Genomic DNA, 71079 nt, shown 5'->3' with positions numbered 1-71079 from the left:
ATGTCCAAGAGATTCTTATGGACCGTATCATTTTATATTACTCCAGCATAAAGAAATTATGAATTGAACTGTAATACATGAAATATTTTCGTAAGTAAATATAATCTCGAATAGCAGAGATTTTAACTTTTATCTACATAAAATATGAATTTCCGTAGGACAATCTTGCTATAAGACTGTTCACTGGACTATATAATCTGTCCATAAGCAAGATGTATTTTTGAGGGGTCTTCTTCTTATGACTTTTAATGCAAAGTAGTCCTCTGTACCTCACATTTTCTTTATATATCGACTATAGAAGTGTACAATTTTGAGAAATAAGAGCTTCGCATTACTGTGGAGATAATTTTTTGAATCTTGGTCTGAAAGGCTGCTCGCGGGACTGGTCAAGAAAAACTTCCAAAATATAAAATCCTTACCATTCATTTCCTTTTATCCAGAGCTTTTATTTAAACACTCTGTTCAATACCAGGGCAATTTGATAAGGAGAGTGCTTGCATTACAAATTAGGGAAAAGGTCGAACGAGGCAGCCTTGTAAGACTACTAAAATTAAATGAAATTACATTCATCTATCAGATTGACATTTGATACTGTTTACTCGATCATTTTTTTAAACTACGATAAATCCTTCCACTGATTATTAATCGATCGAGTAACAGGAATTCGATATGTTGAAGTAAAAAAGAAACACAAATCCAGGTGCTATTATATATATACAGATATAATATGCCAAAAGTAGATTCATTTTCGCTTCATTAAACGCCACTGATCTGTTCGAGAACATGCGATCGATCGTTATCAAATTTATTGAAACTCACCTGACCGCGTTGCTTTAGGCATTCGAGTAATGCTTACGTAATGTCTAAAACTGTTGAATTCGATAAAGTATAAAACAAGCAGTAAGGGTAATGTAAAAGTTCATTTCTCTGGATATATTCAGAAATTTTTATTTCTCAGTCAAATCATTGATAAAGAAATATAAAACTTTTGAAATGATTCCCAAATCAAAATTTAGTTAACTTGTAGATTGACATTCGCAGAAGAATTCACAGACCTAAACGGTATATGCTATATAAATAGCAATGCAATTCTAAATAGTTTAATAGAATTGATGAAACTCATTGAGGAAATATCGAAAATTTTTTCAAAATCGACTTATCGGAAAATAATATTACTCATTCGTCGCAAATTTCTGATGCGGTATATTGCAATACGATAAAAGATGCTCCATATTTCCAGAGCACCAAGTGCATCCAAATTGAGTATTTATAACATTGACGATGCAGTTTTTTGCACTTGTGGAAATATAGGCGAGTCACACCGCATAGTCGTTTACAACAAAAGAACATGAGCGTTACTGATTACAAAAGATTTATTGTGTCGATATAATCTAAAATTGTATGTGTCGAACAAGTTCCGATACTTTTCGCGATAACAATATCGAGAAATATGTCAAAGAATTCTGGTAACAATTTTTCAAAAGAAAATAAGCAGTATCCGAGATATTCACAATATTCAGACTATTGAATTCCTAGATGACATCGGAGACTATATACGAACAAAAATTTCTTTGAAAAGAATATCATGTGAACTTTTATGTATCTGCAATGTCAGAATATAAATATAATTTCAAGAGTATAAAAAATAGTTTTAAAATCGTTACTCTCTTGTTTTCTTAACAATTATTTCTACATGTTCCATACTAGATGATTTTAGGTTCAAATATACACTTACGCAACTTCCTTCCTATCGTTCGGAATCTAATGTTAATATCTAATGTGACTCCAGCAACCATATCGAAATTTCATACAGCTTTCTATTTACTCCCTTCGCGTTGTTCTTGCTTCACCAGGACATCCATTGTCGCGCCCTTCAATAATCACAGCATTCGTTACGAGATTTTCTAACTTTGGATCTGATCAGGATATGAGGATAGACAATCTAATTTACGCAGCTCCACCTTACTGTTATTTCCACTATTGTAAAGCTGAACGTTAACTTCGCTTCGAAATTCATTTTGAATTGTATCTTGTTGATTGTTCATCGAACTTACGTGTGCATTCCAATTAGTGTAAACCATACGATCGAGGAGAGTGAAGAAACCACTTCAATGGTTAATTCCCAAGAATAGAGATTGCTTTGGAGTAAATACTAAACTTTACGTAGATAATGTATTTCTATAACGTAGTGAGCAGAGTGACAAAAATATACGTGATTTAAAAAAGTTTCAATTGAGACTCAACAGAATCGAACGAAGAGAGTAAAATTAAGTAAAAAGCAACTAGAAGAAAAAAGGGGTTGGAAAGTATTTTAATTATGCTCTGAAGCTAGAAGATCCATCGACGTTCCCCATAGTTTGTCTGTGGACTTTAAGGCATAAAGAGTCATTAATGTTTCATTGATTTTTAGATAATAATAACATGGTAATTAATTCCCATTAAAATCCGTCTTTATTTCATCGACGTCTAAAGTACCTCCAGTTCCACTGAATTGGAGCAACAAGTGTTTTTCATCCATACCCACTCATCTTGAAGATTTCAGAAGTGTCGGATGTTGAAGCTGCTGATAAATGACTATTTAAAATTACATTTAAAGTTGAAAAATTCCCATTTCCCATAATACACAAGAAGATGCATCTCTCTCGAAATAGACTTGTGATCTTTTCAAGAGTCCTATAACCTCAGGGCTTTCAAACTTGTCTGATGTTGCTCGTTCAAAATTCCACAAGTTACAGCATCTCAAAGAAATGGTTAATAAATATTTATCCAGTCGTGTAATTTTGCACAAACAAGCCTAAGAGAAAGTCGTAATTAATGATTATCATAAAGTACACTCATTTTTACGTTTCCATACATTTTATAATCATAATTGATTTGACGAATAATCATCTTGTTATCTTGTTATTAAAAAATGTCAAAAGAATTTTCTCTTTTCGAAAAAACATGAACAGAACAAAATTATACCTAACAAATCCCCTAAATGAAAACTAACATAAGAAGAAGAAGAAGAAGAAAAGCAAGAAGTATAAAGGAAAACAGCATAGAGCGCAATAACAAGGAAAGGCTGGTAATAAGAAGAATCCTAAATTTCTGGTGGTCAGGTTGTTTCATTTCACGTCAGCTGGATATTGCACGCAGTAAATCGCTTAGGTTCTATCTGTCCTTTGGTCACGTAGAAATAAGTGCTAGGCATTTTAATGAAGCAGCTACGAAGCTGCTCTTTTTATACTTTAACGACGGTAATTTGAGTCCCATTACAAAGAGTGACTTACGATATTATATATTTCAGTAATATTACGTTCTTACCGTCTTCCGATACTCTTCATAAATTAAACGCCATGAAAAACTGAAGAAGCTAAGCTAACGTCCACGTTGACATTCCCGCCCAAGGATGTCACGTCTTTTAAGAAATATTCAGGCACGTATACACGTTCATGGAATTTAAAAGCTTGATCCGTTTTCTTTCTGTTTTTTTTCTTAGAAATGAAGTGCAATACTGCGATGCTCGTGATCGTCTCTCTGACAACTTTGGCAGTTCTCTCCGGACAAGCACTCGCCATGTTACCGGTTCAGTGCAATCCAGGACTTTTGGATGACGTACCGCCAAGGATTCGCAAGGTCTGCGCAGCCCTGTCTACCATATATGAGCTCGGTACTGCTATGGAAAGCTATATCGACGACAAAGGTAAATATTCTCTCACAATGAGTCTCACAAGAAACAAATTACTTGCACGGTACCACGCCAACATTACGCTCTATTCATTAGATTCTACCTGGTGCTGATACAATACATTACAATCAATTCAATTGCACTTACCTGATATTGACTTTCCCACGGACGCACTTTACACTGTTTGTACTTGAAGTAAATTAAGATTCTCCTAGATATTTACGTAATGCAATGGGCGTCACGAACAACGAAGAAACACTTTAATGGTAAAAGATGTGGAAGGAAAGGAAGTAGAAACGTAACTCTTCGTATCTTTATATGTATTACTCTTCTTGAGGATGTTGATATCTGAGTAAACGGAGGACGAGTAAATAGATAAAGGTAAATTTCCTCGTACGTGAAATTCAGTTCCAGTTCTTCACGAGAACATCCCACTACCGGATAGCGGTGTCAAACGTCAAGATGTCGACCACATATTCCTGCGTTTCGGAAGGCGACGCTAAGAATTCCCTAGAAGCTATAGGTGTGACGAGAGCAAGAGACGAACCTCAAGAAAACTAAAAGAAAAGAAAGAATAGAATAGATAATGATAAGACACAGACAAATGAAAATACAAAACACATATTATAAAAACGATTCCTCTCATCGTTTCGGATACAAGAATAATATTTCTCTTTCCATTTAACCAAATCACTGCGTATGAGCCTATAACAGTTATCTCTAGGGATTTTTATTAGACGTAAGCTAGACAGTTTGCGCAACTTTACGTTTTCGCTTGAATGTTTAGACAGTTTTGTTTTCTTTAGAAGAATTTTTTTCAAGTTCAAATATACTATGTGTCAAATAATAAAATGCTTAATTTCTCGACATGATGGAGGTTGGATATTTTCATGTCAATGAAAGTCTGATTAGATTATAATATTCTGAAAGAATATGAAATATTGTTTAGGGTTTCATAAATATTTCATTATATTCGCTCAATTTTGGAAAAAATTATTTTCAACAGTGGTACAAAGAAAATTCAGCAAAGTGGATCAATTTTGAATATCGTCATTATTAAGGCCAGAAATATTATTTCTACTTGCAAGGTCATACGCGGTGTAAGGAATGACGAGCGAGGATTGTGACAAAGTAACGTGAAGAAAAAAAATAATTTTAATTCCTTCCTTTTTCGCGCCCACCGAACCTTACCTAACGTTACCTATTTTACATAAGTATATACAAGTATTGCAGTATTATATATATGTATTAAAGCTACACTTGACGTAAATAAAATGAAAAATTCCAACTTAAACGTTAACTACTGTGTGTAGCTGTTGAATTAAATTAATAGCTGCTAAACTTATATCCTTAAGTACACTTGGGAAAAGTATAGCGCTTCTGTTTTCGGTGTCTCAACTCCGATCAAGTTCCGTATTGAGGAGAGGGATTGTTATTAAACGTGCGCACGTTGTACGCTTGAGATGTCATCGAACGGAATAACTTTTTACCGGAAGACTGAAGTAGCATGGGAAAAGCCGGCTGAGTTTATTACGATTAGAGAACGTCGACGGGTGAACTATCATGCAAGCTCGACGAAACTTTATCGTCTCTCATTTGTACACCAATTTCTTTTCATTTTCCGTCTCGATGGAAGCTTCCTTTTTATCTTTGCTAAATTTCATTAATTCTTTTTTTTTATATACGTAACGTTAACGCAAGAGATATATATAAATTAATTTCCGCAATTGTCTTTATAATTATTTCATGCGATTATACGAAGATAGAAACAATATGTGCCAAACGCTTGGATTACAAGAATATAATGTAACAATGATTGTATAGCACTGTTAAACAATTTAAATAATTTCCAATTTTTCCCAATACCTCTTCATCAAGTATACTAAACTGTTTTTGAAATCTCTAACGAAAAAAAATAGTGATCTTATTATGATAACTATGGCTGATGTATTTGACCAGATGTATGTATACCACATTACAAAATGATTATATATTTATTACAAATTATATGTACATAAAGTTTCTCTTGGAAAATATCATCTTTGTCTCGCAATTCCTTGCTGAATGTCATTTATTCCTTCAACCTATGACACCTGTATATTATATACATATATACTTCGATCATTGCCTTTTACGAGGTTAATCATATATTCTCGCTTGATATTGACGCACGCAAAGGACTTTAATTTTGTATAATTATATGAATTATACGAAACCACAGTGTTATACTATGATTACATTATTTAACCTTACTCCCATTACGTTATCGTTTTTAATTAATAAATTACTGATCGACCATTGTCAAGTATTTCCTGTTGTACGGATATAACTACTTGTCGTGTCTGATATGATGGTGATATTAGCAATTCAGATTAAATAATTCAGTAGGATTTATTTTAATTTCAGTTGCAATTCACTCCTTGTGAAGCTCTACGGTCAATAACGAATAACCAATCAATGAGGAAATTCGAAATCAAAATTATAAATAAACAATTATGAAAAGTAATGATTTATTAAACATAAAAAACATCGTAACAAGAAAGGGGTTTTGTCATAGTAATGGACTGTATTATTTGTTAATGAACAATATTTTGGAAGATGACAATATAAATAGTTAATAAATTTCATTTCACATAAAATAGCAATGAAAATTTAAATAATTACACACTTCTTTGAATTAATAATGGTTTAATGACAGTTTTTAAATGATCAAGAGAGAACTTCGTACTTAGTGGAAGGTGACCTAACCTCTCCTGGTCTCATATTGCGTTATCATGATTATCTTTATGTACCTTTAAACGTTTGTTAAATACCAGGCATCCCAAATGGCTCCAACAACTCCTCGTTTCTCTATTTTACTGCACTATATTAAAACTCTGCGGTCGAAGCTGCTTTGTTGTACGTGGTCGGTGAGACGCTTTATTATCGTGGAAATGCAAAAATGATTAAAAGCAGTCAGTTCAACGGCACTGTTTTACCGACGACGGGACTAACGTTACAGGTAAAATAGAGTCAATTGCTTGATTTATTACTTATTGGAGAAGAAATGATAATATATAAATAAGTCTTTATATTATATAATCATATCAATAATTTTACATACAGAAAGTGCGTTCACTACTTGACAAATACTGGAAAAAAGTACACGACCTCCAGTCGATGTAATAACACGCATTTATGTACGTAATACGAAAAATAGAAATCCAATGGACAACACATAAATTCGCAAACGACATCTTACAGACGTCATTCGAACGTATGTTTGCCCCACCTACATAGGATATATTTTCATCATTTTTCTAACAACTTATTAACTTGAATAGAATATTTTTATATTTGATAAGTTGAGTGCAGTAAGTCATATAACATTTAAAAGATATGGCCCTCCCATTGCTCTAGATCAATTCCGTTGCGTCCTTATGTCTCACGTGCTAGTCCTGTTAAATATGTGTCTGCACAGAATGATAGGTTAATTCGGCTTACCTATACTTTCAACAGTTTATAAAAAATACAAGTATTCATTGGTTGGCTTAAAAACTCAAAAAATGAATTCCTGCACTTTTTTCAAATGTGAAAAATGTAAATAAAGCGAACAAAATTTATGACTATGTTTACACGTATAGGATTCTGAAAGATATAATCAATTGCGTATGAGGTTTAAGAATAAGAATGCACGAAACGCGATCGGTTATTAATATCTAAATCCTGTGCACGTAATAAGGGTATATAAATGGCTAAATGTCCAGTCCATGGTAAATGGTCCATCTTGGTAGAAACAACCAATATCAAAAGACTTATTCGTTGATTTAAATAGAACGGGTTAACCGTTTTAAAATTGGAAATGCTTCGAGCATATCTATGGCCTTGCATCCATCATTATAATGGACAAAATAAATGCAGACAAGTAAAAATTTTACCGATGTCATATGACACATGAATAAGACGTCCGCTGGATGTATTATGCATAGCATTTTCAACTGGGCATCTATAGGACATTGCAGACATAATTCGGATGTCATTCGGATATTCTGTGTTGTGTGGATTGTTTCATTCTGAAATTTTCATTCCTTACTTTATCGAGAATGCTTATTAATTCAAGCTGATCTTGCGATCGAGTCTTACAACAGAAACTACTTTTTGATCTATGGATACAAGATCAAGTTATAAATATTCTGAGGACGTATACATTTATGATATTCAACATTCATGTGCTCTCGACAACGTCCTATGCATACTAGATATGTGCTGCATATAAGGGACGATTAGTATTAATCCAAACAGAACTTCTCGTTGATTATGTAAATTTACCTTCCCAGTCTTCTAAGTTCTTGGTTCATGTTCATAAGGCAGGTACTATCATCCATCTTGGTCCAAATACAGATAACGATCCAGTCTCACAGTATCCACATGAGGCACGAGTTACAAATAATTTATTTAGACAAACAAAAAGGCTTGAGACTGAAAATTAATTGAATTAATTTGTCCAGCTGTCGATAATTAAAAATTAAAATTATGACTGTTCTCACTTGCTCAGCTTATTGAGAATATTTCTACTAAAATCGATGACTGGGATTTAAATATTTTTCTTCGACACTGAGTATCCTAACCTCAAAAGTTTCGTGTATGATCACAAGCACATGGGATCTTGTCAAAATTCTGGAAAGTCATTAGCAGATACGTCGACTTTGACAAACGCACGGTGAAGGATCCACAGGTTGTTGTACGTTTCCTGATATTCGCGTTACCTGATAACAGCAACAGGGCGTCCTAGAGGATTCTCGAGGGAGAGGAAACGTGATACATACAAGGTGAACGAAATAAATTAGTCATGGCAGAGACACCGCGCGGTAGTGAATTACGAGTAGGAGAGGAGTGGGATGATCTTCGGAAGAGACGAGGGAAGAAGTCCTCTTTACCATACTCCTACGATGCTCCCGTGAACTTGATTGGGATGCAGGAAGGTTCCCGCAAGAGGAACAAATATTGCCAGTAGTAATTGCCACGAGGTAGCAGGACATCAATCTCCAGACTTGATCTCCTGAAATGAAACACACGTCACGTTCGCAGATCGTGACGATGGCTTACATTACCTATTACTGCGTTTTAGATTTAAATAATAATGGTGGATAATAATAAAAAGTAGTATCAAACTTATTAAAAGTGAAATCTAAATTTAATTAAGGCAACGATGACTTTAATTAAACAAAAATAATTAAAAACCGAACCAGTCGGTTTCTAACTTTAATCAAAATCTGTTCATTTACGTGTAATCGGAAAAATATCTTTTTCCGTGGGAATTAAGCATTCTCGACAGTCCAAGTGTGTATTTTAGAGAATCTTGGAAAATTCGACGTCTGAAAGATCAAAGATAAAGATCAAAGAACCTTTTATTTCGTGAGGCACGTATATTATCGACTGATTGGTACACGACACTTTTATTCTTGTCTCTTTGGAACAAGATAGGAGGTCATTTGTCATCGTTATAAATGTTATCAATTTTGCTAAAGAGAAATGACAATGTTACACTATGTATATCCACTTTATTTCAACGTATCCAACTTATCTAAAGTTACTCAAACAGAAAATCAACTTGAAATCTTTGACACGGTTCTTGACGTAATATTTTATTTCAAAAAATCATAATCAGTGATTAAGTCATTTGTTGATGAGGATTCGTATCGGGATACTTGAATTCATATCAAAGAATGGTCACTGTTATTTATCCATATCAATATACTATATCTATTCGTTTATCCGAATCATTAACCAGCCGATTGTGTCATTGGGTTGAATGGAATATGTTTCTTAGTTACTGAGCGTAGTGCTTGTAGCAGTTAGTAGTCAACTAGAGTAAATTCACTTCTTTAATATACCACCTAATTTGCATTTGTTATTCAGCAGTTAGTTTCATTATATAGAACTCGGGAATTTGGGATTAAAATAGGAATTACATTACTTGAAGCATGTCCTTGAAATAACAGGAATCAATCAATATAATCTTGACAGAATTAAATAGCTGGATTTTCAATGTTTCCTTCACGAGAACTGTAGCTTATCACCTACATCTGCTTATCAGGAGAATAATTTACAATTATTATGTTAAATTATAATTTTACAGATATATGCTTCCAATATATTTTTATCTGACGCTGTAAATCTGTGTTGATAAGAACATAAGTTATTAGGCTATACAGCATGAACTACTCATTCAAACATTTTAATAAAACTATTATAAAATCGAGCGATACTGCCTAGCAAAAAAAGTCTTTAGATAAATTTCATTCTATAGTATATTTCATGTAAAAAATAATTAATAATTGTGTTATTCACAAAAAAATGTGGTATGGATTAAAAGATATTAATTATTACAAAAAAAAAATATTAAAGCGATTAAGCGGCCGGATTCCATAACAGGCTCAACGCTCGGATTCAGTCCCCTCTATAGCGCCATACTTACCGAACGCGGAAATTTTACTGTATAATTCCAAAGTTGAAATTTCCTTATACAAAAAATACTAGCGTGTCCAGCTGAATTGAGTGCGCATTTTTTTTTTATTGGAATATGCAGCAGATTCGACTGCGTGAATCTGGCGATCTATACAGCTAGGATTGTTAGTTTTCTTTAAAAAAAATTGAAATAGTATATTACGACCCTAGGCCAGAAAGTTGGATTTCGAAACTCTACTTGTTTTCTTGCTCCCTAAGCCGAAAGTACCGTCTTCCCGGCCGCATTTGAGTCCGGGAAGAGCTACTTTTGTGGCCTGCTTGCCTACATATAAACAAATGTAAACAAGTGAATGTTCAATCATAAACTCTAAGCGCCTCTGTTTTTACTCAACTCTTCATAGCCGTAAATTTGTAATGTTAGTTGAATAATGAAAAACGGGAAGACGGTACTTTTGGCTTAGGGAGCAAGAAAAATAGTATACGACCCATGGCCAAAAAGTTGAATGCCCTGGCGTATGTGATATAAAGGCCGAGGCGAAGCCTGTATAATTTGAAAACTGTACATTCAACAACTGTGTATTTACCGTCACTACCTGCAATTGCAGTAAAGAAAAAAAATAACGCGCAAAAAAAAAGGAAAAATAGCCAAATAAAATGTATTACTATATTAATAACAATAATAATAATATTATCTTTAATTATAATCTTTTTTTTAGTCATTTTATTCTTGCATTTTATTTTGTCTGTGTTTTAATGCCCGCCCCGACCAGCAAGAACCTCGGCTTCGCCTCGGTTTTGCAAAAGTTGGGCGGGCCACTGCCCTCGCACTCCCCCGCCCAGCAAGAACCACGGCTTCGCCTCGGAGTGCGCTCCACTTCGCGAGACAACCGGGAAAATGTTCTAACATAATCCGTAAAAGTATACCGAATCGAAAAAATTAACTTACATGAAGTTACCTGACTTTTAAAACAATTTATGTAAGCTAATTTAAATTCATTTTTTCGATCCGGGTACGAATAGTAAATACATATTGCTTTCAATTTATAAACTAACAATAGTTTATTAACGAACTTTGGCTTAGGGAGCAAGAAAAATAGTATACGACCCATGGCCAAAAAGTTGAATGCCCTGGCGTATGTGATATAAAGGCCGAGGCGAAGCCTGTATAATTTGAAAACTGTACATTCAACAACTGTGTATTTACCGTCACTACCTGCAATTGCAGTAAAGAAAAAAAATAACGCGCAAAAAAAAAGGAAAAATAGCCAAATAAAATGTATTACTATATTAATAACAATAATAATAATATTATCTTTAATTATAATCTTTTTTTTAGTCATTTTATTCTTGCATTTTATTTTGTCTGTGTTTTAATGCCCGCCCCGACCAGCAAGAACCTCGGCTTCGCCTCGGTTTTGCAAAAGTTGGGCGGGCCACTGCCCTCGCACTCCCCCGCCCAGCAAGAACCACGGCTTCGCCTCGGAGTGCGCTCCACTTCGCGAGACAACCGGGAAAATGTTCTAACATAATCCGTAAAAGTATACCGAATCGAAAAAATTAACTTACATGAAGTTACCTGACTTTTAAAACAATTTATGTAAGCTAATTTAAATTCATTTTTTCGATCCGGGTACGAATAGTAAATACATATTGCTTTCAATTTATAAACTAACAATAGTTTATTAACGAACTTTCGGCAGGGGATCAAGAAAAATAGTATATGACCCATGGCCAAAAAGTTGAATGCCCTGGCGTATGGAAATCCAACATTCTGGCCTAAGGTCGTAGTATACTATTTTTCGGCAATTAAAAAAATCAATATTTTTTTTCTATTCAACTCGCGACCACTTCGTTAATAATTGATCGATCGTTTCGATTCTTTTTTCTCCAAGCAGAAGATACTCTAGTGATGACGACAGGGTCATTACTTGAACGGAGAAGCTTTTTTTTTTATTTACAATTATTTACTTCCCATCTCGCTTCGCTGGCAATTAAATTTCAAAACTTCGATCGAAAAACCAAAGCGACGAAGTTTTTCGAAACATGAAATTGCACATATATTCATGCGTGTCAAGGCCTCGGAAAACTTTTTGAAAAGTTTCAGCTGAGAAAGTTGAAAATTGAAGCTTCTACGATTGATTGTTCACAATCGCGCTCGAGCGTCTGGTGAGGGTGCGAAAGAGATGGACGCTCACCGACTTTTCAGCGGAGTGACAAAGACGAAAGATGCTCTAGCTTGTTTTCATCTCAAACGTAAAAATTTATCAATTTTCAATAAATTTTCTTACATTTTTGTTTCCTGTAACAAAGGATTACTGGTAATACAGTGCATTAGAGCCACGGTTAATCAAAGAACGTTAGAATATTACAGTTTCTTCCTTGCATTGAAGAATGAGTTTGTGAAATATAGTTCATAAAAGGCGTTAAAAAAATCAAGATAAACTATTAGAATAAATTCTTGACTGATGAATTATCACAATTATAAAAAAATATCGAATAATTATTAAAACGGAGAAAAAAGTGATAAAGGATAACCGTAATATGTTATACATTGTATAGTTATCCAGGATAAAACACAGGTGTGTCGCGTTTTTTGACATGTGTATAGAAACAACTGTTACAACATGTGTATAGAAACAACTGAACGCCAATATTTGTATTTTTTCACGCCGGATCTAACGGTATGTCTCTTGTCCGAGGCTTAAGACACACCCTGTACATATATTCCAATACAATAAATGTGCACCCAGTCAAACTGGACACGCTAGTATTTTTTGTGTAAAAAAATTTCAACTTTGAAATTTTACAGTAAAATTTCCGCGTTCAGTACGTCTGGCGCTATGGAGGGGACTGAGTCCGAGCGTTGAGCCTGCTATGGAATCCGGCCGCTCAATTTTGATAGTTTGATCAAAATTTTCAACTACAAATAATTAACAAAGAATTACAATAATACAAGATTGTATTTACCATTTTCCTATACAGACTTATACTAGGTAGTCGTCGTTACGTTACGATTAGAATCGACAGAATGAATCGTAACAATAATAATGTTATATAAACTTTACATCACTGAATGACAAATTAATCTCTTTGGAGTGTTTGATATAACTTGGTTGTAAGTAATTCTTATAATTATCGGAACTCTCCAAGAACAAGAAAGAAAAATCTGTTATATCTTCAATGTATGATTAAAGTCTATACACTCAATCAAAGTATCAAGTACATATATAGATGAAAGTACAGGTGATACGATATCAATTAATGCTAAAAAAAACCTTAACTAATAAGAAGCAAGGTATTATCGTATCTATCCCACACTACGACACAAACTCACATAGCCGCAGCACCAAATGTGCGGTATGATAAGAGTTAAATAAATTCGCAAAACGCTTACCACTGCTTAACAGTTTCCTATAGTGCATCAATACGATGAAATATCAGTGCAGCTTTCATAAATTATTCTTATTCCTATTAGGAATATGGACCACGAAGATTTCTTGTGGTGAGTGAAAGCAGTGCTCGTACATACCATACAGTGCATATACAGGGTGTTTTTTTAACTTGTGACATCGAAATATCTCAAGAAATAGGCATCCTACGAAAAAATGTCCATAATAAAAACTTTTTAGTTTCGAGGGAGAAAAGCGATTTTGCAAAAACGTACCCCAAAACCCCACCCCCTGAGGGCAGGAGGGGGAGTAACTTTGAAATTTCAAATAGGAACCCCTATTTATTATCACAGTTTCAGCTTCGCCTTAAAAAAATACGTAAGTTTTGTATGAAATTTTTTTTTCAAATCGCGATAGATGGCGCTGCAATGGCGAAAAATGAAATTGTTGATTATTTCAAGGATAACGCTTCCAAACGAAAGGTAAATGGAGACGCGTTAAATGTATTCAGGAGGACCGTTCAATTGTAATCAATTTAAATGTTGGCACTACTTTTAGCTCTATCCAGGAATAACGACGTGGACGTAGTAGTGGCCTATTCCCTTCGGGGTGCTTGATTTCGGTAAGTCCCCTTGCCTCTCACCGTCGGGGTGATTGTTGTCAACTAACCTTTTAGAATAAGTACTCAAAATGGTGTCCTCCCACTTCGATGCACTTGTTAATTCGAGCTTCGAAAGATTCAACACAACTGCGAAGTGTGTCTGGTGTTATTTTTTCACAAGCAGACCTGATTCACTCGATCATGTTATCACGAGTTGTTGGCACTTCTTCATAAACTTGACTCTTTAGATAACCCCACAAACAGAAATCCGGCGACGTAAGATCTAGCGATCTGGCAGGCTAATTTATCGGACCTCCTCTACCTATCCATCGACCATGAAATTCGCGATTCAATACTTCCCGCGCGATTCCCGAACAACGTGCTGGGCAACCGTCACGTTAAAACCACATGTCGTGTCGCACCTCCAAGCTTAGGTCTTCAAGCAATATTGGAAGTTCATTTTCTAAAAAGCTACGGTATTTTCCGCCGTTCAAATTACCATCAATAAAATACGGACCGATAAGTTCATCTCCAATTATCCCACACCAAACATTCACAGACCATGGACGCTGATGCTCAACTTCACGCAACCAATGTGGGTTTTCTACACTCCAATAATGCGTGTTGTGTCGATTTACCGTACCATGGTTTGTGAAAGACGACTCGTCTCGAATTGGAAAAAAATTTTCATACAAAACTTACGTAATTTTTAAAGGCGGATCTGAATCTGTGATAAAAAACAGGGGTTCCTATTTGAAATTTCAAAGTTACCCCCCTCCTGTCCTCAGGGGGTGGAGTTTTGGGGTACATTTTTGCAAAATCGCTTTTCCCCCTCGAAACTAAAAAGTTTTTATTACGGACTTTTTTTCGTAGGATGCGTATTTCTTGAGATATTTCGATGGCTCAAGTTTAAAAAAAACACCCTGTATACGTCATCATATTTCTAAAAAAATTGCCACATTAAATTATTACCATTTCATTCGTTACATCCGCTTCTCAAAGATTATTCATCTCGATGAGCTGAACTGCATTTTATTGAACATACACATTTTTACATAGAGAGCTGCTCCATTTTAATAAACGGAGGATTGGCTGAACCACAACCACTGATCATGTGGCCAGGAATTGACTCAACGTGGGCCTACCCCAACAAAACTGGTACCAAAAGTATAATCCTAGAATCTGGAGATTCTCTTCGTCTGATATGCCTCAACAGTAATTTCGATATAGAAGAACTAGTGAATTATTCAGATACAACAGTGACCTGTCTACATGACACAACGGTATACTTCAATGAAGCCAAGTACGAAGAGGTCTTCGAGAACATAGCGTGCACCAGCTACCCGACGGAAACAGCAAGAAAAACCAGCAAGACCTGTCCGTCTGGCGAGTTGTGCGAAATTGGTTTCCTTACTGATGACAATATTTTTCATCGAACAATTGAGATCTGCCATAACGAGACTTTGGCACATACGATAGTAGCGAAGTCAAAAATTCTAGCGGTGGTAGATGCTGCTCAAACTTCCTTCCCACGTCCTTCCTTCAAGAAAGGTAACTTCTATCCTCAAATTTCTATGGCCAGAATTTATACGAGGGTAAATCAGAGAGCCACCCTTGCTACCATTGTGGACAGTGCTGATCTTGCTTTGAAGTACATACCTAACTCAGGAAATTATTACCTAGCCAGAGGACATTTGGTTGCTAAAACTGATATGATTTATGGCATCCAACAGCGTTCAACTTTCTTCTACATTAACAGTGTGCCTATGTGGCAAAATATTAATGCTGGAAACTGGGCCACCTTAGAAGCTAATGTAAGGAATTATGCTACAGACAATGACGTAGACTTAGATATTTGGTCTGGTAGCATAGACGTTCTTACACTACCTGATATTAGTGGGGCTGAAAAAGAAATTTGGTTGTATATAGATGATAATAACAACCATGGTGTTCCTGTACCGAAAATTCTATTCAAAGTTGCTTATGATTCCATATCACAGACTGGTACTGTCTTTCTTATTGCGAATAATCCTTTTCTTGAATCCATGACCAGCGAGTATAGTGTCTGTACTGATGTTTCTTCTCAAATTGATTATATGACTTGGGATAGAACAAGGAGCGACAGGGGACTGTCATACTGTTGCGAGATTGATGACTTTAGGAAAGCTTTTCCAGATCTTGATAAATTCACCACAAGGGGTCTTCTTCTATGAAAAAGAATCGTAGCGGTAAAGAGAGTATTAACGTTACTTAAATAAAAATGTGCATCTGACATAGAAAAATATTTATTTTGAAAATCATTTGAATTTTTTATACAACTTTTTAACTGAAATATATTAATTATCTGTAATGTTAGACTAAGGATCTCCATGATATTTGTAAGAAAATAATGACGCTTTTCTAGAAAATATGTATGAAAAGATTTGAAATTTATACATGATAAAATTAGTGTGTGAGGATAACCTTCAATTAAATGTACATATAAATAAATCTTTTTAAGAAAAATCTAAAATCATTATCAGCATTGTTCGTTACAAAAGCATCATGTTACAGAATGAACAATGGAAGTTATATATACATATAAGAACGATGTCTGTACAAACAAAACGTAAGATTGATAGTAAATTTCTAAGTCAAAATTCGTGAACAAAAAGCAGAATGTAAATTGACCATTGTTTGCTACTGGAAGAAATAAATGGGAAAGGTCCTTTGTAATAAAAGGTCAATGCTTCGGTAATGATCATCCTATGTAACAAGCGATTGACCTCTGTTCGTCAAAAATGTATACACTCACCAAGCCGTAACCTTGTACCCTAGTTCAAATAGAAATTGGTACAGAATCATAGTAAAACATATAAGGTTACTCCACGTATTTGGCACTTTCTCTGATACTACAAACTATAATAGAATATGATTGATTGGATTAAGTACTAGACAATTGCTTATATGATCAATATCGATCATGAAAAAATATCGATCATTTGTACCTGGACATAATAAGCTAACAGGAAATTAACTGTGACTATTTTTAGACATCATTAATCAACCCCCCCCCCCCTCATAAATAGAAAATATCAGATTAATAATTCGAATGAATTTTCAGACACAACGTTATCTTGGTCGTTATGATAACCAGACACAAATAAAAAAATATCATATATTAAAATACAGATATAAAAATCGTCTATTCAGCATTATATTAAGGAGATTTCTTAGGAAATTCGATAAGGACAATCCAAAAAAAGTAAGGAGGTATACAATAAGCAGTTAACGATAAAATAATATTATATACATAGAATATATTTTTGTACAACTTTAAACCCACAAACAAACGGCTGATATTATAGCCAAACCAGGATATCAGTTCATCGTCAATGGACTCTTTTAAATTATCACCCAAACAGCTCCTTATAGTGAAACTGATGGTTTGGCTCAACTTTTGTATACTGTATAATATTGAGTAGCGCTTAACATTCGTGACATTTCGATGTTTAACAATTGTAGCTGCATGAAAATCGCCCCAAACGTATTACTACAGTGTTATAATTATTCGTGCCGCGTTTATTGTTACTTTTAAATATTAGAGATTTAAAACTACGATACCTGAGCATTTGTGCAAAGTCTCTATTAGATTATCGCCAATATCGATGGTCTTTGACTTGTATCCCGCAAATCGCATAAAAGCTATTTCTTGAAGAATAGTACTCTACGTTCCTCTCTATTATCGCCAGCGATGGAGATGGAGCAGGTGGATTATTATAGCTCGTTTGACTCTATCTTGACACTAAAATACAGTACTTCGACGATACCAAAGCGTTTGTGCGTGACTATATTCTTCTAAAGAAATCAAACAGGAATTGTGAAAGGTATAACAAAAGGACACAATCAATTTTCAGGGACTGTTAACATTTTTATGGATAACCAAAGAATCTCGTACGTCCAGATCACGTTTTACAAATAAATTAATATATACCAAGTGTCACGTCATTTTTATCATATTTATAGAACGTATAATGTTAGTAATCTATAAAGAAAGATTGAGGGTCCTTGAAATTACAGATAATCGTTATCTGTAAGGATCAACATACACTTTGGCATCGAAATTTTCGCAGTTCAAGAATTATTCATGACTAATCGCTTATATCTTGTCATAAATAAAATGTGTCAGGAAGTTATGATAATATTGATATATTCTAACCTGAACTTGCAATCTATTTTTAGTCTAGTAAAGTACTGGCTCTTGATAAGGCATTAAAACTTCCTTCGAATCAACAGTATCGTCGCATGATTGTTCTTTCATGATGTAAAAGATTTATAGCCGAGACGTAATTACATAATCGCTTTTTTTTCTTTCATAAAATAATGACAAAAAATACTAAATAAATATATAATATACCAATAACATCTCTCGTAAAGTACCAATGAATTATAGTTGAGCTTTGTTTTATCAAATATTGCGAAGGATCGATAAGTATTTCCGTATCCAAAATAAAAAGCGAGCTGTTACGTTTCTCAATGATGACGTGTGTGCTAATTTAATTAGTAATTTATCTCAGGAACCGAGCAAAGCGCACTTAACCTACAAAAATGTATAATCGTAACAATTATAAGTAATACTGATACAATTATGATGTGGGGCATCATTCATTGCACTGATGTTCACAAACGTTTTAGATGTACACATTCGGATGTATCTATTCTCGGTCTCGTAATCTATTAAGTAACCTTGCGATACCTTAAGCTAAAATTAAGAGATCGGTCCAAGTATGATGGACATACCCCTTGAGCGGTGTTTTTCAAAATTGTCCGTGACGCTCGAAATAGAATTGTTACATTAAAATTTTTGTATTTTTCTATTAAACAAGTATAATATCTACGCAAATATCTAACCTGTGTCCGTCATAACAATGTAAAACAAATTCACTTCAATTTCTCAAAGAGTTCTCAAAGCTCATCCAATCGCAACAGACTAGTATTATACTCAACGATGATTTAAACAAATTTAATATATCAATGATCAATATACACTAACAATATCAATGCATGATTATTGAAACGAAAATAAAATCGGATACGACTGAGATGGCAGTTCATCGAATGACTATAAATACATAGGTACTAATATCTATCAGTCATTATTGGAACCCCCATGGGGAATTTTCACTAATAGAGTAAGGGGTGCTTGTATACCTAAAACGGCTGGCAATATCAGGAATCATCTCAGTCGGTATTTATCTTTGAACGTGAAGTTATACGAGCGTACATCATATATCGAGTAAGAGGATATCCGAGGTGAAAGATCAACCAAAGTAAATTTATTCAACATTCGCAAAGAGGAAATTGAAGTTTGCGTAGAATTCTTGAAAACGATCTTTTACGATGGTGCAGAGTGAGGTGGCTGTTGACGTCAGCAATTCGAATTTCCCAAATGCCTCTCGTTGCCAAAATAGGAAACGGATACAACATCTCCGCCCACGTTAATTAAACATTGACCCTGGAACAGAAAAAGGCGAGAAGCCAGGCTGTGAGTACATTCGTAATACACCGACTAGAGGAGGTGTCAGGTGAAACACACACAGTATGTATACATTAATAAAAGAATCTTTGGATGATTAATGGACAATATGTGAGGTTACCAAGTAAAATTTAATATAGAAACATAAAGCGAGTCATTTTTAAAAAGCTTTTTAATTTCTCAATAATTATTACGAACGTGTAGGACATACAGAAGAACCATATAAAGATGAGGATGTAAAAATTCATCAAATTCATGAAATTATTTTGACAACTCGTCTTACGAGTGGATTATATATTTTTGCGAATAATATAAAATAACTTGTGGTGCATTTTAAAGGTATAGAGACACGAAAAGGAATATATCTATTATATGGTCCAGGTACATTCAGCGTCCTATCACGCTATCCAATCCCATGAGATTTGTTCCAGGTTAGACACGTGGAAAATTAGATTTGGCATTGACAGACATTGTAGAGCCGACTTAGCAGCTCTTCTTTTGTTAAAATAGAATTACTCGGCTGTTGTCAGAAAGGCCTTCCTTTTCTTAAAACGATTTCGAGGGTGTAATACTTGCTCGAGCATTCTAATAGTCAGTAATACTGTTCTCATTGACTTTAATGTACAGGACCATAGGTCTCCAGCTGACCCTCGTTACAATAATCTCATGGAATAACAATAAATTAACTTCAAAGTATTATATAGTAAAGAAACAAGGTAAATTAACATTGAATATACCCATTTTGAATCTCTAATGTTTGTTGCTACTCGTGTAAATGAAAACGTAGAGTGCTCGACATGCTATATAGTCGACCCACGTGTAAAGTAGCTTAAAGTGACAGATGGGAACACGTGGCTCGTGCTAGGGACTCCCGTAGTAAAATTTCCAAACTGCCAATGCTCTTTTGCTGAAGATAAATAATAGTCTTTTAATTGATTTCGATTGATTTGCCACACGTTACCATTGGCCAGAAATAATTAGCAATGTGAAATTTAATTATATCCTTTGTATTTCTCCATCTGTCACTTAAAATTATTTTGCTTGTTAATCGACTACAAATAACAATATGCCATATCGTATACTCTAAAACGCATTGCCCGAAAATTTATTAAATTAACGCGTTCAATCTGAATAATAAATAATTGTTTCATCATCGTTCGATTCTAATCTAATATAAAATAAACATTCATGCGCCACAGAAGGACCCCATACATTAAGCTTACGTATTCAATCATTACTCATCCTTCAATGCAAAAGAACTGCACGTAGATATAGCAGGAGATATATTTGAGAAAAATATATTTGCAGAGCGCAGATAAAAAACGTCAAAACGACACATAAAACATATCAGATATCTCAACATGACTAACCGTAATACGTTACAATATCAGTTGCAAAAGAAGATCCAGCATATGATTCAATGCGCAAAACAGTTATAATGCCTTCTGGATTGTCACCCGATACAATATGGTGGGAAAGCTGAAAGTAAATTTCACGCAAGGAAAATAATGGGAATTGGTGATGGAGTGGGATACGGTTTCGGTGAAATCCTTGCAAAGCGTGAAAGAAAAATAAATCAAGTTGGCTAAGGTGAATTCGAATAACGTGCGAAATATGAAAGAATAGAAATGAAAGGAGGAAAAAGAAAAGTTTCCTTTACTTGGTCTAAACTGCTTGTATTATGGCCGTAATAAAGGACAATATAAGACGTAAGGTGATTAGATAAGTTTGAGGATTTATAAAGATTTCCATTAAAGACGACTAATACTCGTGCCAGTGGCAATTACATTATGTGGTCAAACGTATCGAATCAATAAATCGATTCGGGGGTATTAAATAGGTAACTTTGGTATTTACTTATGAGGCTTACGTTAGCACCGAGCTTAATTCCTTAGGATTGTTATTATTGTCAATTGCTATAAATAATACTAAAAAAATTATAGGTATCAAGGAACAAAAAAGTATAGTGGTAATTTTATATCGTTTCTTTTTAAAATTAAACTTTGTTTAACGGTACGGGATAAGTTGCTTATTTAATTTTGTATTTTTATTGCCTATGAATGCCAATTAGATACGTATAAACGTCATTGTGAACGAGACCAAATGATTGAAAGTTCAATGGCGTCGTTTACCTTGATTCCGGAATAATTCAGGAGATCAAAAAGGATATATTTTAACATTCTTCGGAAGGCATGACCTGCTTGTAATTAGTGACTAACGAAAAGGAGAGACAAATGCCTTTGAGGATTGAATGCTTGTTTGTCGTAATGAATGCGAGAACGTGGGTCGTTTGTTGGATCTAATTTTTTAATTATCTTTATAAAACGCAAAGCAGGAAAAGATTAAAATAAATTTAGCTAACGACCAACCAATAACCTGTAATGTGCGTATACTAAAAATAGGTAATTGTCATTCTAATTTAGAATCGTATAATCATTGTTGCTGACGTATGGAAATGACTCGAAAAAAATATTGCGAGTTGAACGAACTACAATGAATAGTTTTCAATTTAAATTTTTCACGTGTCTTATCACATCTAGATTTATTCAGTACAATCAATCGAGGTTGACTCCACTGTAGAAATCAAATGAACAGACTAATTTCAGCTGACGCATTTCGCTCGAATAAGACTGTAGATCACGAACGGTAAGAAATTAAAAATATCAGAGGCATCACGAGACATGACATTTTGAACTTCAACCACAACCAATGTTTAAGTCATTGCAAAAACATTAATTTCGCGAATCTAAAATTTTCAAAATGGATCTGGTCAACGTTTCAAACCGAACCTGTTTCACCCACACGCTTATTTCTTCTGTAAAATTTAACCCTGACTCTTCAACAAATTTAGATACAATCATATGAATACAAATTACGATGAAGATTTTTCCGAATCAGAAACCAAAAGTATCAGATATCTGTAAATACTACTGTAATATCTATATCTGGAACTTAATGTCTCCTATGAATTTAAAGTCGACCAATTCGTATGGGATTCTTGATACAGACATTTTTTTCCGTACGTATTCACGCTTATTTTTTAGCAATAACAATTACATAAGCGATTTTCGTATGTTCTGCACGTGATAGCTAAAAAATATCGTAAAAGTGCCTGTGATACCAAATATTCGCAAAATCTCAACGGAAGGTGCAAATAAAATACAGTTGAAAGAAAATACGTCAAACAAATTACCAACCGAAATATACTAACAATAAGTCAAGTCGTCCGTGGTGTGAAGGAAATTGATGGGTACTATTCGCCAGTCAAGACTACACTCTCTCAATATCATAAACTTTTAACGACTGGTACCTACGCGTCTTAACGCGTAGGACGCAACCGTCAAGTACTAAGAGATCTCATAGTAGAACGTATAAACGCGTTAGGTCGCAATGGAACGTCAGCCGCTGGCGATTGACATTCCCTGCAGAGTGGCACTAATTGCCAATTATAGCCAGAGCTTCACAGCCGAAATTAATGCTCAATATAAGTCTTCGAGTTATTACTCGAACATTAGATATACTGAAATGGGCGTGACTCTCTATTTAAGTAGAAATAAACCATTAGATCATGCAGAACGGAAGCCTTACTAACTAAAATCGAATATCAATATATCTAAAACACATAAAGGTCGAGTTACGTCATTTCCTTTCCATACCCAATCCTGAATTAATTACCACTCACCCGTCAGACCTTTACTTGATGATTTCAAAGAACCGCAACGAAACTTACGTAATGGAAAATTTCGGTGAAATTGATATAAATTCAAGTTTTCCATCCCAATAAGGAAAGTATCAGGGATTTATAACAGCTAAAAAATTAACGTCGACAAATTTTCAAACGACTTAAAGCGACTTCGTTTTATGTAAAATGAAAGTTCGACAGAAGCCAAGCGGGATCGAAGAATCAATTTTGAATTTGCGTTCGTTATTGCAGCTAAGGGCATCAAAGTGGGGCTGTCTATAAAGTTTAATGGAAAACGATCGACCGTATAGCGTCGCTTCCATCACTAGCGATAGAACGTTTCGATCTGTATTCATTGCTCTTTGTAATCTCAATTTGGTAAATGTATCTAACGTCGATAAACGCAATTGAACTCTGACAATTGAAAACTTCAATGTTACGAACATGCGGCGGTAAACTTTGAGAACATGTGAGAGCATTATACTTTGGCGCTTGCTACGCTTCTTATTAGAAACGATAACCTTCGTCTGGTAATAAGTCCCGCACATGACACTTGTGTATTATTATACCGTAAGAAATATGTCTGGTACAACTTTCGTACGTACGTTTACCATTTTATCAATTATTGTAGATATATTTGAAAATCTTATTTAATACTCGGAAATGACCTCTCCATACTGTATATCCACGTATGATCATATATATTACACATGTTTAACGAGTATATTATGAAGTTACCATTTTCGTATTACCAAACAAATATTGATATACGTAAAAGCTAATGAGGATATGTGTCTTGAAGGTGACAACTATTATTATGTAATTTGTTCATACGGTAATTGTATTAATTGAATGGTTTTCAAAAGTGATAATTAGTAAAAATTTTATAATTTGTGGTGTAAACGATTCCCAAAAAATTCTATAAGAAATATTTGAATTTGATAAACATTGATAGCTCTGCGAAAGAAGAAAAAAAATTATGGAAATTCTCGCTCGCTCAACTTCCTCTGGCTTTTATTTTCGACGTCTACTTCCTTTTTGTATACGATGACAATCCAACGTGGAAGAATTGAATTTCAGAGGATCTAATAAAACTGGGCACTATTCCACGTCCAACGTTCTAAACTTACACAGATAATCTTCAATACGTTTATTTTTGTTTCATCCTCCTGTTTTTATGACATAATGCCCTTATTGCAATTTTTCTTTTCATGAAGTACTGACAATTTTCATTAAGGTGGTTCGATCATCATAACCATTATAGTAATAGGTATTTATATTGTTAGTCAGTAAAAAATTCCTATAAAAAATTTTTAAAAAATTAGTGAAAATATTTTTTTTTAAACTTTCAATTTCGAGCCATGAATCGTTACAATTTATCATAGTTCGAAATTAAGTTATTACCTATAACATATACAAAATGTATATCTTCACCTTAGATTGTATCTAATGATCGAACTACTTTGAATGTGTTACATTAAGAATGCAATTGAAACCGTGTGAAAAAGATTCTCCAAACAGTTCATAATAAAATAATGAATTCTAACGTAGTCGAATGAATAGAATGAATCGAATGAAAGAATAAAGAATTCGTTTATATACATATCTATGTGTTCATATTAAAAACCTTCTCCTAATTCAATGAAATATTATCCTAAGTTGACTGGAGGTTATTAGTTTACGTTCAAGTAAAGACTTACGAAGTAAACCGCATATAATACCACGAAGGCATATACAAAGAATTCATGGGATGTCAAGGAGGTAAATCACTTTTCTGGTTAGAAAGAAGAGGCCACGAGAAAAAAATATTTTCTCATATATTTCAAAAAATTGTTAGAATTTTCGAAGATGAAGACAAGAAACTCCAGGTATAACAAAATTCTTTTGCATTATTTTAAGTCAAAAATCTTGAGCACGTCATCTTAAGCAGGGCTGCTGATTATATATACTGAATATTTTCCAAGAAACAATAAGGAGGTTACATGAAATAAGATAATTAAAAACAATATCCTCGACGTAACAGTGATTTTAATAAAGATCGAAGTTGCGTCAGCAGCAGCGTGAATGATAATTGCCCTTAGGATACGAAATTCTTTCATTTTCCTGAAACGTCATCTCCACGCATAAAAAAAAATATCCGTCAACGACCGAGCTCAGGATATACTAACAATTCACCCTCGGTGCTCGTAGTTTCACGATTATCGTAGAATAAGAGCAACGATTCATGAAGAAATACAAGATTTTTTATACTAAACGCACCATGATCCCCCAGCAACAGTAAATTCAAATGCGTTTCCGCTGTTTTAGCCGACAACTTTTTTAATTTATCTCCTATTTAGATTGGCACAGGAAGTCGATTATTCCTGTTTCTATTTTATGTCAAACTTCATTCCTATCATAACTCTTTATAAAACGTACAAGAAAGAAATACAGCGTCGTTGCTTCCAGCACAATTTACCTATTATCATTATGTTTTTTTGTATTATGAGAGAAAAAGCGAATGACGTGATTGTTAGTTGACGTTTTGACGCTTAGCAATATGAGCAACTACCCAATTATATTTTTATTATAGAAGTCACGTTTCTTTGAAAGTGCTGGTTTGACTTTGTGATAAACTTCAAGCTCAAAGATTCGCTATTATACTACGCAAGGAAAGTTTAAATGACTAAATAACGAGAAGATGCGAATGTAATGAGTAAGGTGATGTTAATGGACGCAGAAATGTCTGAAGTACAACTACTAATTTACAAGTTACAAACAAAGTCATATAAAGTTTGTGGGTGATTTAGTGAATACAAATTTACATTTACTGTACCGTCAAAACATATATATAATATAAAGGTTCATAGTCCTCGTTAAATAAAGTTCATAAGGTCAAACGTGCTGGTTAAACGGTTTATTTAATCGGGTACCTTTACCACTGTTTGTCTGGAGTACCAAAGTATTTCTAGTATTTGTGTGCCAACTTTGGTTCAATCCATTTGCGGTTCTACTTCAGAGTTCGACAGAGTATTTACTCGGAGTATACCAGCGGCGATAACGCTCAAAGATGGTTAACAAGCTGGGTACTAAATTAGGTCTTATAGACAAAGCTTTTATAAGCTACAGAAATGAGCAATAAAGAAATATAAGTTCTTACCTGATTCTTGTGGGGACTGTGAAGAAGAACACATTGTGTCATGAAATAAGCGACCATTGCGTTACCACCTAAAGCTGTAATATGTGCTCGCACGATTGCTAAGACTTCCGTGACAAAGCTGTGGGTAAAACCACTCAATCCACCGTTCTGAAAGAAAGACAATATGCAATGTATGAAGGTTATGGGACTTATAAACATGGTAATGTAAGAAAAATTCGTAAGGATTAATGTTTACTTCTCTGATAGATGTGCTTTCCCTAATAAAGAAGAAGTTCAGGTTTCCTAGGTACCTCTCGATCTTCCCGCCAGGCAAGTAAGAGAGCGGCGTTATGTCAACCCCGTATCTTTCTTTCAGAGGAACCTGCGACAGTAGTTTGACACTTTATAACCAACACTGCATGAATAAACGAGTAGAAAGTCGCTTTTTTTCGTAAGCATAATTTGGGCTTACATGTTTGTGTTTGTGCACCATGTAGGATTTTGTTCTTAGCGGAGAACGTGGTCTTGATTTTTGCGCAGAAGTAGCTGTCGTTAAGGTTGATGAGATTGAAGGGAAAGTTGTCGAAGTGCTTTGCGTAGCGTCGGAACCACTCGCTGCGCTCTCTGAATGATCTTCATCCAAGCTGAATATCATATCGCTGTCGTCTAAACGGAGTACCAAATATATGTTCTGTTGCGCAATTTTTTTCTTTTGAATTCGTATTATTTTCATTATAACTTGAATAAAGAATTACCTAGTCTTTTAACTTGATCTTTACTCGCTGAATGAGTAACAGGTTTTCGTTTGAATTTATTCATCTTGGTTGGCTCCCCTAAGCCCAAAGCCATACCAACTACAGAGAGCTGAATTTCATCTTGTTCAGGAAGTGCTATTTTAAATTGCAGGTCACAAAGTGCGCACGGAACCATGCGTCGAAGTTTAAAATAGACAGTCTAAAAATGAATTAAAAAATGTATGACATGCCAATTGGGAGTTTTCACGTTAGACAATAACTATGTATGTACCTGAAGAAGCCTAGCAAAATACTTGGATGGCATTGACGCAAATTGTCCAGCAGGTATCTTCGCTCTCGACACTTGAGTGAACATTTGTAAATTTCTAACAATCTCAAGGTCTTCCAAGCCAGGAATTGTTTGAGTATTGACAACATGAAAATCAACTGGCGGTCTTTCATCCATTAAAAGAGATATTCTATCCATATCCTCAACATCATCCACTTCTAGTACACAGGCATCCTTCGATCCAGTTCCTAGATCTAAGTCAGGCAACTCGTCATCAGAATCATCGGTGTCCGATGTGGTTATCGGTTTTGCATTCTCAATATCCTGTCGAAAATAAATAGATACTTCTCAAAATAGGTTAAAACAATAAAGTAATCTATTCTAAATCCACTAAAGTTATATTATCCTTACTTACTGCAATAGACTTCAGTTGATAAAACTCTCGATTCATTTTCATAGTCTCGACAAGCTTTTTTTGAATTTCTGCCAATTGTTCTTCATTATGCCACGAATTTCCTGAGGCAATCTGAGGTACAGAAGGTATAGGAAGAGGAGTTAAATAAACTGCGGTACCTACAGCCATACCGACCACTAGTCTCTCCCCAATAGAAACTTGTACTTTCAGACCAAAGATAGCATTCATGCCTTTAACCTTTAACTTATTCAACAGTAAGCTATGAAGCTCATATTCCAAAAATGGCAGACAATCCGATATTTCTTTGGCATTCAATTCCCCTCGTAGATCTCTTTTACTTTTGCATACAGTTGATTGAATAAAACATCCTCTGCCTGTGATAGGAATATTTTCGGGCAATTCTATCGTGGTAAATAATACATCCGGCACTTTAGCGCGTCTACAAACGGCACATTTTGACATATCAACTCTAAAGGGAACGCTAGCTTCGTTATAAGGAAGATGACACAGATTACAGCCATTTTGGTTAAGAATGTGAGGAATTTCATTCTCGTTGCTCTCCGATGGACGCTTTGCCTTCCCATGCATTGAATTAATTTGCTGCGAATGCGCAGGTATCTCATCAGTTTTCTCATTTTTCAAATTGATCACTTTTTGCTGAACTTTATCACGATCTAAATCCATAGAAGTTGTCATGAGTCCTTGTTGGACTCGATTAATCATTGCATTATCTTGATCTTGAGTTGAACTATGAAGATTTATTACAGCTGCTGTACCAGATGCACTCAGTACACAGACGTCGTCACTAAAAATCAGTATCATTCCACATTATCATTATTGTTTAAATATTATCAAGACTTTAATTTCTATTCTTACCATATACTGGTTTCTTCCTTGTAACCGATCACTACATTGCAAGCTAACGCTCGTGCATGGGATCGTACTTCCATTCTTATTTCAGTCCACCATGAATCACGACCTTCGGGTTCTTCTAAATTGCTTATCCTCTCTAACAACTTCACCGATCTTGCACTTACTAAGCCAGCTTTAAAAAAAATGGTCACAAAGATTACAAAGTGATACTTTATTCGTTGGCATATGGTAGATCACGTCTTACCTATATGCAATATAAAGCCAGAAGGATACTGCTGCATGGTGATGAATGGATATTCGAGCATCTCCAGTGCATCTTGGTTCATAGTCCTTATAACTGCAGTAGATGGTCTCAAGTACCCTCCCATTGATCGATCGCTTCCTGTTAATGAATTACCTAGAGTACATTGGATGGATTAATTTTTGTATACGATATATGCGAATACATTAGTTTTCCGCAGACAGCGAAATATCTGGCATAAACTCAATATACGTTTTAGAAATACTCCTTCGCTTTCTGTATATTTAATTATGCTATGACCTTATCCCTTAATGCAATAATAATAAGGAAATTTAAATATATATTTTATATTACTATTGATTGTACGGTATGCTTTGACATTAGATGAGACATTTCATATAATAAATATTCCTCGACATCTGCGGAAATATACAAATAATATATTTAACACGTATGGTTTAAATTAACATGCCCATGACAATGTACATTATAATTCAATTTTGTATATTCGCATCATTTCAATAATATAAGTCTTTTTCATATTGATGCCTGTAGCATACTTCAATACGTTTGGTAATATAATATGAGAATGGGAAATATTATATGCAATAGTAAGTTGTTAGTATATTACACGCGAGGGAAAACAAGAATACACAATCACATGATTAGTCGAGAATAATAATACCAAGAACATTCATTATAAAATTTATGAAAAAAAATATTGACGGTATGTGAACGAGTAATCGAATTCTTCATAAAACAATGCTTATAAAAATAAAAAATAATGTTTCTATGTATCTACCATATTCAGTTTACAATTGATCTCAGATATGAAACGGATCATGCAATATATCTATGTAATTCTTGTTGCAACCACATGAATATAATTAGACTTCTGCAATGTTACTTTCCTACTGGTTTATTACTGTCGTCGAGAACGCTGAATAAATTGATTATAAGTATTAGAAATTGAATATTGTATAATAATGATGAATATAACATTAAGTCTTTCGGTTGTAACGCTTATCATTACTTATGACAAAGATGTGACACCAATCAAATGGTGGAGGAGTTAGGTGATGATGATGATGACGACGACGACGAAACAGAACATCGAACATCAGCATTTTCCTGTCAGTACTCACGTTTACGAAAGAATTTATAAAATCCTGGCAGGAGAAACAATGCAAATGGAACAGAAAAAAGAAACATAATTTCCATAAAAATTAAATGAAAATTATAATTTACAAAGATGACATCCCGTGTATATACAATGCCCTTATTTTCTCCATGAGTGTACAATACATAAGCCTCTCCATATATATATATAAACTGGCAGTATTTACCAGAAAATATTCATTGCCCAGAGCCTGTAATTTTTCAGTTCGAATAGCAGCTCTAATAAACAAAATAAGATAATGAGTTATAGTTTTTAATTTTGTAACCCAGTTATTAAATTTGTAACATGATGATATTATTGGGAGACATATATTGAATTACTTTTAAAATTGAAAGAATTTACATGATAGACCAATGTCAATGATTCGTTGGAAATGTTGAATGCCATTGAGTATTAAAATAGTATGTTGCTATAGTCATGCAAAAGTTCAGGCTGGATATGAGCAACCTGTGAAGATCAAATACAAAAATAAAATGATTGAAAATATTGCGATTTCCACGAAAAAGTGTAATAATCCTCAAATGTTATTTATCTATAAAATGGATCAACTTTATAATGTTTTAATAAGTATTATATATAAGATACTAAACGATTACCCATAACACTAATTAAATTACATGTGCAATTATCAGTAATAACGGTGCAATCTTCTAATATATTTCTACGAATTCAACAGAAGCGTTACACCTAAAATTGGTAAACCAGTGTAAATACATAGTGTAAAATACTATACTGCACAATATATGAATAGTGCTGACACCTTTATGTACGATAAAATTGTAATTTGATAACAATAATTAATACGTACTACAAGAAAATATGAAATGTATCAAAAACAATAAAAAGAGGAAAACAATTAGTATGTGTTCAATTACTGGTTTGTTCTTTATGCTAAACTAATAAAATAGTTGATTTGAACACGAAATGCTTACCTTTTGGTGTGATGCTGAGATCCGAGTCGCTAGATCTTCTATGCATTGGAACTGCCATGTTCGTCTTGGTAACCGGTGAATTTGACAGTTTTGTGACCACCGCGGATGGAATAGCTGACAGTGGATTAGCCGGACTCGAGGAAACCTCATCTGGCTGTCTGGGAAACGGAGGCAAGCAGGGCACACACAAATTGTCAGTATGATTAGCAGCGTTAGTGGTTTTAGTTATTTCATTAGCATCTCCTCGCACTTCTCTTAAACTATACGCACTCTGACTTTTATACACAGCCATTTCATGTTTCTTTGGCTCAAGTAAAGACACACCGTTAGTATTTCGCAATTCTAAATCGCGCAATTCTAAATTAACATTATTGTTATAAGGGATATCCTTTTTTACTGCAAGAACCTGGACAGCAGTTTCGTGCGCCTCGTTGTCTTCTAAAGCATTTTTTGAAGACATATTATCCTTTGAGTGAGACGTATAAAAATCGTTATACACTTTTTTAATGGAGCTTTCATTATCTTCGGATACATTGTGATTGACCGATTTATTACAGTTGGGTTCTACTGCAACGATAGACTCTATGGGGTGAGAATCGTTATTGAAAGCAGAGACATGCTTACTTGATGAAATGTTAGCTGGGGCAGCTAGAGCAGAAGTAGTATTGGAATAGGATTGTGAATTGCTGATATGACTGTGGGAAGTTTTATCAGGTGATTTTGATTTTGATCTTCTTCTGTGTGATCTTGTCTTGTGTATCGATTCCGGGGAAGGTGGTATGTTCAATTTCTCTCGTCTCTTCCGCCTACTTCTTATTGAATCTTTCTTTTCGTGGTGAGAAGGTTGTACCAGCATTTTGGTATCAATAGTTCTTATGAGATCAAGCATACAGTGACGCCTAAATTTTTGTTTCAAGATATCAGTTATTCTTGGATCATTCAATGGACTTTGCACTGAATTTGATAGCGAAGCAATGAATATTGGTGGTGTAGTTATTTCTGTGTACGCACTCTTCATATGAATATCTGTAACTGGTACTTGTAAATGACAATTGGTTGTTTCTACCGAAGGTATTACGATGTGTGGTACGGACTTTGTTGACGTAGATGTAACCGGTGGGGCTGATACAATTTTGCCAGTGATGTCCCTGTTTGCTACTGGCATTATTGGTTTCTCTTTTTCTCTTGATGGTCCTTTATAGATCACTGTATCTGTTCGTTCCACCCTCTTTGGAGACTTTTCCTTGCGACCATGTATCTCAAGATTTTTATTATCATCAACAACGAGAGATGTAGGACGTACCAAAAGTAATGGAGTCGGTGGAGTTTCAGATCTGACTGAATGATTGTCATCATTCATAGAATCTGTTATATTACTCATTCCACCTTCTTCATTTAATTCAGATGACAAGACACTTGTATTCTTGTATTCTTTATCTTTAGCAGAAGTTGCGTCGATGATGGGCGTAGAACTGCCGGACGGTTCTGAGTAACTCGCGGATTTGTTAAATTGTGGATCTAAGTGCACCGCAGTCTTGTTATCTTCATCAGCCTCCGATGATTCAAATTCAGACTTAGAACTAGATATGGAAGGAGATTTAAAAATATTGATCTCTTGTTCGTTTAAACTTATAGATCGTTGAAAGTTTGTCGACGAATATGGATTTCCTTCTGGGAAAAATGCATTATTTTCAGCATTACTTTCCGTTGGTGTACTCATTGCTAATGGTACAGAATCATCAAGAACATGAATGGATTTTTGTGTCTCGAGGACTTCAGTTTTCTCTTCAATTGTATTCGAAGATGATGAAAGAGTATTGCTGTTTAAATTAGATGTGGCATTTATTGAAAATTCTTTTTGTGCCAATAAAATAGCTGAAGCTATATTTGTTGCTTGAATCGTATCGATGACATTATCCTTATTTTCTGTAATAAATGAACCAGATTCTTCTGTCTTTTTATGCAAAAGTAATTCTGACTCTTCAAGACAATTAATACCATGATATACTATGTCAGAATCAGCACTAGATGAAGTTACATCGGTCGATGTGCCGGCACTTACTTCGGAAGAGAATTTACCTTGAATCGAAGCGTCAGTATTGACATCTTCAAAATCCTTTTGATCACGATACAGTGGATAGTCAGATGTTACTGCAGAAGTGTTTTGTGTTAGAGCGACTGAATGCTTTTGAAAATTCAATCCGTATTTTTCCATAATCGGTGAACCTGGGTCGATCACTGAGGAAGAATCATCAAGAATATTATAATTAGTGCTCGATTCTGAAGGTTCATCATCTGAAGTAGACGTGTCCGTTTCAGATGAAGAAATCATTGGTATCAAATGACCGTCATCATACTTCAAATCTGGTTTTGAATCGACTACATGAATTCTACCATCAAGAATAAGCTTGCTGTCATGTTGTTGAATAGATTCTGCACCAATTTCATGCTCATTATCATTCTCAGAGATTGTTCGGTGTTTTTTCTGTGATTCAACAAATTCTCCAGGGTCTACCATGAAATTGACAGGCGACGGTGTCGGCGTTTCTCGATCCTCCCTGACGCTGTCCAAGGGAAGCCCGCTGTGAATTGATCGAATCAGTAAAGAAGCTATTCCCTCGCCAGTGCTTCTTTTATGCGTCAATTTTTTCTTCTTGCCAGATGGGTGCAAATCCATGATAGAAGATTTAGCAGAATCGGAACCTCCGATCGACCATGTACTAGAATAGGTGCTATCCAAGTCACTTTCTTCATCAAATGAATCTGATATCTTTACTTTGATTTGTGTCATTTTCTTCGATAGGACGTTCTGTGGTAAGTAACGTAAGTTCTTGAGCCCTCTAGAAAATCTATTTCCTGTAGGCTCTCCTCTCATATCTTCTAAAGCCAACATAGACCTCACCGAAGTATCATCAATTACATCATCAGACAATGACAAAGTTGATCCATTAGATCTGTCCTTCTTTGAATATAATATATTTGATTGCAAAGACATTTGTCTCGTCTTATCCTTATTGAAACCGGGTGACCTGTACTGCGTTACTCTCATAATATGTCGCGAATGCTTTGGAAGTAATTTGCCGTATCCAGGAAATTTACTACTGACTTGGGTAACGGCTAGATTTACTGAACTTGAAACCGGACTGTGACTTGGAGAGGATGAAAGCAAAGGCACGCTATCATCAGATTCTAAACCTTCTAATTCAGCTTTAGACGGTAAACCGAGCAGTGTAAGTCTACACAAGTGCATGCAGGTAGGACAGACAAAAAGATTCAGGTTAATAACCAGATTGTCCATTATTGTGGAGTGTTCGATATGTTCATAAGTTATAATTTACTTCTATATGTATAATGTGGAGTAGTTATCATTTAAACAATGAAAATTGTCTTATAGCTGAATGAATATGTTCTGCCATGAATAATCCACTATCTTACATCTGAATAATTCATGTGTACTAAATACTTTTATATAAGAATACTTACTCTTCCACAGTATCATTTGGCATGTTTGAAATGTCGTGTAGTTTCACAAGAGTTACCGCAGTACCAATTCCTCTGACTACAATTCCTGATTCGCCTTCCAAATCAAAATTTTGCAAGTATCTATTACAATTAAAATAATTAATACTGAGAAGTTCTATTTTTTCTCAATTAACTTACCCAATGACAGCATTACCACCAAGATCTAATGCCTTTAGCCCTATTTTCCTCTGAACTTCGCCACTAAGTTTAAAAAATAAAGTTTGTCTTGCTTCATTGGATGCTCTTGGAGTTCGTATTTTGTCAATCCACTTATATTCAGGATCATCACTCACTATCAGTTCTTCGACAAAGCCATGAATAACTTGTGCGTGATAACCATATGGTATATTTGGAGCTAAAATGTGATGTAAAAATATTTACATAAATCATTGTTTATATTATTTAGTTAGATTTCTATTGTGCACACAGCAAAATTTGAGATTGGTTCATAATATTAATAAATATTTTCACTTACAGCAAAAGAACTGTACGCCACAGGAAGATTGTCTAAATTTATTAAAATCTGAGAAGAGCTCAACCTTGACTATAATATTTACTTCGCCGCGAATGCCATGCATTGTATCATAAACTGGTATCCATCCTGTCATAACAGATCCTGCAAAGACAATCAGAATAAATTTTTCTAGTTGTAAATAATTATATACAATTTTATAGAAAATGTTAGGAATCGCATACCTCCTTGGGAACCAATGCTAGAATTCATAGTGGCTTCCAATGTCCAAATGTTTTTCACAGGAGGAGGTACACCAGGTAATAACAAAGGATTCAAATCTAAATAAACTTTTCCTATTGCATCATTTGCTGAGTAAGTATCATGATCCATCAGCCTAATTTGTAATGGTTCATCTTGTAACTCTGCATCATCAACTTCAAATCTATACCATTCTGAATTCCATTGAGGATTCAAAGACTTGCGACAAACATCAGTTTTATATGTGGTATTGCTAAATTTGATTTCTACATATGCATCAGTTGTGTCTCCTGATCGGTCCATTACAGGCAGGTTGCGTCCTGCCAGTATTCTCACCTTTATTTTGCCTGGCATTATATTGTTTGTTCATTCAAATTTTCATCTGAAAACTATACATGATTTAACTCTCTTATAAACATATTTTTTCTAACTTAACAGTTAATATTGAATCCATTATAATAACATTCCAATAGTTATAGGCAAATAATAAACAATCAAAAAATAATAAAATCCATATATTATGACTGAAAAACGTTTTTAATATCTTATACGTAACAGAACGCCCTAAATTATACAATTAACAATTTCAATCATTCATGATTATTTGGTACATACCTACCAAAACATACCTGTAATGAGAGTTCTTTAAAAAAATTGACCCTAAAAGGTAAGAAAGCACTTTTAAATTCCCAATGATATTGTCTACAAAAATGTAGTGTTGAAAACAATGATAGCAAAACAAACGTATGGGAACTATTATACGAACATAAAGGAAAGACCATGACAGTCGCGCAGAGTAAGCCACAGCAGAGTAACGTGCACAGTAGGTTAAGTCCTTATCCGAAAAGTAATATTCCCGGCTACGTAATCTCAAAAATAGATAAATTCACTAAAGGTAAAATATAAGTATGTATCGATGTTTCATGGACGTAATAAGAACTTGGCTCAAATGCTTACGCCAAATAGTTGGCTCAGCCACAAAATGATGCTACATCAGACAGAAAACTGCGTTTTCATGGTTCCACTATAGACAACTGGTTATGTGGATGCTGATGATGAACATGTATTCTAAGAGAGCATTAACGAAATGGACTAATATAAACACATTTTTCAAAATGAATTAAATGTGAATGACTGCCGAACCAAACACAAAAATAGCTATCGATTCAAATCAAGTATATTCGAGTCTCGATAACCGACTGTTAGAGTACATCGCAAGTCGATTATAATCGACGTATGCATTTTCTCACAAAGTGAATTCCCAGTTATCTGATCTGCACTTACTTATCTAAATTGTTGAAACACCTGTCACGATGGAAAAAAATACTGAAGGTAGTAATAATATCGTTCAAGGAATATAAATTTAGTTTTTAGGGATTTTTTCAATAATAACATTATGTATTTGAAGACTAACTAAAAAGGAATGAATTGTACTATTTTCGTAATTTGTAATAAATAACATTTTAACTACACTTCTTATTAGTTGTTTGCATCTATTAAACTTAGGTTTGTTTACAACAGATTTAAATTTAGTCTTATAAATATATTTACTTATGATTTTAATGTAAACATTTAGTAAATTATTTTTAGAATGTTTTTTTTTAAATAAAACATAGAAGTGTATATTCTATATTACAGATGAAGCAGTTTCTACTCAAAAGATGCTGTCGAGTGCTCATGATCCTGGATGGAATGATCCTCCTAAGTGGGCGTTATCTCCAACACAGAATTCATGCAGTACTCCAGTGAAAAGAACACTAAATAAAAGAGTTGCATTTCCTTTAAATTCAGCTCCACCTATATCTAATTATGATTGCAATCAACCTTTACCTCCTCCCCCTGCAAATATGCCTCCTCCTCCTCAATCGATAACTTTAACAACAGCACCACATCAATCATTATTAGCTCCATCTGAAATACCTTCCACGATCAATAATACCAATGCAAAATTAAATAAAGAGGAAACATTATCAGAGACTCTAGCAAACTTTGAGATTGTGATCAATGAGCACAAAGAATTTGAAGAAAAAGCTGAAGATTTTAGAAAGAGACTGGATACTATGACAGCTCTTTGGCTGGAAAATGGACTAAATGAATGTATCCATGAAAAGGTTTTAGCTTTGTCAGAAGGTTAGTTCAATAAACATATTACATAAATTATTTAGTTTATCATATTTTTCTTTTTCAGCATTAAAGAATAAAGATCCCGAAACAGCAGATAAGCTTCATATTTCACTGATGATGGAATATCCTACACTTTGCAGAGTTTGGATACCATGTATTAGACATATCATTCAAGAACTCAAAGGAAAATATGTACAATCAACTGCCCAAGAAGAAGTTAAATGTCAATACTTTCAGCCAACGTTGACTAGTAATAATTCAGAGTGACCTTTATTAGCATAGATTAAAAATCATAAGTACAATGAAAGATAGTGATCAAATCCTTTTCTTACGATATTGAGCCACACTCGTGGTAGGTCGATTGGGCCAAAACGATAATAAATATTTTTTGTTTACTAATGAATCGTTCGTAATTATTTATCAAACAACTTACAAAATTAAACAAGTTGTATTTTACACATGTATTTGCATGTCATAAGGCGCGCGCTATTGGAAAATAAATCGTAAACCAAGGGGTTAACACTAACATAATATAATTTAATGGAAGTACAGAGGACAAACTTACCAATCGCACAAGCACAGAATATGTTTAATTACATAGTTATATACAATTAATTCTCATAAATCGGCATACCAATCTTTTAATAGATAATGCGTTTAAAAAAGAATAGATACTATTCATTTATTCTGTTAGGACAAGATTTTTTAGGCAAGTGGTACCACCAATAGATAACTATATACTTTCAACCTAAAGGATAAGGAATTAAGAATTGCAATAGTGGCAAAGATTGTTAGATAGTTTTGATTACATCCAATACATTCAATAAATCCAGTGTATTCAGATTGCAACATGTATTAAACAGTAGAAGGCAGTTTACAGTAATTATATTTGATGTATTTAACAAATACAAATATTTGACATTTTCAGTATTGAATTATTTCAATATTTTTTCAATATACGATTGCAATGAACAAAACAGTAAATACGAACACTATATCCAATGTTTTCCTTGCAATCCAATTTCTATCACAAAGGTCTAGTTACGCCTTTCCATTATTCAGAAAATATACTTATATTATTCATTATAACTCTATGGTCTTTTACTTCTTTTTGTTCATAAATATACATGTATTAGTCACGCAGACATAATATGCATTCAGAAAGAAGCAACACTTTTTGATTATGGTAAACTCTGTAAAAAAAACTGATTTAAATTATAACTGTTTAATGGGTAAACTCAACATATTGTTGAATATTTCAAATTTATTTATTTAACTCATAAGTAAAACAAAAAAATGGAGCGCTTAATTACTATTAGGATTGATAAAATCTCATAACGAATACAAGAGTACAAGAATATCCCTTATTGAGGAAGTTTCACTTACACTTATTTAGCAACAGCGAATCCTACACGATTATTTCCTATGTCAAATTCAGTGTAAAAGCGACCAATGAATACATCTCCCAAGATCCATAGCGGTCCATTTGGTGGTGGAATATCAATACCCATGAATCCGCTCAAGCAAATTGTTTTGCCAAATTGCTTAATCTATGAAAAATTAATAAAAATTATCTCTCTTCATATAAAGCATGTACCTTAAACATACTGTGCTGTCAATATATATTTATACTATCCATCTATGCATTGTATTCCTTAAGTATTCTTACATCATATTTTACAACATACAATTACAAAGTTTCACATTCAACGCTTGACAAAAACAAAACTACTCTGTGATTATCACTTGCAATGACCTCAAACGCGTAATAAATAAGAGAAAAGACAGGATAAGGATAACTGATAAATATAATTGCAAAAAGATGTTGAAGTTAATGAATCCAAAATAATAAATGGTATTTCATCTTAGTAAGCATTTCTACTTTATACAGTGGTAAAAAGATAACTCACCTTTAAAACGTAATCTTCACCGGACAAGGTAAAATTGTTTCCACCAAAAATGAAGTCAATATTCGGCAAATTTGAAATAGAATTACAATCAACCTGTAGAAAATAGTATCTTATCATTATTAGTAGTTTGACATAAGAAATAAAAAACTATGTATAAATTAGCAAACAGCACTAACATCTTCAGTCAAATTCGATAAGCATGTGGAATTAAATTGCTTAGATAAATTTGCATTACCATTGCCTCGCCTGCTACGATTGGAGTAGCACCGATTTTTTTATTTAAAGCTTCAATTTCTTCAACAGGTCCCGCAATCAAGGAAGTGCCAGTATCAGCGATAGCCTCACAACCATTTTTACAGAATAGTTTTTCGCCAATCTGAATCCTTTGTAAAAATATGAAGTTATTTTCGTCTTTAATATATTTACTTGCATGTTAATATGAAAAGCAAATAAATTACTTGTCCATTTTAAATTGCCAGTAAGCTCTGCGATCAACTGAAACGTATGTGAAATCTCCACTATAATGATCAGGATCCGATCCACCCAAAATCATCTCTCCACCTATTTCTGCTGATGGATCCCTGCAGATAAATTATAGTAGTTAATTCTCTAATTAACAAATTTGTGCAATTTGGGAGAAAAAAGTTGACACAGTGTGTATAGGGAAGTTGTACTTAAGACATTATATCTTACCTGTTTAGGTAGAAACTGAAAATGGGATGGGAGATCAGACCTTGTTTAATCATATTGTAGAAAACTGGTGTTACACCATCCACTGAAATTCTAGCATATGCCATGCCCAAAATCCCATCAAACTTTGCTGCTACAAATGCCAAACCAGGTTCACTTATTGCTTCAGCAAACGTTTGATTTACAATATCAACTCCAGCAAGCTAAAATAATTCCATATAAGTTAAAACAATATATAGATAAGTATGAGCAAAGCAGAAATTTTCTCTGATAAAACGTCTTACAGTCACAGTATCTGTAGAAAGAAAACCAGACAAGCTACCAGATCCATAATGAATATCAAAGGCAGTACCATTTGGTTGGTACGTAGATGATTTTTTACTGTTGTATTTATTATGAAGCACTGAAAATAAAGCATTGTCATTGAAAAGACTATTTTACTATTTATTATCGTCAGCAATATTTTAAGAACTTACAACACGCAATATTGGTAACATGGCACTTCTTGGATGGCACCCAAAGATTTGATGAACCAGTGTCAAAAACTACTTTGAATGTTTGTGGAGGAGAGCCAATGGTAATGACACCATAATATTGAGCATCCAAATAGTTTGATAAAGGTTCTGGATTAGGGCCGCCATATCGAAGCTTGACCTGTTGAACTTCAGTATCAACTTCTTGCAACTTCCTTCGAACGGTTTGTATCTTATACAATGGAGTTCTTGAAAGACAAGCAATAAACTTTCATTAATATACATTAATTCACTCTATATTTTAATGAGCAACTTGTAATGAAGCATGTAATAATAAAATATAATTAAATTTATTTCAAGGTAATACACTTTAACCTTAATCAATGACTCATAATTGTAGTAATTTATTGTAGTATTACAACTAAGAGGATAAGCAATGTATAATATAAACAAACAAAAACAATTGTTTGCAACCAGTCACATCAAGCAGGACCATTAAACGTTATCTTTGAATTAAAAATTGAGATCCATTTATGCAGAGATTTATAGCAATCAGTGTATAAGACAATCTATCTGTATGGGCGTAATTCTGCCAGCAACCGGCAAATGTCAGCTTCCTGTTATCACTGACAGATAGTAAGAGAATAAATGCGTTGCAACTATACAAAGGACGTTTTAAAAATACTCAGGAATAAAAAAAAACATACACCAAACCGCACATATGTAAGTGATGTGTTTCAGCATTCAAGAAACAAATAAATGGTTTACTATTCGATATTAATAAATAACTAAATAAAAAAAAAGAATTAGATAAAGTAACAGAATTAATTGCTGCCAAAATAAAATCTCTCTTACCTCAACAATTCGGCATTAGTTAAGGCCACGACCAAGGCCGTCCAAACGACGATACGCATCATCGCTCGATAATTATCCTTGAAGGAATATTTCGTTTTTTTCTAATTAAATACTGCCCCGAAAATTAAGGTCTTTTGAGCCGATTGAAACTGATCCTAACTGTGCTCTTTGGTCCTCTTCTACTGGGAAGTCTCGCATTCAAGAAGTGGATAGACGGTTTTGTTGAATCATTGCCGCGTTCACGTGACTACTTCTGAGTGATTCGTACTGTCATTGGCTAGCACCAGCTAACACGAAAATTGAACAGATATTTCTTGGACAATCAATTTATTAGTTGAATTTCTTTCTCAATTGATTTTGCTGAGGTTGCTCTTCCTTTATTTTATAAACATGTTATTACCATATACGGCGTATTTATGTATACAAAATATTTTAACCAAATATCTGGTATTACAATGTAAAAATATTTAAAATTATGAATTGTGAAAGCAGTTTTTCTTATACAGATTCTATATCTGCTCTTAAAATAATGTTTTGCCTATTCTGATTACTCCTCCATTAATATCGTATTCTGTATAAAATTCCATAAGAAATGCTCCACCCAAACTCCATTCGAGAGTATTGCCTCCTGGTACAAATGGTGACAAGCATAGGTCAATACTGTGATAATTGTACTGAAAGATAAAATTGTTTATTTTAAAACTATCGATGGGCATAATATTTAACAGCAAAAAACGTGTTTCATTCTTTTTCCAATTATCATATAACGAATTAATAATTAAAAAAATAGACTCACATGTTCGATATAATATTTAGAACTTATTTCGAACCATACTTCATTAATTTGAAATTCCAGATGTGGAAGCTTTGCATATGTTCTGCAATCCACCTGAAACCATAAACTTATTATAACAGTGTATAGATTCATTATGTTATACTTTGATTACGCATTACTCGTTATAAATTATACTACCGTGTATACTGTATATCCCTGGAAAGAAAATTCTTTAGCTCCTATTAAGTCATTTATTCTTCGTATGTCTGATGCTGGCCCAATAATACTATGACTACTTGAATCTATGGTGGCATTACAGGTATTTGTGCAAAACACATGATTCTTTGCTGTAGAGTTGACGATGAATCTAAAATTGAATTGGTAACACTAATTTCTTAAAGATCAACTATTATAATTCATTGTCATAATTAAGTAAAAGAAAGTAATGATAAAAAAAATTAAATTATATTTACGTATCAATTTTGATGGCCCAGCGAGTTTTGTCAATGATGCGAATTGTAGTGAGATCGCCTTTAACATGTTTGCGTTCAGTAGAGCCCAATATAAGACGTCCTGCTTTACTTGTTGTTTCATCTCTGTGGCAAATATGTTTCTATGAAATTTTGTAAATATTACTGGCACTCAATGCAAATTACAATTTTTTAATTACCGATTCATATAAATTGTAAATAATGGTGATGGTATGACCTTTTGTTTCACCATATTATAAAGAAACGGTATGGATCCAGAAATCTGACTTTGTGCTATAAATCCTAATCCAATAATACCATCAGCTTTATAAAATGAGAATGGCCTCCACGACATGTGAGTCATTTCCACAAAAGTTTGATTGAGTACTGCTACATGTGGAAGCTAAAAATATAACACGCTTCTTAAATTATGAAATAACAGTAATGACAAACATAAATGAGTGATGATAAAGATCAAAACAAGCTGCGACTCATTAGTTATTACCTTACATTGATTATAAGATAACAAAATTTTTACTTAACGTACATGAAAGTTATCCATAGAGGTAAAACCCTTGAGAGAAAAATTAGCATTTGTTATTTCAAATGGAGATCCTTGTTCTTGATATGTAGAAGATTTTGAACTGTCATATCTTGTATGAAGTTCTGAAATCATAAAGTTTAATTTTGATATATTCTAAAAATTGAAAAATGAGGTCTGACATTAAAAATATAATATTCTAACTACAAGTTGTACCAAAAAAAGATACAACAAAAGACCACTTATTCAGTCATTCTACAATTTACATCAATAATTAATATTATGCTTACGACAAGATATTTCTAAAATTCCACATCGTGCAGATGGTACCCAAGAGTCAGCCCATGATGTATCAAAAGTCATTTTAAATTCCTTTGCTGGTTGCCCTATTCTTATGGTACCATAATATTCAAACTGCAATATAATATGCATACTAATTTATACATAGCTGTTACATTATTCAATTGCATACATATTTGTGCACTCTTGTCACATTTTCATAATAACTAAAAACTTTTAATATAATATAGAAAGTATAATAACAACTTACATCCATAAATTTAGTCAACACAATGGTATCATTTTTCCAGGGATTAGGCGGTTTCGGTTTTCCTTGGCTGACAGACTTAGGGCCACCCTTATAAATATTAAAGCTTAAAGGAAATTACGTAATAATTATATAATTGAACAATAATTGAGACTATATCTCCTACATTAATATTTCACAAATTTACAATATTTATCAATTACAAAAAATGAAAACAATGAGGAATCATAAGAAGAACACACTTACTGGATATTTGCTGATACGTATAACAGACTTTGCAGTATAAATGCACAACAGAAAATAATATTCGTGTTCAGAATCATTTTTAACAGTGATCCTAATACCACAATATAGTTGTAAATTCGTAAACTTTATCTTCACTTGTTCAATGAATCGTACTAATAAATACGATAATCATTTAAAGATTTGAAGAACCACTCGCCAAGCGCTTCCACGGCTATATGATTCACCCTGTTCAGACAATATGCGTATATAAATCCGCCTGCAGAGAATGAATGTTCAACAAAAGATTTCACTGACTCAAAATGGCCATTCGAATGGCAACGAAATTCGATACATAAACTCCGTTTTTCTTCAAAATATAAAAATCTGATTGGCTAATAACACAGTTAAACCGAGTTAAAGGGATAAACAATGTTAATGGCATTAGAGATTTAACGTACAGTTTTGCCAACACGTTTCTTCTGACCTTAACAGGATGTACATATCATTTGATATTTATATCTGACAAGTCTTAATTACCATAATTAAATCTTAAGTTGTACATATAGAAAATTTTTACAATTTACTGCTGATTCAAATAATTTGTTAAACATTGTTAATACTTCATCGAACACAGTAACGAATGATAAAAACGCGTCATTAGTTTAAGCAGGAATACAGGGGATTCCCCTCATTGCATGATATACAGGATGTGTATAACTGCTTTATCGCATGAGTCATTACATATCACGAATGATAATAATATTTAAATGAATAAATAATAATAGTACAATGCTTCATGAAATGTTTTTAGTTAAGGCGTGCAAGTTTTATTGCCGTACTACAGAATCAGTTTTATTTTGTTTGAAGTAGCGAACACATTGAAGTACACAAATATATATTATCCTGTACATGTACATCCTTTGTTAATAGGTAAATAATATTTACTTCCTAAACGCCTTTATATTGCGTAATCGTTTCATTCTACTGTTAGAGACCCCATTAATTTTGTACGATATATCCTTGTGCTAATTCGTCGATGAACGAAATTGTACAAGGGTATTGGAGAATTTTGAATGTATACACGATCAAGAAAAATGGCAGTATTTGGTGCAATTTTATTAGTCACAGGATACCGTCAAATTTTGGGTCAAATCCTTCATAAGATGACGATGACAAAATTATTTCAACTAAACTACTTTCTCAATTTGAATAAACATTTCTATCTCACACATATATATTCTACTCTTTAAAGTTATCTGTGCCGTACCATCGACGTTAGGTACGCATCTCTTCCTTTTTTGTTTTGATATTGTACTGAATGTAAATGCAACCCTCGCACCTTGGTGATAGAAATAATAAAAAGATATGTCACCAAAACAAAATAGAAGTAAACTATTTTAATCATAAAAATCAAAATACTGAGATTGCTTTTGATGGATACCATGAAAGCTGCACATTGCACCCGCTTTTTAGCCTGTCCCGATAGATTTCACCAAACGAAATAATCTACGATATTAAAACGACAAATTAAAAACCATCGAATTAAGTATTTTTGGCCCAGATATATTTGAAGTTTTCATATAACTGTTGTCGTACAAATTTCGTTGGACAAATACACATATCGTCTGATTCCTCAGTAAAAATCAAACGACTGGTTTCCAAAACCTCGCAACGGTACTTATTTTTTTACTTGCATTGGCATTTGATAATATTAATAAAAAGGATTATTTAAGAAAACCAGATCTTACACGAACATTGTACATACACATATAATCATATCGGCGAAACAATACTCACAGGGTCAACGTCGTATAAATAGAAGAGTATGCCTTAAACAGTTGTCATAGTGAGTAGGTCACCTGGTATGGCCAAATCGTGTCGCAGGAATGTATTTTACCTCAGAAAAATAAGTTCTCTTTTGTCTCTGATATCGTGTTGAAATCATCTATCGTCAAATATATCCGTACCTCAGAGGAGTTGTACAGTGGCGCCTGCAGGTCTCCCAAGGAAATAAAAAAAGTTACTTCTATTTTCCTAGGCAGTAATCAGTACGCCGCTTTTGGTTCCTCCGCCTCTCCGAGTTACAAATACCATATTTCTAATATTACTCGTATTAACCTTAATTTAAAGATATAACAGTAGGTAGGTGTTTATGTGTGTGTTGTGTGTCACGTGTATCTCCGTTTCTGTAATTCTACCATTTCTTTGTGTGTCCGTCACTATTACACCTCGTTAATTTATCTCTACATAAGTATTGTGTAACCCGTAGGTATTTGTCGTTATGCGATACGGGGATGGGAAGGAGCGAATTAGTTTTTATGATGACGCTATTGTACGCAGGTGCAATGTTAATGATAGAGTAGCACCCTCGCTAGAGGCTGTCACACGCGAGTTGTAACGAACATACACACGCTCACTCTCAACACGAAAAACGCAATAGTAAACAATATCAGAGTTTTGCCATCGACACTCGTTCTTACTGACGGCGCACACAGTTGATTATGTTGTGTTCTGCTTTTACGCTCAGATGGTAAAACTGCATTTAAAAGATTGGGACTTTATGAAGAATAGCGAAGATGGAAAAGTATTAGGCCGCGGCTTCGGCATCACCGTTGCTCTCAGCTTCAGCAGGTTTCTCCTCAAGTTTCGCTTTCTTTTCCGGACTTGCACCATCTGCAGGTGCACCGTCAGCCGCATCAGCTCCTGCCGTTGATTTCCTCTTTATGCAACAGGCATCAGCAGGGGCATCTGAAATATGCGTACATCGTTATAGAGTTTGGCCCAGTAAAATATATATTTTTTATTACTTATATAAAAGGAATTCTGTGATGGATACAGTATTCCGTATATACCTGTGGAGTCACCGTTTTCGGTGGATTCTGCCTCCTTTTCGTCGGATTCTTTCTCTTCGCTGGAGCCATTCTCTTTGGCTTCCTTTGCATCTCCATTCTCCGATGCCTTGGAGTCCTCGTCGACCTCCTCTACGACTTTCTTCTCCTCCTCGACTACTTTCTTCTCGGGAGAAGCAGCGATCTTGGTTTCCCTGGTAATGAAAAAAAAAAACGTTAGTTTAATTAATGAAGGTATACTTAAATCATCAAGTATATGATTGTATAACAATGTTATTATAAAATTTCAATTAAGTATTTCCTAGTTCAGATAAATCACTTGAAACAATCCAGATACATGGGAAATATAATAACGCATTAGTGGCATTCCACGAATTCATATATGTTAATCTAGTAAGTTTTAGAGTAGTAACAGCGGCATAGATCAAATAAACTATATTCTAAAGTTTTCGCAAATATTAAATGACTCATAGGTAATTATCCTAATTACGAGAAATAATAATTTAAAGCTAGCTCCGCTTGCATTTTACGTATAATTAAAATTGTAACATACTGAGTAACGAAACGAATCATTCGGCTAGACAGCAATATTCAGCGGCGGCACGTGCAACAAAGACGTCAGTTCCGCGCGCGCCTCCAAGAAAAGGATGGCGGACGGAAATTTACCGGACGGAGAACCGTGTGTCGACTGCTGAGCAACCAAAACGGTTGATACTAGAACTGAATTCTAAGAACAGCAGGTCTCTGTTTCGACACCCGAAGCCAAGTGTAACCGCGCAAGTCGGAAGAAGAGACCCTTTACGACCTGAGTTCTATATTAAATTAGCCTTTTCAATACATTTCTCTTAACTACATAGATTGTGGTAGGGAACTTATTTTTTTAAAACCTTTTGTTGTGTAAAATAGTGAACCGAACGGATATTGCGGTTAAACGTTATAAAAATAGTAGAAGTGCTGTAATTCTCACAGAGATAAATAATATCCGTGCAATGATAAAATGGGTAATAAAAAAGCAAAACGCAATAAAAAAAAATGTCTACGGCCTAAATAAACCATTGACCAAGTAAAATAGCTATGATGTAGATTCAGAGAACCCTTCGGTTATACTACCAGGAAGATAATCGATACCAACATTATTAGATACGTCCCTGGACACAGAAAACGTTTTAAATATGTCGACGCTATTTTTACATAGTATCAAAAATATTCTCCGAAAAATGTACCAAGAATGCTGCCTTGTACCTAATTATTCTTAAATCTTAGATATTGTAATCGACAATGCGAGGTAAAGTTTATACTAGGTGGCATACAGAGATCCAGTATATTTTAAATGGTAAACGAAAGATATAATCTTTGCTCTTCGTCGAGAATGCATATAACGATATAACCGGCGTAGACCTGCTGGATTTCCCTAAGAGAGCCGGGCTATTCCACAAAGAATACACGTACGCTACGTACAGGTGGGTACACAGAGCTCGAGAATAACGCGAATATAAAAGAGAGAAATAGAGATAGGACGCCCGCAGTGGCGACACACCATGGCGGCGGTATGAACTGGAATTCCCCCACCATGAATCCCCTTTCCAGCGCGGCAAATCGTTGGTTCTCACGGACCGAAATATACATTGAAGCAGTCAGCATCATATACAATGACTTATTGTGAATTTAACCTCATAAAAGACCATTTGCTTTTCTTTCATTACTGTATCATTTCATGACGATATACTGAACCTTTATTTTCTTGTAAATACATTGTAGTATTATGTTTGCTACTCTCTAATCGGTAAGGGAGAGCAGATCGATATGCCGGCCGTTCTCTTTTGGAGACGACGCGCGTACAGTCCGTGGCAAAAAGTATGACAAACTTCTGGTACGTGTTAAACTATAGGAGACGAATTGTGCCGGGATGACTAACATTAAACTCTTCTCGTTTTCAGGTTGAAGGATGAGTCAATAGAAGATGGAAAGTCGAGTGTAGATTGTATCGAATAAAACCGGCATGAAACAATGGCGCCAAACGAAAGGACAACGTAACGGTTTCTTTTACACTTTTATAAATAACGATACGATCTCTTATTTTACGAAAACCACAGAAGCAAATCTGTATGTAGTTTATTATCGTTATAAGACTAACGTGACGTGTTCGAAAATATCTTAGTTAATGCATCAACTGTAAGCAGGATTCTCCCGCGTTCTATGAGCCTTAACTTTTGTTATGGCAGGTAGGAATGCTAGTTTTTAATGAAAAATTTTTCCTATAAACCATTTTAGAAAGCCGCACGGCCACATATTTCGTCGTACGAAAGCCATCCTTCAAGAAATATGGAAGAACGTAGATAAATGTAAAGCAGGGCTGCGCGTACATGATTGGCGTTCTTCCCCTCCTCGGCATTAGTAAGAAAGCGTCGAAACAGTCACGTAAAAATCGTTAAAACTCTTAGAGCATTATTAACAGCATCATTATCGAAAACTAAATTTATATAATTGATCATCAGAAGGTAAACATTTTATATTGAAAAAAAAGAAAGAATAACCGTACACGATATCAACGGCCAAATGGAAAATACCGCGCAGGGGCGGCGTGGTTCCCCCTCTTTAGGGCACTTATTCGTGTAACACAAAAAAAATCTCAGAAAACAAACAATTTTTCATGTAAAAACAACACATGGGCACGTGGGCGCTTAAGTATAAGTGAAAACGTAATGATTTCTGAAGTAAAGTAAGAAAATGCAAAAGGACGCGGCGTTACCCTACCCGCTTGGCGTGCTTCGTACCTCAATTACTTTGAGACTGAAAACGCCCGATTTTCTCTAATTAAATTGAATTATAATCACACGAGGACTACTCACTTGGTATCGACTTCGGTATCGGCCATGGTGATCGGATAATTAAAGTATGCGAAACACTCTTTTGAAGAATACACTTAAAAATGTTGCGTCCTCTGCACACGTTTAACCACACTGAGAATCCGGGTAACACTACTGCCGCGTACTGACGCGCAAATGGCAGAGAGACTCGCTCACTGATTCGCCTGAGTCCCTTGGCTTGGCCCGGCCGGCAGGCCGGCGGCCTTCAAACGGCTTCCTTTCCCGCTCGTTTGTAGATGGCGCAAAAATCAATTTCTTATCTGGGCCTACTAAACAGCAGGCCTGTAAGCAGCGCGATGAAAAAACACGATAAATAATTTTCAAAGGAAACAATTTGAATTTATAATAGGAACTATGAAACTTAGATACAAGTTTATTTATGTTTCCTTATGTATCAATAAAAAACGTTATAACCACAACGAGAGAATATATTTATTGTTATCACGTAGTAGCTCTACTGCCGATAGCCAGTGAACGTTTCTATTGATTTCTTGTGAACTATCGAACGGTAGATATAATTATTAAAATTAAGTTTAATAATTATCTATAGAATATCGAAAGTATATATGACTAACATTATATTGAATTAAACTTAACACTAAGTAGATGTATAATAATAGAAACGATAAAGTATGTAAGTCATATATTGCATCACGAAAGTCATCGACCGTTTTGGTCACTGAATGCTCAGGCCTGTTCTTATTGAGGCTTTGAATTCAACCACCTTGTTTTCCCCTCACCAAAAAGATCGTCGCCAATCGGAGCGCAGCTTACGGAACGCGTAAAAATAACGTACATTTCCGGTTCTCGCCGCGAATCGTTTAAACAACGAACTTTTTGACATTTACCGTCCTTTGGGCATACATTTAATAGTCTGGGCTATATGATTTAACGATCGTTAACGCACTTGCCTCTTGAGTACTAAGCTCAATCGCTAAGACACTTCCATACGGAAACGGTCTCACGGAAAGTTCTAGAAGTTTCGCGCACGCCCTCATTTCCGGCGTGTATTAAAAGGTGCGCGGGGCTACGAGGTCGCCGTCGTGTTGCCCCATCCACTTTTACGTCCATGTTACAGGATGCTTCCACGCGTTAAAATAATAAATATCCAGCGTCTTTCCAAGCGTCCAAGCAGGGACATCTTGCCGAAATGTTATGCTGCGAAGTAATTCTACAAGCATTATAAGAAACAGTCATTGGCATACCAACGTTGTTTTCATCATATTATTCAAGTTACAAGAAATATTGAATTATTAATAAGTATCGTCAGATCTTTAACAATATCATATATTATTTTTTTTATAATTTTCGATAATATATTTCTTTACTATAACCACACAGCAGAAAATGTTTGTGGAAAATTCACAGAACGTTCATATGACTTTCAGGGTACTTTCTTAGGGTAGACATTACGAATATTGCTATATTTAAAGATATATTACGATAAATCTGTGCATCTTTTATAAGTCTATTTCGATTTAAGTATACAATCACATGATCAAAATTCATTATTTCACGGAAGATGAGACGAAGTGAATGTAACTTTAATGAGTACAGTTAGGTCTGTTCCGGTAGACGAACAATAAGGCTGGGATGATAAGACACTGTGCATTTCTTGCCCCTCACTTAAAAACGTGTAATAGTAGATATATATATTTCGAAGAGTTATAAGAGCGTAAAAAAAGTATTTTTGTAGATGAGCATGCGTGGAAGTTCTTGAATACCAACAGAACCTGACTCTGAACTCTTGCTGGGCGCATGCGTCTATACGGTTGGTCATAGATCGATACGGCTATATTCAACAAATCGTGAGGGAAGAGTAACAAACTTATCCTAGATATAATACCACGTGTTTCTGAGAGCTAAAACTTTTACGTTAACAGTATCCGCTAATGATCAATTAGCCCACGTCCAAGACATCCATTAAACAGGAGCATCCCACCAGGAATACAAAGTAATGTTAAATTAATTCGATCGTTAGAAGCTTCTTATATTCATATTTTAATTTTCTACATATATTAGGAGAAAATATTTTAGTGATTATAACAGTATGCGAAACACTTCGATTAGGGTTCTAACAATGTTTAAATTATGTCAATTTATTATATATTAACCTTTCTTATCCAAGAGATACAACTTGATAAATCTCAATATTGCCAAATACATTCGATACTCTTGGATCGTGTCGCTGCTATTATAATTGATAATTGTGTAACTTGAACTGGAAGATGAGGTTAGAAGGAGGGCAAATTTTATCTATTTTACTGGATGTTTATCGGCCAGATATTTATTATCTTTCACGTTTATTCCATTCATAATTATTTGATTCAACCCTCGAATTCTCGAAACGTGTCCGCCGATCTGCAACCCTCGCTCCACTTTTGAATTTTTTATCCGGGTGACCTGCATTCATCGTCCAATAATATTCTCTGTCGTATTCTTGCACTTACTTTCGGGGATACTCGGACATTTTCGTTAGCGCTCGGTACCGATGTGGAAACTATTTGCGTCAGGTTGCTAATAGGGCGGTGGATAGGAGACGATCTCACAGTATAATGACGATGTTGGGGATAATAATGACTTAACGAAGGTCTCCTTATCTTATTAAAATACAATATTAATGACGTTGATGACAATGCTTTTAATTTTCTTCAATTTAAGAAATCACCATAATATAGATAAGTATGGGATAGAGAAATAAATTAAAATTTAAAAAATATAACATTTTTCATAACACCTTAATACTTTTTCAAAAGAATATGAGGATATAATAAAAGTAGTTTGTAATTTCAAATAAAAGCAGATGGCCCCGCTTTGCTACACACGAATCTGTTCTCTGTATCCTAGGCACGAGGGTGTATAGGAAAAATCAACAAGAAAAGTCAGGTGAGGGAATTGGAAGGGAGAGGGGTCAAAACTTCAGTGACTAAACGCAAGTAACGTCCTGCCGCTAAATAAAGTTTGTTTCAAGTATTACATCGTCTCATATACGAAAATAACTTAACTTGAGTCATGTCTGGCCGCGCCTACGATCCTATGGAAAATTTGGAAACGTACGCGCTAACTCCTGGTACGAAAAAATTTCCGAGACGTTTTTTCACCTGAAAATGAAATGTTTGTGTAAATAAAAAAATACGGTGATTCACGTGTAATCCCAGAATATTCTGACGAGCAACTCCACACGGTAGTACGTTTAATAATTTTTCTAAAATACAAAACTCAAGCTCATGAGAATCGCAAGGAAGAATCAAGTGACCTCATTGCACACTTTGTTCCCTACGCATATAAGTTAATAGCACTGACGGACCTTGTAATTTTTCCTTTACTATTATTCCTTTCTCCTCCAACAGTTAGCCACGTGCCAGCAACCATTCAAAAGCATCACGAGATGGATAAACCCTTGGAGGCATGCAGCTGCAGTCTCTGATCGTGCAGGTGAAAATACGTAGAGCAGATGTACCACCTTTGTACGCGAAGCACGTGGCAAGAAGTATTTAAGGTTAGGATATACATTACGAGACCCATGAGAAAGTAAAAAACTGTCATTCCAAAAATTCCCTACTAGAATCTGTACTTCATTATTCGTTATAACGAAAATTTAAATAAGATTCGATGTTCGTCCCGTAGACACTGACCTAATAAAGCGCAATAGGATTGCCATTGGATTACGTATCTGCTTCTGTGGAATTTACCATCGATTCTCGTGGTAAATTAACTAGTGGCATGCAATGCCAATCGGATTGAATGAAATCGATCGAAGCACGTTATCGGCATCCGGTTAGTGTGCTGGATGTACTTTTACTCTGTTACGACATTTCGAAATGGACGTCTGTTTTTAGGTAAAAAGCACGTAAACGTGATGAAGAAATATGCCATCTGAAGTGGATGGAACTTTCAGCACCGAACATCCATTCTTCGTTCAATTTTCAACCGCACTGTTAAAATCTCATTTGTACATCATACAGGTAAACTCAAACGTACAGATGTGTAATGTATGTAAACGCATGCGTACGGGCTTATTACGTAAGGGAACACATATGTGGATATATTTTTAAAAAGATAATGAAAAAATAAATACTTTATATGCTATGACTACTTCTGTTACTTATACTGGTTTACTGATTATTCGTAACACAAGGACCATCGATTTACAAATGGATCTATTGATTAATGCTGTTATTTAGGTACAAACCATTATTCTATTTAAAGAAAAATAAACTGGAACTATATAAATGTATTTACATAGATGGTTCAAATGTTTTCTCAATATTTCCTATAAATTAATTACTCTTGTCGATCATCTCAATTATCAGGGATTCTTGTGTATATATCCAGGGTGTCCCAGAATTACCTTTTATATATATATATATATATATATATATAAATGGGACGACGTTATAAAGTTTTATGAAGGTTTGCTACATTGTTAGGTTATCTTTGCATGTACTACGGACAAATGTTAATAACGTATATCCATGTTCATTAGGATAGTTATAACCTATATAATAAGAATGATCTCAAACAAGGATAATGAATGATCGATAATGATTAAACTTAATTAATTAAGTGATAGATCTTCTTTCAAGAATTTTTCACTCGCTTTATATCTTATCGATCCTTGTATACGTAATGGTTTCATAATAGGAAACGTTATCGAACGCTAACCATCTGCAGCTCGAGCATGCGTATGTAAAACGGTCAAATATCGATTCTAGTTACGTTACAAGTAATACAAATTTAATTTTTCGTGATTAAATTAGATATTGGAGTTATAAAGTATTATGATCGATCCATATATATAGGTATATATTTTTATATGCTCTGGCAGTTGAACGAGACAGATTCTTGTCACACGAAAGTTAGCTTTTTCTTTTTTTAGAACCATCCACGTTATCTTCGAGCACTCATATTAGGTTGAGGACAGGGGATATCGTCAAAAAATGAAATCTTACGTATCTTGGAAACAAGGATTAAGTTAAGAAGTATCGAGAGTCTGTGTACTATTGAAAGTATTCCCAAGCGCCTCGCGACACTTTCATCTGTATATACATATATATACGTTTGCCAAAAGATACTTTGGGGACACGAAAAATCAAGGGACGTTCACAATAGCAAGATAATGTTTTATTATCTCTTAGCAACAAATATACATATATATATATGTTCAACGCTATTAAAACATACATTGGGAAGACGTCCGAGAGAAGCCTTTTAAAAGTTGTGAGAAAGTTCTTTCCAATAAGTATTCGTAGGTTCATTAACCTATAGCTTGTACCTGATAAACAATCTGAACTAGTTTGTTTGGTACAAGGAAGCGATACGTACTCCTAATCGTAAGTAACCGGTAACGATACAATGGCGTAGGCAGTAAAAGTACAAATTTAATGAAGCAAGAATTTATTAATTTTGTTGAACTAAAGGAATTGAAAAATAAATGATTAGATTGCACGTGCATAGAATAGTTTTGAGATGTCAATGAACCTTGGCAATATTTATAAGATTATAATTAATACGTCAGATTCAATAAATAATCCTAACCTCAAAAAAAAGTGTTTATCGAATGTCATAGATATCGAATACGATAAAGAGTCTATCGCAGCCAGACTATAGAAAAATAGTAATGGCTATCTCACCGGTTCAGTATATCTGCCGCAGCTATTTAGTAGGTAAGTACTAGTAATATTTGTAACAGTTAGAACATGATTTGTAGCTCCGAAGGTACTACTGTTGTGAATGCTCTGTATTTCGCATAACCTCCCACGCGGCTGACAACAGCTAGGAGAATTACTGTACTGTCAGAAGAGTCAAGAGTTTAACGGTGCTTTGGATAAGGAACAAAAATGTTCTCTTGAATAATTTATGAAACTCGAAGGTTTCCCCCGGCGAGAGAATATATCATTTGGCATCCACTTCACTTAACCATGCCTCGTCGTCGCGTTACGAAATTTCTTAGTCGACCATTAAGGTTCGTCCATACGGATCCCAGTTAACAGGTTTCACGGTTGGAAACGCGTGAACGTAGCAACGTGTTAATTTGTTCATTCTAGTCGTTCATTTTTTTAAGTTCCATTGGGATTGGACGTGAATAAAGCAGAGGAGCAGTGCCAGTGCGATCTTTCTTACGTTTCGTGGTAATGTTTCGTTCAATGGTTCAGTCGTGTGACGTAGCTTTCATCGGTATGATCAATACATGAAATTAGTAGTCGTAGAAGACTGTTATTATGTAAGGTTACTTGCTGAACAAAACAATTTAAATGACCGGTCCAATTTGAAATGAAAAATTGACAGTTTGAATCTTGGCGCTTCTATTTTCAAGTTATTATAATTAGATGACTAGTTGCATACTTCGCCGTGAACTCACCGATGGCGTTGAAATCGTTAGATTTGGAAAGGGAAATCTTGTTTCGATGATTGACGAAAAAATTGAGACGATAAAGATTAATTATTGATAGTGATTTTTATGGTGGTAAACGTATATCATGTGGTAATAGGATTTTATGAAGAATCGGTGAGATATGAAATTAATTATGGAGTTGGATATACGAGTTATCAGTTACGTGTCATGATAAAATTTTATATATTTCATATAATATTGTACCGACGAAGAGAAAGGTATGAGAATCTTTTTTTAACCAAAGATGATTTGAAAAATATCGATGATAATATCTTCACGATAGTCACTAGTGATATGCGTACAGCTAAATCAATGAGAATTTATGTATAGGGATACTTCGTGCCAATTGTGACAACAGAACAATCCTGTATTGACATTATTGATTTTATTCATTTACTCTGGTACAAGGACTGCAGGAGCAATTTATTTATATCTGGACCTAGACGGTGTGCAGCTATCTTCGTCGCTGGTACTATTGGAAATCGATATTTAGGATTTTTACGTTTATTTTTAAATAGACTGTTCATTTGCTTGGAATGCGTAAAATTGCATGTTACGGAAAGATAATTTAAAAGTAACGTAGAGAACTTATAGTCACCTGAGTTTACATTGTCGCCGGTACTGATTTTTTCAAGTGATAAAACTTTTCTTGCTCACCTTGGAAGCCATATATGTACGTAGAATTGCTAGATTCGAAATAGGAGATCCGAGCTCATGTTCCGAAAGTATTGATTCTGAAATTAAACTTTTGACATTTGAGGTTATCGTTTAATGAATAATCGTGACCAACATTTGTGACCGAAACGATATTCGCTTATTTCCAGGCTCGTGATAATTATGCTCATTTGACCTTATCGCGGTTTAATTTATATGTATATTCGACAAGCTCCTATTAAAATTAATGAAACTCGGCAGGATATCCTACTATTATCATTTAATGCTGGAATATACATCCTCCTCCATTTTCCTGAGGGTTAATGTAAAACAAGAAATGACCAAAGAAAAAGATTCTATAGAAATTGAAGAGGGAATAAAGCGAAGCCGAAAGATTCCTGCTTTTGTTGCCCTTAAATATTTTTAATGTTTCGACGATAGTGACGCAACATATGGTACTATTTTTTTATTGAAATATCCTGTTTCGTATCGCAACTTATTGCGAAAGATATTCATCCATCAAAAGGACAGTAAATAAATGTTTTGAAATTTCTGTAACATAGTGGCCTTGCCCTTAGTTACCACTTATTCCGCATAGATGGCGCCATGGGACACTGAACTTACCTTTGACGTCATATATAAAATTATTATTATTATATTAGTTCGTTAGAAATTAATTAAACAGATTAACGTCGTTTAATCTGCCGGAGTACATACTAGTGGGTTTTATGACGTTTACGTAAAGTTACATTATTTCGTAATGTTCGCCTCTTAAATTTGTGTCGACGGTGAAATCATCTTTACAAATATATCTTAGGATAGTCATTGAAATAAATTTGCAAGCGAGAAAGAAAGAGATCAGATCCTGTCTTTCATAGAACGAATTAAACGCAACATAACGACGCTGTCATGCTTCTGGATGGTGGGAAAGTATTTCTAAAATTGTGTGCCAACAACCAAACGTCAAGCACCTGTTCCTATATGTAAAAATATTTCTGTAATCTCACACTCCTATTCGACTTAGATATTCTTTCTCGAGTACTCGAATCAAATTTAAAAATTATAAAATTATAACTGAGTGCAAGAAAAAATGAATGAGTATATTGATTTTGTTTTTAATGCTATAACTTTCTAATAGTAAGAAATGCTTATAAAACAACTAAGTCTCGTAATTGCAGTGAATTGAATCGAGAGGAAATTCTGATGGAAGTACAAACAAACAATCCCGCGTTCTAACAGACTAGTAGAAGCGTGCAGAAATAGCGGCGTAACTTTCCATTATACATTGGCGAAGAAGGTCGAGCGACGAATGCGATGACCGCAAAAAGATTTCACCGTGCTGCAACTTCCCGCGGAACGAACCAAAATCCTCGCGCGTCTTTTATCTAACATTACGTGATAACGATATAGCAGTACTCGACGCAGAGAGCATTAAAAAGTCATGTCTTTATATTAGTTAAAGGCATTAAAAGCGCTGCATGTCTTTCACAAGGATTTCTGTAGTAGAGCGAAAAACTTGGTAAGAAAACAATCGTCGACTGAAGATTACGAACTCTTTGACAAATTGGCACAGAGGTCTCTTGCTGGGCTCGTCTTTGAATCGATAGCGCGCGTAGTCGCGCGCATCCATAGGGTGAGATAGGGTTCGACCTAACTCTAAGGTAACATAACATAACATAACCTCACCTTAACTGGTGGTGAATGCAAGTCTAGTTAACGTAGATGTTGAGGAATGTGTGTGGAGCAGATATACACGTATCTTCCTGTGTAGCCAAAAAGGCCGGTCCTTTTGCAAGGCTCTGTATATGCACGTATGTCCATGTTTTCTCATCCAGCTGTACCTGAATCCTGTACTCGAGCATAGAACAGGGTTATCGGCTTATTCGCTGGTGTAAGTCTTGCCTACTTATAGAGCTGTCGTAAAGTTTTGCCTGCGTATATCGGTAGAAACTAATCGGTAAAGGATTATCACGGCTTGACGAGTGTCCAGCCTTCCGTATGCCCTCCATCGTTCGACCCTTTTACGTCGACCTCGTGGCTATAAATAGCGCGTGGCCGAAACGCTTGGTAACTTTGGTTTATTCGCCTTTTTCTAGGGTACGCTGTGCTTGCACTGTTCCGTTCTACGTCGTCGTTAGGTAGGATGATGATTTGGTCTCCGGTTTGGTACAACGGTGAACCGGTTCCGTTATCGCTATGAGGACGAAGTAGTATGGTTTCTCTATCTCTCCCTTTTCTCTCTCATTCTCTCTTACGTAGTTTTGATCTTACCTGTTCCTTCTGTAGCTTGCTGGCGGAAGCTAATTCAGGGATGACTCGTGTACGTAGTCGAGCTATCTTTACTTTGTTTTTTTGCGAGACGTAGAGAGTTTAGGTGTTGGTATGCATGTAAAAGGTTACTATACAGATGGAAGAAGCTTGAAGAATATAAGAAATTTTTTTATTTTCAACCCTTCGCGAGGGTTCACGTGGAAAAAGATAGAAAGGAATGAAACTGGCTATAAGCTATTCTATAAAAGGTTATGCGGGTCATTGATCCGATTCTACGGGGTGTCTCGAGATTACCTTCGCTCATGTTGACGTACATACAAACGTGAGACATGTGGTACGTGTAACAAGGAACACGTAATGTAGATTCGTTATACACAATTTTGATGAGAAGATTCAAATTTGAGTGGAAGTCTAAAGCAAAGTATAGCTATTATTTATTCGCAACGCAGGATACTTTGGCGTTGAGAAAAATTTCGTATGCTTATTTTATTCTTGTGTCTACGCTAAAGTCAAGGGAGAGGTGGATTACAGTGAGTGGAAATTAACGGGAACAGATCGTACAGCTGCAGAGAAAGTGGGAGTTCCGCGACGCTAACGTTGGAGGGCAGCACCAGCCGACTTGACGGCGATTGTTCCGCCATCTCACAGAATTACTTGGAAGGTGGAATTGACCTGTCCAGTGGGTGGCTCGCCGCGCGAGGTTCACCTCCTAGGAGCTCTCCTCCATTTTCGCGTTCGTGCGAAATCCGGGACAACACAGGCCGCGGCGCCGCCATCTTAGGGAAAAATAGTACTCAAGCAACTCGTCTGCTGGATGATATAATATTTTGTCAGCGGGAGACGTGTGTGCCGTGGAACGTGGAGCTTTCGGGTACGCAGTGTGTGTCTCTGGGAAGAGTGCAAGGCCATCGGGCCTAGAACGGCTCCAAAACGATACCAAGAGAAATTGAAAGCGAGAAATCGCGATTAATATAAGGAACACGGTCACGAGAAGCTCGAAAATTGGAACACCGTGTTTTGACATTTCGAAAGAAGCGAAGGGAGTTGTGAATTGTGAAGCAAGAGGATAGTAGTCAGTGGAGAGTGTTGGTTTGTTGTTGCAAGAGAGGTGAGAGCGAGAAGTGAAAAAGAGTGACGGAGAGGGAGAGTTATTCACGGAGAAATATCATAAAGTTAGATAGAAGCGTCCGGTTTTGTTTTCGTGGCGCGCGACGCTAGAACCGTAGATAATTCACGGTGGTGGGTGAGAGCAAGAACGAACAGCTAGCGGGCGTAATTGAGAAGAAAGATGGCGCGAGGTGCGAACGAAGAGTGTTGACCCATTTTCGCGGAAAAGCTTGGGATATTTCGCGAGTTTCCGGTAAAATTTACGCTTGGTGGATACGCCGAGGATTTGCTCGAGCGTATCGTACCGGCTGGTGTTGATTAAAAGTTACGCAAAGGCGCAAAAATTCTGAAAAAATTCGATATTCGTGGAGCCCTGGCAGGCTCGAGTGCGGCTAGTAAGATGGGCAATAATGCCGCTACGGCGAATAAGAAGGTGGACGCTGCCGAGAGCGTTAAGGAGTTCCTCGATCAGGCTAAGGAGGAATTTGAAGAGAAGTGGAAGAAGAATCCAACAAATACCGCGGGTCTTGATGACTTTGAGAGAATCAAGACCCTGGGTACAGGGTCCTTTGGCAGGGTCATGATAGTTCAGCACAAACCAACCAAGGAGTATTATGCTATGAAGATACTTGATAAGCAAAAGGTTGTCAAGCTCAAGCAGGTGGAGCACACTCTGAATGAAAAGAGAATCCTTCAGGCTATCAGCTTTCCCTTCCTTGTATCTCTTCGCTTTCACTTTAAGGACAACTCAAATTTGTACATGGTGCTGGAGTATGTGCCAGGTGGAGAAATGTTCAGTCATCTCAGAAAAGTAGGCCGTTTTTCAGAGCCCCACTCTCGGTTTTATGCTGCCCAAATAGTCTTGGCATTTGAGTACCTTCACTATCTTGACCTGATCTACAGAGATCTAAAGCCTGAAAATTTGCTGATCGATTCTCAAGGCTATCTTAAGGTCACAGACTTTGGTTTTGCTAAGAGAGTGAAGGGCAGGACGTGGACTCTATGCGGTACACCAGAATATCTAGCACCTGAAATTATTCTCAGCAAGGGCTACAACAAGGCTGTCGACTGGTGGGCCTTAGGTGTTCTAGTTTATGAAATGGCAGCAGGGTATCCACCATTCTTCGCTGATCAACCTATACAAATCTATGAGAAGATAGTCAGTGGGAAGGTACGCTTCCCATCACACTTTGGTTCAGACCTCAAAGATATGCTACGCAACCTACTACAAGTTGACCTCACCAAAAGGTATGGTAACCTCAAAGCAGGCGTAAATGATATAAAGGGACACAAATGGTTTGCGAGTACCGACTGGATAGCCGTCTTCCAAAGAAGGATCGAAGCTCCGTTCATACCCAGGTGCAAGGGTCCTGGTGACACTAGCAACTTCGATGACTACGAGGAGGAGGCGCTTAGAATCTCATCTACCGAAAAGTGCGCTAAGGAGTTCGCCGAATTTTGAACGGTGCAGCGCAATTGGCGTGCGACGTTCGATCTGATTTCGGTAAAGGGTCGCGGTTCGGCAAGAATGCGGATAACGTTATCCAGGCCGCTTCTACAGGCTGTTACCTCGTGTCCCGACGAAGTGAATACTTTAAAAAATATCGCGCTTCGACTTCCACGATCTATTCTGGCCGTCGCGCTCAAACGCTATTATTTCTCCCATGGAAGAATCTCTTCCTCCAATTCGCTCTTCTCCATCGGATCGGCACCCCCATCACGATTCTCATAATTATCAGAAGACTCGAACTACGTGTAAGTTTTTTTGACATCACGCATCCGGAAATACGTTGCCTCATTCTATACGTCATCGCATCAGCAACGTACGGCGTTAAAATACGCCACGCATCGTTCCATCGAGAAAAATGTCCAGCCTGTCTCGAGAGCGCTTTGTCGTTCATCTTCATCATCCGATTAATTGCGCGATTGTCGTTAAACTTTGCGACAAAGTATCCATTAGCCATTAGCCATAGCAGAGCGACGAAGATCCGTAAAATCGGCAATTATAAACACTCCCGTTTCGCCACGCCTGAACGACAACGGAATCGTGTCAACTCGAAGAGGATCCCGAGGTTAATTATTCTCGACCGTCCTGAGGACATGTCTTAAGATTGCAATGACTGTGCGTTAATGCGCGCGGATAAAACGAAACAGTATACATTACTTTTCGAACGTTTAATATAACGCGCCAAACTATCGACGTCATAATCATCTCGAGCAGTCCCCGTCGTCGTTATCGTCGTTCCTTGTATCGTCGCCGCGTATAAACATCATTATCTTTTATGACGAGGGGCACCTAGCCCGGAATAAGCGCGGGTTTCCCGTTCACAATTACGATACGAGGCACTATACCGATCACGGAGTGCCATTCAATGCCGTCTTGAAATTCGAAGCCACTATTATCAAGAAGGGGTCTCGAGATGCGCCAGATTAGCTGAGAGTTTATCTTGGCCAATCAAGATGGAAGGGAGCAATCAAGGTCACGGCCGAGGATAGTGCAAGAGTTCAAGTACAAGTGTTCAACTGGAGTCGTTTTAAGAAGAAGAGACACAAGAGGATTGGGGATGAGGAACGAAAAGAAGAAGAGGAAGAACAACAGGAGAGAAGTAGAAATCGTGAATACGTCGGAATGGTTCAAAAGTGGTTGAGTAAGGCGCGAAGGGTGGTGGAAGTTTACGTCGAAGAAAAGAGAATGCGGAATGGATTTAAAAAAGTGCGGTGAGAATTCATAGAGAATGTTAATAGAGTCTCGTATGAGTCGTGTGTACAGTGAATGAATGTAATAGTGCATAAAGTTTTGGCAAGCTTCGCGAATCTCCGGGATCAGCTTAAGATGTAGCTATACGTGGGAATATGCCATGAGAGAGTGAGGATACATCAATGAGAGAGAGAGAGAGAGAGAGAGAGGGGGGGGGAGGGGAGGAGAGAGAAAGCGAGAGAGAGTATTTTTAGATCTAAGACATCTTAAGAAAAATTTTGGAAGGATCGCCCGTCCTCCCTTCCCCTTCATTAATCAACCCCTATCCCTCCCACCCTGAGTACGGCACACGATCGCGATCCGCTGTATTATTCACCAAGTAACGCAAGATAAGAAGATTGCCGAGAAGATACCGCGTTAAGCGAGGTGATACGATCTAGGCAGATTTAATTTCTTTAAATTACGTATCACGTCTAGGATATAATACTTACTTCCCTACCTCATTTATCGCGTGCGTCTCCCTAGGCTTTATGAAATGCCAGTACGAGACACAATAGATGAACGAGTGACGAAATGACCTACGAGTCCAGAATGCATTCGGCAAGTAAGACCTTGTGACAAGGGGCTGCCTAGGGGTTAGGAGCGCGAAAATCCTGTCACGCATTGTACGTATGTATCTGGGATATACGATCCTGAGATGTTCTTTGAATCTATTTATTTTTGAATTTCAATCGGGAGCTCGTTGGACACAGTGATAACGGCGGGAAAGTCACGCGTTTTAAATTGGGTTTTGAAAATATTGCAATGGTACGAATTCGAGCTTTGAGAAGGGCGCGCCTTTTTGTTCGATGTTTATAGATATGCTGCGAGCTACCACGAATGCACTGTTCTCTGTATTTAATGAATTTTAAAATTATGTAAACTCGTCAGTGAGATCGTCAAGTGTTTTAAACGAGATTCACGCATGTGATGTGTGGAGGGGTTCAACGTGATGCACTTGATAACTTTGAAATTTGACAGATTGAAAAATGATGATCTTCCGTATGAAACGGTTCTGTCGAATTCTGCGTCTTTTTGAATTATATTTTTTGGTCTTACTATACCCGTGCGTCTTTGCAGCTATTGGTTATCTTACGTGCAACGTGAGAATTTTTTGGAAAAAAGTCTAAGGTTCGTTTTTAAATAATAATTCGTATTCCCATCCGTGACTGTTGCTTGTTATCTGCTTAGCGATGATTGACACGTGGATGCGATACCATCCGGATGTCAGGGATTTGATAATGAGGTTGTATTCCACCCTGTGGGAATCGATTAATCTCATCGAATGTAATTAATTAGGGAGACGATAACGGTGCAATAATGAAATTAGAATAGAGTATTCGAGGATTAAAGGACGCGGGAAGAGACGAGATGAATTTTGTCCAAGTTTTCACAATTAAACGATAAAATTTAATTTTACGTAACTTGTGAAAATTTTGACGCTCGTGCCTGACGGAATATTAAAGTATCGAGTGTGGTGTACATAGGCATTTGCATGGTAATGAATAGTCATGATGCAGCCATTAATCAATGTTTTTTTTCCTTCGCCATCTTTTTGTTATCTTTTATCCCGTCTTTATTATTTTTGTTTTTTTTTTCAAACAATTTACACAAGAATTCGCAACTCGCTTGGTTCAATTCACAAGTTTACTCGTTTATCAAATCCGCAGGATTACTTTTGTAACGTCACGCGATAATAAAGACTACTGGTTTTCGCTTATGTCAAAATATACAAAATTTCACGGAGCAGCGACAAGTACCTTCGCGACACACGCGCATGTTAACGTACCGCGAGGATCATGAAATTTTTTACATCCATATAAATATACAGTTAGGCACACGAGATACGAACCACATAAATATAAAAAATCGCGGTAATCTTTTTTGTAAATATTACATAGATGGAATCGTTTTAAATAATAATATTATTAATAGCATATTCTTCAAGGCGTAATTACGAAGAATATTTTACGTTTCGCTGTCCTTTACATATCAGCCTACTCTCAATTGTATATTTTATTTATGTGTAATAAGAATCTTTTTTCCAAATGTCTTGTACGTACGCAAATATAGCATACCTATGTCCTATTTATAGAATGAAAAAGAGACACGTTCATCCGACGATTGATCGCTGCATACATTATTGTACAACGTGATACCCCAGGAGCATGTTATTATATTTATTTATATAGATCATTAAATTCACTTTATGTATTTCATTCAGTCTTAGATGTGCTTTTTGTATTTTAAGAAACATACGTAAACAGCGCACTTCTGTTCTCTTTGTAACCCGAAGGCAGAGACATACGTGAAAATACGTGTCGAGACACTCACGCTCTTACAAAACAGAAGATCATTCGCCATTTTCTAGAGGCAAATCTGTCAAAAGAATAATATGCCCGAGCGCGTACTTACGTCAAATAGAGAAATTAAATGGACAATTCCATGAACTTGAATTATTTGTCATTAATAACTAGACAAATTGCGTGAATCGATTGTGTTCTAACCTTAAAAAACAAAGAAACGATACAGACAGTGTCTTATGGGTAATGCGACGTGCGAGCCAGTTGTACGTCCAGCTACGAACTGTGTCCAGCATTACGAACTCGAACTATTATACAACAATATTGATTATACCGAGCCGTATGGGATCTGTAGTAAATATGACAAAGAATTAAAAAAATATTCGGTTTGTATATTCGCCTTGTGCATGCATATAAGTGCACTGCAAATAGAAAACAAACGACGGACATTCAGTCTGACGCACGCTGGATCGTGACGAGGAGGAGAGGAAAGAGAGAAACGGCGCGTGTTCATTGACATTTGAACGTAGAAACACGTCACGGTTTAGCTAGCACGTATCACGTGTGTAAACGCGTTAAAAGCATTCATAATTGTCGTCCGCGTCTTATATGTTGGCCCGCGCGAGTGATTTCCCTTAGTTTTTTCAAATGTTACTAGCCCATTTGTTTTCTTTTATCGTATTTGATCGTCTGTGACATCGATAGAAATTTCGCTTCGAGAAACATACTTATATTTTCACGCACCCACGTATCTCAAATTTTTCTGAACGTTCTCGCTTTCTACAGGCTCTCGCTCTTTAGGGAGACATTGAAATCAGTCTACTAATATTATACAATTTTCTAATAAATATTCATACGATTGTACAGCTCTGAGACTTTGCAGTCGCTGGGAGAGACGACAGCTTGCGTGGATTTTGAATTTCGTTTATTTTGCCGCCATAAAGTATCCAGGCATCGTACGTAGCATGATCGAGCATTTTTTTACTGCAGTTCTGTTACAATGGATCTGCAGAATTACGTAATTCGAGAAACTATTACGGTTTGACAATGAGAACAAGGTCGAGCAATTAGGAAACAAAGAGACTATTATAATATAGAAGGAATCGTGGGAGCAAATTGAGTCGACGCAGTTCATCTTTATATATCAGTTTTATTTTCGATCCCTTCAATTTAATTTGGTTGACCTTTTTTTTTACTGGCAATCTGTTCGTCCTATTACGTACACCTGGACAAACATTACGTAGCATTATAAATAACGCAACTTTCGCTGACGCCAGGGTCTTCATATCCATCGCGAAATTGAGGAACGTGTCTCGAGAAATCGTTATGGCCTCGTTTGACGTTCGTTCAAAGGCCAATTGGCTATATAGAATGAAAAATATTCTTGGATCCTACGTAACATTTTTTTTTAAACATAAATATTTCAATTATTGTCTTATTCAGTATTCACGTGTTTCCATATAGACTCTGCTTGAATCGCCCAAATATTAGAGTCAACAGTCGTTTCAAAAATAATGAATCAACCAGTGTAACGATCGTGTCTGCTGGATCCCTATAAGAGAAAAAAATTGTATTCGCATAGGGTACACAAGTCTTTCGGACGAACGATTATGACCAAAGTTTCTGAGCTTACGGATGACGAGCAACGGGCTACCTCATTTCTTTGGTGCGCCATTAATCTACGTTGAGCGTGTTAGTAAAGGCGCGTCGACAACGTTAGAGTCTTTGTAACATTCTTCATTGTCGTCGTCATATCATTTCTGTTCTCGTATCTCGTGTGACCAATGCACCAGGGGTAAACGATCTTACCAGATAGTGAGACCGAGACTCATCCTAATTGAGGGGCACGTATTCTCGACTCGTCTTACTTCGACGTGAACACATGTGTTAGAAGCATACGTGGACGCATATGTGACATTGATTTTTTTTTAATTAATTACATTCAACCTTCTGAATCCTCGAGGCATATATTAGCTCGGCTGTAATTGCAAAAGTGTGTATATTTTTTTTTCGCATACATTTCGCACTTACGTATCCTTTCGTACCGATGGGTTGATGTAGAACCAAGAGTGAGCTAGAGGATGGAGGAGGAAGTGAGGGAAAACATTTTTTTAATTCAATGAAAAATGAAATTATATTGGTTGAGAATCCAACGCCGAGAAGCGTGCCTTATTCTGTCCGATTTCTGATAACCAATTATTATTATTATTGGGATTAAACAAGGCCATCAGGAAATTGAGTGAGATAACCGTAAACATTTCCTGGTTAATCCTATGGGACACCTTTGGCTATTCTGGTATACGGATATACGATATTTAGATCTGGAGGGAATTAGATTTGTACGCGCGGTGCATTGTGGGATGGAAATATACAGATCTGCAAGGGAACATTGACAACCCGAGTGATACGTTTTTTAGTTTTATGTGGCGAAAGAAGGAAAAAATTAGTATTACGTGCGAACGTATAGACGCAGTTACGGGGTACGAAATTATATCTGATGTCATTAATGTCAAATGACGCAACCGGCGTTTACGATTTTAATTGGCTGCAAAAAGAGAATAGGATGGGAATATCGTTAGTACAAGGTAACGCCGTCGGAACGAACGACGCCTTTATTATTATAAATAACCCGATTACGTGGGACGCGTGACTGGGAATTAATTGACAATTCATTTAGTCCGTCAAAGACACGATGCCCTGGCGAGATAACTTTTTACTTTTACCGCAGAGATGGAAACGTTCATGTCGTTGTACGTCCTGGCGATTTTGATGTTTAATTCAGCATTCGAGTATCCGCAGTCTTGGCTGACAGGTCGTCGCGTGTTTTAAATGAACAAATTAAATTTTTGTTAAGTACCTTTCAGTTTTATTTCACTCCCGTTTTTAATAATCAAAATGTACTCTCACGTTTTTTGTCAATGGTCGTTTATTACATCATTGGCAGCTTTCTCGAAGTACAAACAACTTTTTCGTTTCCAGTGGTCAGGGTGTGAGTCGCCGCGTTGCGATATCGATCGCTCGGGATTGTCGCCGTGGTAAAAACGTGTCGCTCAGTTATACCTAGCTGGTCATTTTATTCGCGGCAGCCATATTTTTATTTAGTTTAATCATCGAAAATCCTTTTAAGCCCCGTCACGGTGAGTGCGATTCAAACTGAACGGACTCGACGTAGCTTCGCGGCTGTTTTATACTCGTCATTCTTTAGTAACATCTATTCGTAGAGACTCACCCCTTTGAACACTGGCTAATTCTTAAAGCACCGATACAGTTATGTCGTAGTATAAAACGTGTGTTTTCACGCATCTCGTTTTCTCATTTTGCTTTTGATTTTTTTTTCATGCAAATCCTAGGGAGTCAAATGGTTGACCAGGGTCAGGACAGTATGCATCTGCGTGTATCGTGATAAGCCAAAGATTATCGTATGATTTTGTCTCCGCGTTAATCTCGTCGTCTAAAAATAGTATCACGCTCGTTATAAATATTTCATATGTACCTACGTAATTCTAAATGCCATCTGTCGAACACTCCGGACATTAATTGACGCATTGCGAGACCCGCCGCCATTGCCATCTAGAAAGTTGTAATGTAACTGGACTCAGTGCCGCAGTGGCAGCACCGTCGCGAACCACGAAGAGCCAGCCAATTTCTTGGTGAGGTCTAATATATCTATGTCGACATTTATTTTTGTTAATGCTTTCATTACAAATAAAAACAGTGGACGTGATAGTTATACGACTAGAGATTCATTCGAGCAGCGTTATGTCAAAGTGCGTATAAAATTTGTCTGTATCTTTTTTTTATCGATGTCTCACAAAAGTCACGTCGTTGCATCTGGTTCGCCGTGCTCTTGTCCTATTCATATTTTTCAGTTGCCATTAGAAAGTGGTCTCGCGATGCTATTATTATATCGTATCGCCGTTCGTTATAGCGAGTATTGGTATATATGCACGTGTTTACTTGTACATTAAGTTTTAAGGGTGCATCAACGTCAGTATACTTCATTAACAGTATGGATAAAGTCAGATTGTCGAAGTTGCGACTATTTTTGTATCTATTAATACCATTACTCGCTATTATTTATTAGGGCAGTGAGCGCGGGAAGATTTATTATCCTGGGAGTTTTATTCGTACTTAACGATCCGAATTTTCATTCGAATTTCCACGTTACTAGCTCGGATGCCGCGTAGGTACTGATATATCCGTGTATGGTTACTTTTATAATTAATTTCATAGCCAATTTTCGTTCAACCCTTCGAAAGACAAATTTATGCTCGTCTTTAATTTACCTTATCGTAGATGATAACATTACATATTTGATCAACGATCATTTAATTGTCTCAGATTCTTTGTCAATCGCATATATAGTAATTTGTTGTACTTTTAGTTCCTACAACTCTTGTACGCTATAGCGTTTACGTATTAATGAGTATTACGCGTACTGTTTACGCATGTCAAAAGAGTCGAGCAAGTTTAACAAGCGATCCTGCGCGATCGTGTAAGCTTACAGTCGTAAAATCGATAGGGTGTTCAATAAAAATCCGATACGACCACATTACTTGCGTGTAACAGTATATACGAGCATGACGAGATGTAAATATGTATGAGTTTTATTAATGGCGATAATCGTGGCTCGCCGACAACTTTTACGGTCGTAAAGATTGTTTCGGGGGAATCGCATGGAATTTTTTTTCCTTTTATCAGCGATCTAAGAGAATCTTGTAACTTGGCTATGGCGGAGAGCTAAATTTTTTATCGCGATTAACATTCAGTCCTGCGACTTGGCGAGCGTTAAGCGGAGCTGTCTGTATCGCGTTGGAGGTTATGGTAAAGAGAGATTTTTGTCTTGCGATTACGTTATGTAAATTTTAGCTCATCACTTGCGTTTATAGTTGATTATCAAATGAATATTATTTTGACCCAGTATGAGTTATGATTTATGGGTTTACCAATCTCAATTTTTTTTTGTAAATATTAATTTAAATAAATCCTATTGTAAAAATGGTATTATTTATACATCGTTCCGTTTGTCGTTTACTTTATCCATGAAAACACTATTCCCGATTAACGTGCTTTATTATTTCATATCTCTTCCATTCATTATGTACTCTCGTCCTTATCCAGGTTCACGCTATCACTCTTGCTGGACCTTATCAGCTTCGCACTCTTTCCACCATTCTTTAAATTTCAACCCTGCCGACATGATTCTTTTCCTTTCCCTATAATTTCCGATAATTTATGATGATTGCTCTTGGTCATGGTCGTTCGTGTGTTCATCTCGCGAGGTCGAGCAACAATGTGATGACAGCGCTATCTCGAAGGCTCGTTTACTGCATCTAAATAGCCGTCGAATCATCCATATACCAATAGCGAGAGAAGATGGTCGTAGAAAAAACTAAATGTCAAGGTATCAAAATAATATTTAAATGGCACTCTTAAAATAATTTTCTCTCGTCAAATATCAGCCTTTTTATTTAATCGGTAATTAAAAATTTCATGATGATTAAAATATCAATAGCATTCGTGACTTTGATATCGAATCAATTCCAGATTAAAGACCGTAGTATCGATTGCCTAGATAAATAGTAATCTATAATTGAAGAGGAGCCACTCAAATTTTACGATACACTCTACGTTATCCACGTATTTGATAAAATTTTGAAAAATTTCCTCTTACATTTTTTTTTTATTTTTCCTCATTCAGCAGTACCTACGATCAAAGCGTTCCAGTCAGTACGGTGGGAGGTTTTGGTATCTAAACGAAATTTTGTTCATCCTGTCGTTTACGCTCGGCGAAGTTTGGCGTCCGGCAACGTTACCGAGCTGTTGATAATATTTACAGGCTATGGAAAAGGAGAGCAAAAGGACCTGACAGAGACAAAGCCATACAATACGTAAGAGCTACTTTTGATTTTTGACCATCAATAAAGGTTTGTTTGCACTTTTACGATAAACTCGGTTAATTACATT

At 35.7% G+C, this 71079-nt stretch overlaps 8 protein-coding genes and 1 long non-coding RNA gene across 27 annotated transcripts in view; 5 read left to right on the top strand and 4 right to left on the bottom strand.

The window, feature by feature from the left end:
* Positions 1–5726, top strand: part of LOC107274643 (myosuppressin) — a 12373-nt gene extending 6647 nt beyond the window's left edge. Inside the window, exons 2-3 of the mRNA XM_015753933.2 lie at positions 3482–3685; positions 4079–5726. Coding sequence (XP_015609419.1) covers positions 3484–3685; positions 4079–4173 — 297 coding nt within the window. The 5' untranslated portion in view covers positions 3482–3483 and the 3' untranslated portion in view covers positions 4174–5726. The remainder of the gene's footprint in view (positions 1–3481; positions 3686–4078) is intronic.
* A 7785-nt stretch (positions 5727–13511) lies between these two features.
* LOC107274608 lies at positions 13512–16827 on the top strand. Its single transcript, XM_015753876.2, has 2 exons — positions 13512–13619; positions 15167–16827. Exons 1-2 carry the CDS (start codon positions 13547–13549, stop codon positions 16318–16320), a joined length of 1227 nt encoding a protein of 408 aa, XP_015609362.1. The 5' UTR covers positions 13512–13546; the 3' UTR covers positions 16321–16827.
* A 559-nt stretch (positions 16828–17386) lies between these two features.
* Positions 17387–36423, bottom strand: LOC107274679. 16 transcript variants are annotated; one of them, XM_025092032.1, is made up of 18 exons: positions 36087–36209; positions 35936–35980; positions 35305–35702; positions 35084–35224; positions 34747–34963; positions 34570–34689; positions 33166–34322; positions 31087–33012; positions 30120–30143; positions 28978–29130; positions 28737–28905; positions 27861–28665; positions 27449–27769; positions 27178–27376; positions 26895–27088; positions 26679–26804; positions 26444–26590; positions 17387–19601 (listed from the first exon to the last, which is right to left on the bottom strand). In XM_025092032.1, the coding sequence occupies exons 3-18, from the start codon at positions 35672–35674 to the stop codon at positions 19515–19517; spliced, it is 6156 nt and encodes a 2051-aa protein (XP_024947800.1). In that variant the 5' UTR covers positions 35675–35702; positions 35936–35980; positions 36087–36209; the 3' UTR covers positions 17387–19514. The 16 variants fall into 16 exon arrangements, with proteins under 16 accessions (XP_024947800.1, XP_015609541.1, XP_015609536.1 ...); XM_015754055.1 differs by lacking the exon at positions 36087–36209 and adding an exon at positions 36278–36423 and having other exon boundaries at positions 31087–34322; positions 35936–35949; XM_015754050.2 differs by lacking the exon at positions 36087–36209 and adding an exon at positions 36278–36417 and having other exon boundaries at positions 31087–34322; positions 35305–35709.
* Positions 36088–37847, top strand: LOC107274684 (steroid receptor RNA activator 1). Of its 3 annotated transcripts, none has more exons than XM_015754065.2 (3): positions 36088–36215; positions 36959–37450; positions 37509–37847. In XM_015754065.2, exons 1-3 carry the CDS (start codon positions 36101–36103, stop codon positions 37709–37711), a joined length of 810 nt encoding a protein of 269 aa, XP_015609551.1. In that variant the 5' UTR covers positions 36088–36100; the 3' UTR covers positions 37712–37847. The 3 variants fall into 3 exon arrangements, with proteins under 3 accessions (XP_015609551.1, XP_015609552.1, XP_015609553.1); XM_015754066.2 differs by lacking the exon at positions 36088–36215 and adding an exon at positions 36512–36652; XM_015754067.2 differs by lacking the exon at positions 36088–36215 and adding an exon at positions 36720–36826.
* Positions 37848–37960: 113 nt separating this feature from the next.
* Positions 37961–41646, bottom strand: LOC107274682 (lysosomal aspartic protease). Of its 2 annotated transcripts, XM_015754064.2 has the most exons (9): positions 41373–41646; positions 40521–40765; positions 40329–40447; positions 40048–40247; positions 39813–39935; positions 39590–39737; positions 39355–39447; positions 38831–38994; positions 37961–38637 (listed from the first exon to the last, which is right to left on the bottom strand). In XM_015754064.2, the coding sequence occupies exons 1-8, from the start codon at positions 41432–41434 to the stop codon at positions 38833–38835; spliced, it is 1152 nt and encodes a 383-aa protein (XP_015609550.1). In that variant the 5' UTR covers positions 41435–41646; the 3' UTR covers positions 37961–38637; positions 38831–38832. The 2 variants fall into 2 exon arrangements, with proteins under 2 accessions (XP_015609550.1, XP_015609549.1); XM_015754063.2 differs by lacking the exon at positions 37961–38637 and having other exon boundaries at positions 38689–38994.
* Positions 41647–41723: 77 nt separating this feature from the next.
* LOC107274681 (lysosomal aspartic protease-like) lies at positions 41724–44682 on the bottom strand. Its single transcript, XM_025092034.1, has 10 exons — positions 44468–44682; positions 43952–44176; positions 43709–43811; positions 43449–43572; positions 43165–43283; positions 42818–43020; positions 42621–42743; positions 42346–42514; positions 42169–42261; positions 41724–42046 (listed from the first exon to the last, which is right to left on the bottom strand). The coding sequence occupies exons 2-10, from the start codon at positions 44026–44028 to the stop codon at positions 41894–41896; spliced, it is 1164 nt and encodes a 387-aa protein (XP_024947802.1). The 5' UTR covers positions 44029–44176; positions 44468–44682; the 3' UTR covers positions 41724–41893.
* Positions 44683–45472: 790 nt separating this feature from the next.
* Positions 45473–49817, bottom strand: LOC107274685. Its single transcript, XM_015754069.2, has 3 exons — positions 49629–49817; positions 46783–46973; positions 45473–46678 (listed from the first exon to the last, which is right to left on the bottom strand). The coding sequence occupies exons 1-3, from the start codon at positions 49652–49654 to the stop codon at positions 46518–46520; spliced, it is 378 nt and encodes a 125-aa protein (XP_015609555.1). The 5' UTR covers positions 49655–49817; the 3' UTR covers positions 45473–46517.
* Positions 49818–50956: 1139 nt separating this feature from the next.
* On the top strand, positions 50957–53739 carry LOC107274686. The gene is made up of 4 exons (XR_001539514.2): positions 50957–51600; positions 52997–53145; positions 53274–53423; positions 53486–53739. It is a non-coding gene; the product is annotated as an uncharacterized LOC107274686 (long non-coding RNA).
* A 5893-nt stretch (positions 53740–59632) lies between these two features.
* Positions 59633–71079, top strand: part of LOC107274724 (cAMP-dependent protein kinase catalytic subunit) — an 18160-nt gene continuing 6713 nt past the window's right edge. Inside the window, exons 1-2 of the mRNA XM_025092040.1 lie at positions 59633–70516; positions 70814–71079. The exon at positions 70814–71079 is cut by the window's right edge and continues 6713 nt beyond it. Of these exons, the coding sequence (XP_024947808.1) occupies positions 60473–61534 (1062 nt within the window). The 5' untranslated portion in view covers positions 59633–60472 and the 3' untranslated portion in view covers positions 61535–70516; positions 70814–71079. The remainder of the gene's footprint in view (positions 70517–70813) is intronic.

The sequence above is a fragment of the Cephus cinctus genome, unplaced genomic scaffold, assembly GCF_000341935.2.
Source record: "Cephus cinctus unplaced genomic scaffold, Ccin1 Ccin1_scaffold0101, whole genome shotgun sequence".
Lineage (NCBI taxonomy): Eukaryota > Metazoa > Arthropoda > Insecta > Hymenoptera > Cephidae > Cephus > Cephus cinctus.
This window is presented reverse-complemented; position numbering and strand designations above follow the sequence as displayed.

Excerpts from the sequence above, each read along its gene's own strand:
- LOC107274608 (XM_015753876.2), top strand. The coding sequence starts at position 13,547 with ATGAAATATCAGTGCAGCTTTCATAAATTATTCTTATTCCTATTAGGA. Across the intron at positions 13,620-15,166 it reads GACCACGAAGATTTCTTGTG|AGAGCTGCTCCATTTTAATA; the intron begins GTGAGTGAAAGC and ends ATTTTTACATAG.
- LOC107274679 (XM_015754055.1), bottom strand. The coding sequence starts at position 35,674 with ATGCCAGGCAAAATAAAGGTGAGAATACTGGCAGGACGCAACCTGCCT. Across the intron at positions 28,666-28,736 it reads AAGGAAGAAACCAGTATATG|TGACGACGTCTGTGTACTGA; the intron begins GTAAGAATAGAA and ends ACTGATTTTTAG. Across the intron at positions 26,591-26,678 it reads AAAGCACATCTATCAGAGAA|AACGGTGGATTGAGTGGTTT; the intron begins GTAAACATTAAT and ends TCTTTCTTTCAG.
- LOC107274684 (XM_015754065.2), top strand. The coding sequence starts at position 36,101 with ATGACAGTCGCGCAGAGTAAGCCACAGCAGAGTAACGTGCACAGTAGG. Across the intron at positions 36,216-36,958 it reads AATAGATAAATTCACTAAAG|ATGAAGCAGTTTCTACTCAA; the intron begins GTAAAATATAAG and ends TCTATATTACAG. Across the intron at positions 37,451-37,508 it reads GGTTTTAGCTTTGTCAGAAG|CATTAAAGAATAAAGATCCC; the intron begins GTTAGTTCAATA and ends TTTCTTTTTCAG.
- LOC107274682 (XM_015754064.2), bottom strand. The coding sequence starts at position 41,434 with ATGATGCGTATCGTCGTTTGGACGGCCTTGGTCGTGGCCTTAACTAAT. Across the intron at positions 40,766-41,372 it reads ACTAATGCCGAATTGTTGAG|AACTCCATTGTATAAGATAC; the intron begins GTAAGAGAGATT and ends TTGTCTTTCAAG. Across the intron at positions 40,248-40,328 it reads TTTCTACAGATACTGTGACT|CTTGCTGGAGTTGATATTGT; the intron begins GTAAGACGTTTT and ends GAATTATTTTAG.
- LOC107274681 (XM_025092034.1), bottom strand. The coding sequence starts at position 44,028 with ATGATTCTGAACACGAATATTATTTTCTGTTGTGCATTTATACTGCAA. Across the intron at positions 43,573-43,708 it reads TGTTGACTAAATTTATGGAT|TTTGAATATTATGGTACCAT; the intron begins GTAAGTTGTTAT and ends ATTATATTGCAG. Across the intron at positions 43,284-43,448 it reads AATTTTAGAAATATCTTGTC|AACTTCATACAAGATATGAC; the intron begins GTAAGCATAATA and ends TTATGATTTCAG.
- LOC107274685 (XM_015754069.2), bottom strand. The coding sequence starts at position 49,654 with ATGGCCGATACCGAAGTCGATACCAA. Across the intron at positions 46,974-49,628 it reads GATACCGAAGTCGATACCAA|GGAAACCAAGATCGCTGCTT; the intron begins GTGAGTAGTCCT and ends TTTCATTACCAG. Across the intron at positions 46,679-46,782 it reads CGAAAACGGTGACTCCACAG|ATGCCCCTGCTGATGCCTGT; the intron begins GTATATACGGAA and ends CGCATATTTCAG.